We start from the raw sequence: 72,089 nt of genomic DNA, 5'->3' as shown, positions 1-72,089 counted from the left end.
AGGTAAGAAACCCCTCACCTGCGGTATAATAGCTCCGGTTGGTTTCCTATGCATTAGTTTTAGCTATATGCAGGTTTTTCCGGCATATAGGGTATGTTTAAACCCTCCTCGATGATTTAGGGATTTAGTTGAACACCTCTAGACGGGCCGGACACGTCGTTCTCCTTTAGTTGGAGATTCTAGGCGTTGTCGGGTGCCTAGAGGTGATCTCCCTATTAGAGGAGAGAGTTGGAGCACACCAAGTGTTCGGTAAAATGTTAGTGTAGCTAAATACCACCTCAGTTATGTTTAATAGCTCAGTTAAATGCATTAGAGGCATTTAAACCAGCACATTAGTTTAGTTCAGTTTTATGGGACTACGGTCCAATGGGTGGGCTCCCACAGTCGCCTCTAGGTTCAGATAACCTAGCTCTAGGTTCAGATAACCTAGAAACAACATGTTATATCGGTTAGCTATGGATATCGGTATTTTATTTTCAGTGGCACTGGATTAGATATCCATTGGGTTGGACTCCACAGTCGTCCCTAGGTTCAGATAGCCTAGACAACCCTGCTAAATTCGGGACTTGCAACCCCGGGTCTAGTAGGGATGCGCGCACAGCAAGTACGGCCCAACAGCATGTTTAGTATTTTCACTTATTACGTATTAAATTTCAAAACTCAAAATCAGTTATGCTAGTTGAGTTTGTTTCCAGTTACAGATTCAGTTTCAGTTAGTTTAGCCTATATTCAGTTCAGTGTTCTTTGGGTTGCTTTGCCATGATTCAGTGCTTATGCCATGCTTATATGTTATGCCTTATGATTTCAATATACCATGTCTTAGTAAGTTCAGTGCATATTTTCAAATAGCATGATTTAAAAGCATACTGCATCGAATGCATGATTTTGTGAGGTAGATGGTTTCTTACTAAGCTTTAAGCTTACAGATTCTATTTTTCCTTATACTGCAGATAAAGGTAAAGGAAAGATGGACTAGCGGAGGCTGGAGGTCAGTGCATTGACAAGGATGTGTGTGGATGGAACCTGGAAGAAGATCTTAGGGAACCTTAGCAAGCTTTATTTCAAACATTAGAACTTTTCAGTGTTTCTTTTTATCATCTTGCACTTTAGTATGTTATTCATTACGAATTAGTTCACCATGCACTTTATTATGCTTAGAACACCTCTTTTATGTTATTAGAATGTTAGTTGTTGTCATTAGAGTGTTTCTTAGTCATTTTGGTACTTGTAATGTGGTTGAGGCACGAAACAGTGCTGAAATCAGACATTTAGGAACCCTAAGCTTGAATTTAAGTGAGATTGAGTTGTTCAATCGATCGGTGATCGATTGAACTAGAGCCCAATTGATCGATGGATCGATCAGGTCGATTGTTTGACGCGAAGAGCTCAATCGATCAGCTGATCGATTGAGAGGAAATCTGTAAGCACAGAAGGCTTCCCGATCGATCAGTCGATCGATCGGGACACTCCAATCAATCAACCGATCAATTGGATCGGTTTTCGCTCACCGACTATTCCAATCGATCCGTGGATCGATTGGGAAGTCTGTATCAGCATGGAAGTGTCTAAGTCCAGTTCCTTGGCCATGGGGAAGGTAAGACATGTTATGAGTAGTTAGTTACCTTCCTTAGCATGTATAGAACCAAGAAATGTCGGGGTTTTAGTGAAATTTTAATTAGTACAGCTTCCGCATCTAGACTTACTAAATGATCAGGGAATAGTTTAGCACAGCATAATGTGACGATCAGCCTTACGGCCTAGTGGTAGAAGGCGGGTCGTTACAATACAGAGCGGTGTTCCATACTTCCTTCACACACATCAGCATTGTACCTACAGCTTACAAGTAAGAACACCTCTACTTTATTTATGCTTCTTGTTTATTATTACAGCCCATGTTTATATACCTACTGCTTGTTAGCATGTGATAGTTTAACCATGATATCGGTAGTTAGATAACCGTGATAGTGTTAGTTATACATGTTCTCTATGTCTTTAGAAATGGCACGAGGGCGCCCTTGACTAGAAGGGCACTAGCTCTGAGGCAAAGGCGGCGTTCGGTGCCTCCTCCGGACCTTGACCTTTGGTGGCTCGATTCTGACTAGGTGAGCGACAGAAATAGCCACCTTAAAGGCTAATCGGCAGAGTACCCCCACAGCGAACCTGACGACTCCGAAGTCTTAGAGGTTCCACCGGCTCGACCTACAACACCGGCACAGTGGCCCGGTGAGCCGAAAGGAAGCCTATCGATCCGGTGGCGTGAGTCAAGCAGAGAACTTCTCGGCGCTAGTGAACCATGGGATGCCTAAGCCTGGTTCAAAACACTGAGAGCACGATGGAGCTTCCGGGCCCGAACACGAGAAGGTGAAGTGTGCCTCCTTACGCCTGGAGACGCGCGCATGTGGTGGGAAAGAATCGTAACGAAGCGCCCAGTGAACCAGATGACATGGGCGACTTGAGAAGGAGTTCTTGAGGAATTCTTTCATATGCGGGTTACAAACCGCGCACTATGACGAGTTCACTGAGTTTCGTCGGGGCAACCTATCATTGAGGAAGCGTGAAGAAATTCAACAGGTTGGCTCGTCTGTGCCCAGAGCTAGTCAGCACGGAAAAGGAGCGGATCAGGTTGATGCTCAAGATGCCGAGGCCGGAGATAGCGATGAACGTGGTGGTGGCATACATAGGCCACAAACCACGGAGGAGTTAGTGGCGGTGCCTTGACCACGAGCATTACGAATAGCATGGCGGTGAGCAAGCCTCCTCGAGTCAAGGGCCAAGGGAACTCTCACACTCCAAAAGCAGCAAGGCCACGGCTAATTCTAGGACATCAATGAGCGTAAATCAGGGAGTGACTCAAAAGGAGGACCATCTAGCAAGCGTCCCAGTTATCCAAAGTGTGCCACTTGTGGGAAATTCCACCCTGGGGTTTGTCGCAAGGGCACACGAGGATGCTTTGAATGTGGACAAGAAGGGCACATGGCCAAGCAGTGCCCGAACAAGACCGGTATTCCTCAGCCACAGCAGATCCAATATGCAGGCCAGTCAGCTCAGTTACATCATATGCAGGCCGCTCTAGAAGGTCCACTTATCAGCCAGGGCCGATTAGAAGCCCCTCCAGCTATGGCGAACGCGAGGATCTACTCACTCACCAGGGAGGACGTAGCAAATGCCTCGACAGTCGTCACAGGTCAGATTAGCATTTTTCAGCATAGTGCTACTGTTCTATTTGATACTGGGGCAACCCATTCATATATAGCCAGGGTGTTCTCCGAGAAATTAGAAATACCCCCAGAGGTACTCAGTGGTCAGTTTCTGACGGCACTACCTTCAGGAGAGGTCATGGCATCCACGCACTGGCTCAGAGCAGTGCCAGTCATTATAGCAGACAGGGAACTCTTCTGTGATCTGATCCTGCTCGAAATGACTGACTACGACGTCATCCTTGGGATGGACTTTCTGATCAAATACGGTGCTTCCATAGAGTGCCGTAAACAGAAAGTCGTATTCCAACCCGAAGCAGAAGCACAGTTCGAGTACATCGGAGAACCAAAGAGAAAAGCCAGAAAATTTCTCTCAGCTATGAAGGCACAGAGGTTGATGGATTCGGGATGTGCGGGGTACCTAGCACATGTAGTCAATACCAGCCATGACGAGGACCAACAGCTAGCAGAGGTCCGAGTTATGCATGTTCTACCTGGTCTTCCACGAAGAGTTACGGGCCTAGCACCGATCGGGGAGATTGAATTTGAGATAGAGCTCTTTCCCACCAATCCTATATCCAAAGTGCCCTACCGCATGGCTCCAGTAGCGAAGGAACTTCATGAGCAACTAGAGGAGCTACTTGACAAGGGCTTCATCGCCTAGTCACTCACCATGGGGGCGCCTTGTGCTATTCGTGAAGAAGAAGGATGGAAGCATGCGACTATGTATAGACTACGAGCAGAATCGGTCACGATCAAGCGGTATCCCTTCCCGAATAGATGACACATTCGACCAATTAAAGGAAGCGGTGTTCTCAAAATTGACCTCAGATCAGGATACCACCAAGTCAGAGTCAAGGAGGGTGATATATCGAAGACAGCATTCAGGACCAGATACGGACATTACGAGTTCGTAGTCATGCCTTTTGGCGTGACAAATGCTCCAGCTACATTCATGGATCTCATGAACAGGGTATTCAGGGAGTATTTAGATAAGTTTGTTATTGTGTTTATCGATGACATTCTTATCTACTCAGGAACTCAGGAAGAACACTCAGAGCACCTGAAACTAGTATTGCAGACCCTTCAGCAGAACCAGCTATACGCCAAGTTCACGAAATGTGAGTTTTGGCTAAATCAGGTGTCCTTCCTGGGTCACGTAATCTCAAAGGATGGTATTATGGTAGATCCCAGCAAGATAGAAGCAGTAAGTAACTGGAGGAGACCTAGGAACGCCAGCGAGATCAGGAGCTTTCTGGGATTAGCAGGATATTACAGAAAGTTTGTAGAGGACTTCTCCAGGATAGCCTCCCCACTGACAGCTCTCACCAGGAAGAACAAGAAATTTCAGTGGACAGAGGACTGTGAGAACAGCTTCAGCGAACTCAAGAGGAGATTGACTAGTACACCTATTCTGACACTGCAAGAAAATACAGACAGATTCGATATATATAGTGACGCCTCTAAATTGGGATTAGGAGCAGTGCTGATGCAAGATGGCAGGGTAATCGCCTATGCCTCCAGACAACTCAAGGATTATGAGAAGAACTACCCTACTCATGATCTTGAGCTTGCAGCAGTAGTGTTCGCTCTCAAAATTTGGAGACATTATTTGTATGGAGCTCAGTGCAGAGTGTATACAGATCATCAGAGTCTGAAGTACTTCTTCACTCAGAAGGATCTGAATATGCGACAGCGCAGGTGGCTAGAGCTAGTCAAAGATTATGACATAGACATCCTCTACCACCCAGGGAAAGCCAATAGGGTAGCAGATGCACTTAGCAGGAAATCCAGCGCTACCTTATTATCTCTAGCAGCCATGTCACCACCCCTGCAGAAGGAGATCGCGGATTTTGGTCTCGAACTCATCGTCGGACAGCTCTCTACTATGACCTTAGAGTCTACCTTGCTTGGTGATATTCAGTCAGCTCAGGACCAGGACCCTGAAATTCAGAAAATCAAGCAAGGGCTATGAGAATCAGAAAGTAGAGATTCAGAGTATCCAATGGCGGGGTGTTGTATTTTGGTGATAGACTAGTGTTCCGGATCGGGAGGAGCTACGGAGCAGATTTTAGATGAGGCTCACGGGACTCCCTATGCGATGCATCCGGGCTCCACCAAAATGTATCAAGACACGAAGAAACGTTTTGGTGGCCCGGGATGAAGCGAGACATCGCCAGATATGTTAGCATCTGCTCTCACCAGAGGGTCAAGGCGGAACATCGGCGACCAGGAGGAGTTCTGCAGCCTATACTGATTCTAGAATGGAAGTGGGAGGATATCTCGATGGACTTCATAGTGGGGCTACCCAGAACCACAAATGGTTTTGATGTCATCCGGGTAATAGTCGACAGGTTGACTAAATCAGCCCACTTTTAGCTATCAAGATATCCTACTCCATGGAGAAGCTAGCTCGATTGTATCTTAGGAGATCGTCGGACTACATGGAGTCCCACGAACCATCATTTCGAGAGATAGCGATTCACATCACACTTACGGAAGTGTATGATCGACATTGGGCACAAATTGAAATTCAGCCTGACCTTCCATCCTCGGATAGATGGTCGGACGGGCGAGTAAATCGGTACTCGAAGATATGCTCGGCGTGTGCTAGACTTCTGAGGAAGTTGGTGCAAATATCTGAGCTTAGCAGAATTTGCATACAACAACAGTTATCAGGCCACTATCGGCATGGCACCGTATGAGGCACTCTATGGGCGGAGGTGCAGATCACCAATCTGTTGGTATGAGAGTGGTGAACAGAAGGAGCTAGAGCTTCAGACAGATCTAGTGGCAGATACCACAGCAGCCATACAGCAGATTCGCCAGAGGATAGAGACAGCACAGAGCCGCCAGAAAAGCTATGCTGATACACGACGCAGACCCCTAGAGTTTTCAGTTGGGGATACAGTTTTCCTCATAGTAGCTCCCATGAAGGGAGTCATGCGTTTTGGGAAGAAGGGCAAGCTAGCTCCCAGATATGTGGGACCATACCCTATCACGAAGAGAGTGGGCAAGGTAGCATATGAGCTAGAGCTACCTCAGGAGATGTCAGCTGTCCACAACGTATTTCATGTCTCCATGCTGAAGAAGCATATCCCAGACGCCACCGAGGTGATTGAGCCCCAGTTAGTACAGGTCCGTGATGATCTCAGCTATGACAGTCGGCCTATTCAGATAATAGACCGAGCAGTAAAGTTGACAAAATCACACAACAGCAGAGGCGACTTGGGAGACAGAGGCCAGCATGAGACAGAAATACCTAGAATTGTTTTAAGTTCGGGGATGAACTTTTATAAGGTATGGGGATTGTAAAGCCGAAAATTCTCAAAAATTTTAGAAATACTATGATTTTTCTAGAATTTTTGGATATTTTTCCGGAATTTTCCGAGTAGCGGAAGTAGCAAAAATAATTAGAACCGTAAAATAGCTTAGGCGGGAATCGAACGGATAAGTTTAGTAACCGGTGAACCCAGCATGGCCGTGCTGAAAGAAAGGAGAACCAAATATATTTATATTAGAGTTGGGTTCATTAAACCACTTAATATAAATAATAAACTTAAGTTGAAGTTGGGTTATTTTATTTTGGTTCGGCACCTTCCCCTCTCAAACCCTCACGCCGGCGCCCCTCTTCTTCTCCTCTTCCTCACGCACGGCACACCAAGCCCAAGGTCCATCGGTTCACCTTCCGGCGACGACTCCAACACGAAAGAGGTTCTTCTCCGCGAGAGGAACGCGAAGACGTGATCGGATCGTCGAGAGGATCACCTCCACCGGAACTCTAGCGGATAGAATCGTAAGAAATTACGATCAAGAGGTAAGAAACCCCTCACCTGCAGTATAATAGCTCCGGTTGGTTTCCTATGCATTAGTTTTAGCTATATGCAGGTTTTTCCGGCACATAGGGTATGTTAAACCCTCCTCGATGATTTAGGGATTTAGTTGAACACCTCTGGACGGGCCGGACACGTCGTTCTCCTTTAGTTGGAGATTCTAGACGTTGTCGGGTGCCTAGAGGTGATCTCCCTATTAGAGGAGGGAGTTGAAGCACACCAAGTGTTCGGTAAAATGTTAGTGTAGCTAAATACCACCTCAGTTATGTTTAATAGCTCAATTAAAGGCATTAGAGGCATTTAAACCAGCACATTAGTTTAGTTCAGTTTTATGGGACTACGGTCCAATGGGTGGGCTCCCACAGTCGCCTCTAGGTTCAGATAACCTCGCTCTAGGTTCAGATAACCTAGAAACAGCATGTTATATCAGTTAGCTATGGATATCAGTATTTTATTTTCAGTGGCACTGTACTGGATTAGATATCCATTGGGTTGGACTCCCACAGTCGTCCCTAGGTTCAGATAGCCTAGACAACCCTGCTAAATTCGGGACTTGCAACCCGGGTCTAGTAGGGATGCACGCACAGCAAGTACAGTTGCCGGGCCCAACAGCATGTTTAGTATTTTCACTTATTACGTATTAAATTTCAAAACTTAAAATCAACTATAGTTTGTTTCAGTTCAGTTTTCAGCATAGTTTATTCTAGTGTTGCTTTGACATGATTTATGCATTGTTTATGATGCATGCCATGCTTATATGTTATGCCTTATGATTTCAGTATACCATGTCTTAGTAAGTTCAATGCATATTTTCAAATAGCATGATTTAAAAGCATCTTGCATCGAATGCATGATTTTGTGAGGTAGATGGTTTCTTACTAAGCTTTAAGCTTCAGATTCTATTTTTCCTTATCTGCAGATAAAGGTAAAGGAAAGATGGACTAGCGGAGGGAGCTGGAGGTCAGTGCAAAGGATGTGTGTGGATGGAACTGGAAGAAGATCTTAGGGAACCTTAGCAAGCTTTATTTCAAACATTAGAACTTTTCAGTGTTTCTTTTTATCATCTTGCACTTTAGTATGTTATTCATTACGAATTAGTTCACCATGCACTTTATTATGCTTAGAACACCTCTTTTATGTTATTAGAATGTTAGTTGTTGTCATTAGAGTGTTTCTTAGTCATTTTGGTACTTGTAATGTGGTTGAGGCACGAAACAGTGCTGAAATCAGACATTTGGCACGAAATCAGTAACTCGAATCGATCAGCTGATCGATTCGAGGGTTTCCAATCGATCAGCTGATCGATTGGGCAATCTGCTCCGCGAACAGTAGGCCTTTGGATCGATCAGCCGATCGATCCAGCCATTTCAGTCGCGAACAGAGAGCCCTGGGATCGATCACTGGATTGATTGATCAACCTGGATCAATCAGCCGATCGATCCAAATTATCGTCCCGGCCACAGTAGCATGCTGGATCGATCATTGGATCGATCCAACTTATGTCCCGCATACAGTTGCCGGCTGGATCGATCACTGGATCGATCCGACTATTCCAATTGATCCGTGGATTGATTGGGAGGTCTGGTATCAGCATGGAAGTGTCTAAGTCCAGTTCCTTGGCCATGGGGAAGGTAAGACATGTTATGAGTAGTTAGTTACCTTCCTTAGCATGTATAGAACCAAGAAATGTCAGGGTTTTAGTGAAATTTTAATTAGTACAGCTTCCGCATCTAGACTTACTAAATGGTCAGGGAATAGTTTAGCACAGCATAATGTGACGATCAGCCTTACAGCCTAGTGGTAGAAGGCGGGTCGTTACACAATGTTTTTGACTAGACATTGACTCGAATGAAACTCAATTGTGTAACCCGTATCATACAATTGACTGACACTTAGGAGATTAAAAGTCATCCCCTTGACTAGAAGGACATTCTTGATTTGGAAATATTCGGATATATGAATGTCTCCAACCCCTATAACCTTAAGGCTACCATTATTACCAAAGGACACATTACCTCTATTTTTGTTTTGAATGGTAGAAAATAGTGACTTGTCCCCGGTCATGTGCTTGGAGCATCCACTATCAACAAACCAAGTTGATAGACGCTCCCCCTTTACCAATGCCTACAAGACACGAAAGATAGATGTTTTAGGTACCCAAATCTTGGGACCTAATGCATCTACAATGAAAGACTTAGGCACCCATGCCTTTGTTACCTTCTTCCTAGTCTCATGAACCCTAGAAACATGCGATCTATGAAATTGGGTTCTTGACACTAAAGAAATAAAGCTAGACTCCTTAGGTTGGTATCCTAATCCAGCCTTGTTGTAGACCGCCCTTTGGGCATTTAGAATCATGTCTAGGGTCTTAGAGCTAGTTGAGAATTTTTCAAGCATTTTCTTGAGTTTCTCAACCTCACCCTTCAAGGCCTTGTTCTCATCCTCAAGGACCTCTAGATGTAGGTCATCAACCTCATCTTCCCTAAGGGCCCTCAAGTTTTCTACTTCTTCTTTTAATGATTTATTTTCTATTTTTGATTTTTTAAGCAAGGTAGACAAATGTGTAATAGTCTTATAACATTTTTCTAAGTGAGAAGAGGTTACCTCTTCATCATCCGAAGATGATGAAGCCACGGCTGAAGTGCTTGAGTCATCACTCTCGGACTCGGACTCCTCCCTTGCCATGAGTGTCAATTGCCGAGTACTCTTCTCCTTCTTCTCTTCCTCCTCCGATGAGCTTGAGGAAGATTCATCCCAAGTGGCCTTGAGAGCTTTCTTCTTCTTGGCTCTTTCCTCCTTCTTTTTGGCCCGTTCCTCTTTCTTGAGTTTTGGACACTCACTCCGGTAGTGGCCTTTCTTGCTACACTCATAACATGTAACATTAGTCTTATCGATATTTTGATCATTAGGTTTACCTTTTCCTTTGTATCTTCGGCTTCTTCTCATAATTCTCCTCACAAAATTTGCCATCTCGCTTGATGATGATCCACCTTCATCATCGGACTCGGAGGAGGATGTAGATGAAGAAATCTCTTTCTCCTTCTTCTTTTCCCTCTTTCTTCTTCCATCCTTGTTCTTTGGTCCTGCAACTAAGGCAATACCTTTCTCTCTTTGACCTTTGTTAGCGAGTTCATGAAGTTCCATTTCACAAAAGAATTCGTCTAATTTAACAATGGAAAGATCCTTGGAAACCTTGTAGGCATCTACCATAGATGACCACAAGGCATTCCTTGGAAAGGCTTTAAGAGCGTACCTTACTAGATCACGATTCTCCACGCGTTCATCTACGGAATGTAGACCATTGATAATTTCCTTGAACCTCCCATGTAGTTCACTTACCGTTTCGTTTTCCTTCATGGTGAGATTTTGTAGTTGATTCAAGAATAGGTCCCTCTTGGCTATCCGAGAATCACGAGTTCCTTCTTGGAGCTCGATAAGCTTGTTCCATAAATCTTTTGCACTCGAGAATGGACCTACCTTGACGAGTTGGTCCTTGGCAATCCCACATTGTAAGGTGACTACCGCCTTGGCATCGACTTGCCCTTTACGAGTTTTTTCGGTAGACCACCTTGATGAATCGAGTTCCTTACCTTCTTCATCCTTCGGTGGTGTGAATCATTCCTTGACCGAGAACCACATGGAGATATCAGTCTTGAGGTAATACTCCATGCGGCTCTTCCAATACTGAAAATCTGCTCCGTCGAAATAGGGAGGACGATTGGTGCTGAATCCTTCCTTCATGGCCATCTTCTTGCTCCTTAGGATGTTAGTCCAAATGAAGAGCACCAGACTCTGATACCACTTGTTAGGATCTTAGATGGCTAGAGGGGGGGTGAATAGCCTCTTAAAAACTTAAACACAAATTTCTACAAAGAAACTTATTAGCACAGCGGAATTAGGAAACTAAAACAAGGAGGAAACAAGCACACTAACACAAGGATTTACGAGGTTCGGGGATAACTTGCCCCTACTCCTCGGCGTGTCCGTAAGGTGGACGACCCCTCGATCTTCGGTAGATCGCACCCCGAAAAAATTCCGGCTAAAGATCCTCCTTCTCGGTGGAGTAACCTCTCCACAAAGTCTCAAGAAATATATATGTTAAAGCACAAGACTTACAGAACTCGGTGGCAAAGAAGAATGAACTATCGCTTACAACCACGCGAGGATCAGTGGAAACAGAGAACTCACAGACAGCAGTTTCTCACCCAAGAGCTCAAGAACTTAGCACACCTCAACGATCAACAGAACTTTCTTTTTTTTCTTGTTGTTCTTTCCTCTCGCTTTTTACTGCTTATTAAGCCCCTGTCCTCTGCTGTCACGGATCGTGGTCAATCTGCACAGAATCATCGCTGCAGCCAATCCCTCTTCCTCCTTACCTGGTTCTCTGAACTCACACCAATGAAATCACAGTCTTCACTGGTGTCTTCTGAGCTCGAACCAATCACCAGGAGTCAACCGGATCGGAGCCAGATCACACCAATAGCCGTTGATGCTTCAAATGCACCATGCGCCGCGAATCACAGCAGAAAGGCCATTTGTCGTATTCCTCTTATGGACTTAATTTGAAATTAGGCTTGGAATGATACCTGTGATCCTACAAACTCAAAAGCTAACAGCACAGAGGGTTATATCACATGAATCAGGCAGATCAAATGCAGAGGAGGAATCGCAGAAACAGCGAACTGATTGTGTGTGGATCGGTCGCCAGACCGATCCATGGACCGATCAGGACATATCTTGATCGGTCAGTGATCGTCCGATCGGTCGTGGAGACCGATCGGGCTGCAGTGGATCGGTCGACCGATCCCTGCCTTCTTTCTTCGCAATATCATCTCCGATCGGTCTCCAGACCGACGAACTGTGTGCTCAGAAGCTCACTGATCGGTCTGCCGATCGATCAGTGTGCTATTGGTGATCCATGGAAACTTAGTTTCCTTTGGATCGATCGCGGCAAATCCATGTCTTATGTGTCCTTTGGATCGGGACCGATCCAATGTACCATGGAATGTCCACTTAGGTCCCTTCGACCTAATCAGGAGAACAAACTACGAGCCCTCTCGACTTCGTCGGTCCGGAGAGCGAGCTAAGGCCCTCTCGGCCTAGTCCGGAGGCGAGCTACGAGACCTCTCCGGCTTCGTCGGGTCCGAGAACGAGCTCAGGGCCCTCTCGGCCTGGTCAGGAGAGCAAGCTACAGAGCCCTCTCCGACCTGTCGTCCAGAGAGCGAGCTACCGAGCCCTCTCGGACCTAGTCAGGAGAACGAGCTACCGAGCCCTCTCCGACCGTCCAGAGAACGAGCTACCGAGCCCTCTCTAACCTAGTCCGGAGAACGAGCTCTCTCCGACTTCGCGTGCCAAGTTTCCAACTTGGACTTTTCCCTTCCACTTGATCAACCTTGATCATTAATCAAACCGAGTTTAATTAACATCTGATACAAACTTAAATCCGTGTCAACATCAAAACAACAGCCAGGTCAGACTGTATCAACAGTCCAGACAGGTCGACGGGCTGACCGGATGTCTGGCACAAAGCCCAGCTAGGTCGACGGGCTGACCGGATAGTTGGCGAGAAGACCAAGCGGGTCGACGGGCTGACCGGACGCTTGGCGAGAAGTCCAGCTAGATCGACGGGCTGACCGGATAGCTGGCACGAAGTCCAGACGGGTCGACGGGCTGACCGGACGTCTGGCAGGTAAGTGAGGTAAGTCACTGGAGGGGAGTGACTGCGAGGACGCGTTCCCGGGAAGGGAACATTAGGCGTCGATCCGACTTAGATCCATTTCAGATATCTAAGTCAAGATCGTGACTAGATTCCGGTCTCGGAAAGACGGAATCTAAGTCATACTCTTTTTCTATTACTTTGTTGAACTTTAACTGTAACGACCCAATTTTCTCTATTTCGAGTTCCAAATGTCCATAAAAATATTTGGAAATGTTTTTAAAATATTCTAGAGATTTTTAGGAATTTTTAGAGTATTTTTACGTAATTTTTGGAAGTCGTTTAGTATGTTTACAAAAAGAAAGAAATCTTGACAAAAAACCGTTGAAGGCGAGGCTCGAACCTGTGACCTCGGGTCGAACCCGACCTAACCGGACACAGCCGACCAGCTGAGCTACGCGGGTTTTGTTAACCCAATATGGAACGAAATGTATTTAAGCTATGATTGATACAGAAATACCTTAGTTTTAAAAAAGGTTGCAGAGAAATTGCCGAGCCGAAGCTCGACCCGGCGACCTGGGGTTTCGGCGGAAACGCAGATAACCAGCTGTGCCAGCGAGTTTTTGTTAATTAAGGAAAGAACGGGTTATATTTAAGGTATAGTTAGTAATAAAAACCCTAGTTATAAAGGGATTAGGTTTTCCCTTTCTCGCCGAAAAATTCTCGTTCTTTTCTCCTCTTCCTCCCGACGCGAGCTGCGTTTCTGTGCTTGGGCGAAATCGAAGCCGAGTTAGGTTCTCTCCTCCGGAGGCCGGCGAAGGCTTCTTCCGGCGAACCTTGCGGATCCGAGCTTCTTTCGTCGAAGAGAGCCCGCGGACACAGAAGAAGCGCTAAGATTTGAGCCCTCCGAAAACCCTAAGAGCCTTCTCCTTCCTCCTTCTCGGTTGTAAGTGCAAGAACAAGGGGTAAGTACTACTCACCTGCGGTAGGAGTTGTTTCGGGTTTCGTTTTCTTGTTTTCGGATTGTATTTCTTCTTGTTGTTGAATCTGCCATGAGTTTTTCCCTATTTGAATGATTGCTGCGGTGAGTTTAGGATAAGTGGTTTTTCTTGTTTCCAAATCATGCTTTGAAAGTGGTTGAATTTGGGGGGTTTAGGATGACTACCGTGGATTACATGGGGGAACGGAAGAGATTGATTGTTTAGGTTTTCTTTTTGTGTACTGAAACATGCAGTTTAAATTGTGGTTGCTAGGGATATGATTTATTTCCTTTGAGTATTTGAATTATACCATGCAGAATAGAGGTTGCTGAAGGCTTAAGTGTAGTTCCGAGATTGTTTCTTTCTTTTCCTTGCTGAGCGTGAACAGATTCTCACTGATTCGTTTAAGCATTTCAGTTGGGTTTTCTTTGCTAAGCACAGCATGTTTAAGAAGTATTTGTTTTAGGTTATGACCTTGATAATCATGCTCTGTTTCGGGTGGACTGCAAAGGTTTCTTGTGTATTATTCAGAGTCTTTTTCATGACCAATACATTGCTATTATGTTGAGCTCGGATTGATATGAGTTGACTGCAGAATTTTCGAACAGATAAGAAGGAATAGGTTTAGGTGTAGTAGCAGAAGTTTTCATTGTTTCGTCTTTTGAAAGTGCATGTTTGCAATTATAGAGGTGCTTTAGTTAGTTTTCGTAGCTTTGCATTGCTTCGAATTAATGTAGACAGAATGGTTCAGATTGATCTTGCTGTGACATTATGTTTCGGTTAAAACAAAAGTGCATGTTTTCAACCATGTTAATGTTCAAAGTAAAAGATAGATTTTGCATATTACGAACATGATAAAAGGAGGCTTATATTCTATTTTTAAAGAAGTTAGGTTTGTTTTCCTTTGTTTCTAAATTTGTTGTAGCATGCTTAGAGGAGTTAGATTTGTTTTTAACCATGCTTAAAGAAGTTTGAATGGTAGCTTAGCATCTTCCTTGCTACTCAAAAGGGCAAGAACAACCTTTATTTAAAGCATGTAGAGTTAGTTTCTTGGTTTTCCTGATCATGAACAGTTATTAAGTTTATCTTGCGGTTGATTGGCTTATGTTATTTTTATATAGCATGCTGGGTTAGTTGTAATCCTATACTTGTTAAATATATCTATAGGATTCTAATAGGCTCCAATAAAGGATTATAAGAAGCATGAGTAAAGAAAAAGACTAAAGTCTAGTTAAAAAGAGATAACAAATAAATTAAAGTAAGAGGCTAGTACCCGACTTCCGAGGTTGTCGTTAAACAAATCCAGGTGACCGATTCCAAGGTCTTGGCCCTGGTAAGACCAAGGTCTTTACCTCATAGGACTAGAGGCTCGCTACCTCAGTCACTATTAGAGAGCTCGCAAAACAAAGATGGTACTAAGCCTGGGCCCAAAGAAGAACAAGAAGAAGAAAGTGAAAAGGAAATTAAAAGATTAATTTCTAGTATAAGAAAAGAAAGAAGAAAAGAAGAAGAAAGTAAAAGAGAAATTAAAAGATTAATTTCTAGTATAAGAAAAGTAAGAAGAAAAAGAAGAAGAAAGTGAAAGAGAAATTAAAAGATTAATTTCTGGTATAAAGATATAAGAAAATGAAACAAGTTTATGCTTAGAATCAATAAAAGTTTAGTTCTTTAATTCTAAGCCTACAGTAGTAGTTTCATTACTTTCCTGTCAGTTAGTGAGCATGTTTAGTATTCAGTTTTATTTCTGTATACCATGAGTACATGCAGCTTTGCTTTTAGCATTCCAGTTTTAGTATTGTTGCATTCTTTTTATGCACTTCGAGTTTTTGTGAGATAGATTAGTACTTACTAAGCGTTTCGCTTATAGATCTATTTTCTTTCCTCCTACTGCAGATAAAGGAAAAGCTAAGATATGAAGGGAGACGACAGGATGGTGGTGGTGATGAAGGTGTGTGATGACTGCGACTATGGAGAGATCCAGAGAGTGTTATCAAACCTGCAAGACCTATTTGATTAGAGTTTATGCTTTAATTCTTTTCTTTAACACTATTATGAAGTTTGGGAGATTGTAGTTGAGTTTATTTCCGCATATGAATTTAGTCACTTTAATTAATTGTGGAGTGATATAGTTGGTTGTTTTTACTGTTGTTTTTATAACTGCGTGGTTGTGAAAAAAATGAGTTCCAGCCGTCTGTGGCTGCGTATATATCTTATGTACTATGGATTTGGTCACCGGTACAGGGGAGACTCTGTCGAAATTTTTCGGTAGGAATTCCTCTGGACCGTGATAAATCTAAGTATTGCTAGTAATAGCGTCAGTGACACTAGTAAGTAGAGTAGTAGTTAGGTAACGGTCGCCCTTAGAGAGTAGTAGTAAGAAGGGTGGGTTGTTACAGTTGGAAGAGCATCTCCAGACAGGCTGTAACGTTAATTAATCATGCTATAAAATAGAGCAAAAGAAAGTTAATTTAGACTTTCTACACATGCTGTAAAATAGAGTAAAAGAAAGCTAACTTGGACTTACTAAACATGCTGTGATAAGAGCAAAAGAAAGCTAATCTAATCTTACTAATCATGCTACAAAATAAAGCAAAAGAGAACTAATTTGAACTATCTAAACATGCTGTAAAATAGAGCAAACGAAAGCTAACTTGGACTTTCTAAACATGCTGTAAAATAGAGCAAAAGAAAGCTAACTTGGACCTTCTAAACATGTTGTGATAAGAGCAAAAGAAGCAAATCTAATGATACCGACTGTAACGACCACCCTCCTTTACACTAATGAGGGTGACCGCTACTTGACTACTAACTCTACTTTCCTTTTATATTTTTTTTTAAAAAAAAAACCCATGCAATTAAGAAACAGCCCTCACTCTAAAGGAAATATAAGCAACACGCATGTCTACAAACACATGCCACTGTTTCCCACATGCATTACCTCCATCAGACTAAACTCATATAATAATCCTAACATGCAAAGCAATTATCAAGAAAATTCCAAAATGAGCAAAAACCTTTATTATGCTGCATTCATCATCACAGGTATCTCACGCATGTTACGATTTTCATAATGGCATTTAGAACTTGTAATTCTATATATAAATCTTTGCATAATTCGGTCATGGCTACTCCTACTGGTGGCGCATGCAAAGTAATTCATTACTAGCAAAACCTTTAAACATTAATAAGGAAAACATTAACTAAACAGCAGTGAAACCTTAAACTGAACTCATGTAGGATTTATCCTCTACCACTAAGAAAGTGCGGAGAAACGAAATAACAGCAGTAAACTGCACTCTCACATTTTTTTTCCCCTTCCATAAGCACTAAACTACCCTTTGCTGGTCCTTTCCCAGCATCAAATTAACACCACGACAGCAGTAACCAAAGTAACCAATTCGTAATTAATCCAGCAAATAACCAAAATAAACCAATCCTAGCAATAGGGAAGAACAAAACTGAAACAGAATCAAATCCGTATTTGCTTAAGGAAACCATAAGAAACTAATAGAAAAGGGCAGAACTAAATCGAAATTCTTTTAACAAATAAGATTCTTAATAAAAATAATTAACAACTTCTTGGATTACTCCACAGTCCAGACATCACACCCCCCTCTTGCATCTCCTTGACATCTAGTTATACCAATAAAAAAAAGATTTGATATTTTCTCTACCCCTTTCTATACATACATGTTTGTATATGAAGAAAGAAAAATAGCAAAAACTCTTATCTACTTAAGCACTTATAAGCAATCACTCTATACTGCAAATAATAATAAAGGAAAGCAATAAAGAAAGAACTTAAATACTTTCTTACTTGAAGACGGCGAGGATGATGCTGATGTGTGTGTGATGCTGGAGAATGGAACACTGCTCTGATACCAACTGTATCAACCCACCCTTCTTACTACTACTACTCTCTAAGGATGACCGTTACTTAACTACTAACTCTACTTAACCGGTATGATTAAATATCACATGAAAACCCTACCAAAAAATTTCGGCAGAGTCTCCACTGTACCGGTGACCAAATCTATAATACAAACATAGTATACGCAGCCACAGACGGCTGGAACATATTTTTCCACAACCAAGCAGTAATAAAAATCACAATAAAAACAAAGGAACCACTCTAGCAATAGCAATGACTACCGCACTCCACAAATAATGAAAGAGACTAGCTAGACATGCGGAAATAAACTCAACTACAATCCCAAATTTAATATAACATTAACAGAGAACTAAAAGAAAGTCTTGACAATTTTGACAGCTACTTCTGGATCTCTCCACAGTCCAGTCACCACACACTTTCATCACCACCACCATCCTGTCGTCTCCCTTCATATCTTAGCTTTTCCTTTATCTGCAGTAGAAGGAAAGAAAATAGATCTATAAGCGAAACGCTTAGTAAGTACTAATCTATCTCACAAAAACATCGAAGTGCATAAAAGTAATGCAATAATACTGAAACTGTAATGCTAAAGCAAAGCTGCATGTACTCATGGTATACAGAAATAAAACTGAATACTAAACATGCTCACTATCTGACAGGAAAGTAATGAAACTACCACTGTAGTCTTAGAATTAAAGAACTAAACTTTTATTGATTCTAAGCATAAACTTGTTTCATTTTCTTATATCTTTATACCAGAAATTAATCTTTTAATTTCTCTTTCACTTTCTTCTTTTTTTTTTCTTTTCTTTATTCATATCTATGTATGATTAGAAGGGTTAAAGAGAGGATACCAAGTCTTTTTCTTTGCATAATTAGATGTTAAGAAAAAGGATGTCCCCGTACCGTTCGTACTGAGAACCAAGATCAGGAGGACGAAGAGCTTAGATCAACTGAGCTCAATCTCTCTGAAGTTGTTGCCTAACTCCAGAGACAAGTAGCAGAACAGCAGCAAGTGATTGCCAATCTGATGGCAAACCAGCCAGCAGTTTCTTCCCCTCCTCCAGCTATCACTGCAGAGGCTCCAGTGGCAATTGAGACTCCACCAGCTACCCAGGGAGCCGTCACAGCACCCCAGAGACCAGAAGCTTGTCTTATACAGTGACTGAAGCTGAAACCAGAGAGTTTCTCAGGCACGACTGAGCCCTGGGATGCCCAGGCTTGGTTTAAAACACTAGAGAGCACTATGGAGCTTCTTGACTGGCCAGAAGTCGAGAAGGTCAAGTGCGCCTCTTTCTGCCTGCCTGTCACAAAGGATTATGAGAAAACTGAGTAAAAATAAAAAAAGACCAAGGTCTAGTTAAAAAGAGATAACAAGTAAATTAAAGTAAGAGGCTAGTACCCGACTTCCAAGGTTGTCGTTAAACAAATCCAGGTGACCAATTCCGAGGTCTTGGCCCTGGTAAGACCGAGGTATTTATCCTCATAGGGCTGGAGGCTCGCTACCCCAGTCACTATTAGAGAGCGCGCAAAACAAAGATGGCACTAAGCCTGGGTCCAAAGAAGAAGAAGAAAAGAAAAGTTAAGAAAAAAAAAAAGTAAAAGATAGAAATTAAAAGATTAATTTATATTACAAGTATATATAAGAAAATATAATAAGTTTTATGCTTAGAATAAATAAAAAGTTAGTTTCTTTAATTCTAAGCTTACAGTGTTCATTTCTTATTATCCTGTTAGATAGTGAGCATGTTTAGTATTCAGTTTCATTTTCTGTATACCATGAGCACATGCAGATTTGCTTTAGCATTTCAGTTTCAGTATTATTGCATTACTTTTATGCACTTCGAGTTTTTGTGAGATAGATTAGTACTTACTAAGCGTTTCGCTTATAAATCTATTTTCTTTCCTCCTACTACAGATAAAGGAAAAGCTAAGATATGAAGGGAGATGACAGGATGGTGGTGGTGATGAAGGTGTGTGGTGACTGGACTGTGGAGAGATTCAGAAGTAGTTGGCAAAATTGTCAAGACTTTCTTTTAGTTCTCTGTTAATGTTATATTAAATTTGGGATTGTAGTTGAGTTTATTTCCGCATGTCTAGCTAGTCTCTTTCATTATTTGTGGAGTGCGGTAGTCATTGCTATTGCTAGAGTAGTTTCTTTATTTTTATTGTGATTTTTATTACTGCGTGGTTGTGGAAAAATATGTTCCAGCCGTCTGTGGCTGCGTATACTATGTTTGTATTAATAGGGTTTCCATGTGATATTTAATCATACCGGTTAAGTAGAGTTAGTAGTTAAGTAACGGTCATCCTTAGAGAGTAGTAGTAGTAAGAAGGGTGGGTTGTTACAGTTGGTATCAGAGCAGTGTTCCATTCTCCAGCATCACACACACATCAGTATCATCCTCGCCATCTCCAAGTAAGAAAGTATTTAAATCCTTTCTTTATTCTGCTTTCCTTATTATTAACTGCAGTATAGGGTATTTGTTTTTGAATGCTTAAGTAACATAGAAGTTTTGTTTCTCTTTTATTCATATACATATGTATGTTTAGAAAGGATAGAGAAATGTTTAGAAGTACCTACTCATAGGTGTTGAAAGTCAAGTATCATGTATAAGTAAGATATATCTAGAAAGTATAGTGATAATTTTAAGTTTTCTTTTCCTCTGCCTGACTTGATGTCAAGAAGAGGACGTCCTCGTACCGCTGGTACTGAGGACCGAGCTCAGGAAAACGAAGAGCCCAGAACAACTGGGCCTAATCTCTCTGAAGTTGTTGCTCAACTTCAGAGACAAGTAGCTAAGCAGCAACAAGTGATTGCCAATCTGATGGTAAATCAGCAAGCAGTTCCTCCCCCTCCTCTAGCTATCACTGCAGAGGCTCCAGTGGTAATTGAGACTCCACCAGCTACCCAGGGAGCCGTCACAGCACCCCAGAGACTAGAAGCTTGTCTTATACAGTGGCTGAAGCTGAAACCAGAGAGCTTCTCAGGCACGACTGAGCCCTGGGATGCCCAGGCTTGGTTTAAAACACTAGAGAGTACTATGGAGCTTCTTGACTGGCCAGAAGTCGAGAAGGTCAAGTGCGCCTCTTTCTGCCTGTCTGGAGATGCTCGTATGTGGTGGGAGAGGATAAAGACCAAGAGAGCAGCCGATCAGATGAGCTGAGCAGATTTTCAGTTAGAGTTCTATGAAGAGTTCTATCACCAACAAGCACTATGAGGAGTTTATAGAGTTCAAGCCAGCCAAGGTAGAAGACAAGACAGTAGGGAGCTCGGAGCCCCAGTCAAGTAGGGAGCTCGGGTACCATCAGCTGAAGGTGAAAGAAAGAGACATACCCAGAACAGCTTTCAGAACCAGATACGGACACTACAAGTTTGTAGTCATGTATTTTGGTGTGACTAATGCACCAACGGTCTTCATGGACTTAATGAACAGACTGTTCAGAGAATATCTTGACAAATTTGTCATCGTATTCATCGACGACATTCTGGTCTATTCAAGGACCCCAGAGGAGCACGACACGCACTTGAGGATGGTACTGCAGACTCTGCAGCAAAAGCATCTTTATGCTAAATTCTCAAAGTGCGAGTTCTGGTTAAATCAGGTGGCATTTTTAGGTCACATTATTTCTGAAAAAGGTATTCAAGTGGATCCAGCCAAGGTGAAAGCGGTCAACAACTGGAGTAGACCCAAGAACGTCAGAGAGATCAGAAACTTCCTTGGTTTAGCTGGGTACTACAGGAAGTTCGTGGGGGACTTTTCCAGGATAGCCTCTCCACTAACAACCCTCACCAGAAAGAACAAGAGATTCGAATGGTCAGATAAATGTGAGCAGAGTTTCGAAGAGCTAAAGAAGAGATTGATCAGTGCTCCCATTCTGACTGTTCCACAGAGCGACAAGAGTTTTGACATCTACAGTGATGCTTCCAAGATGGGCTTAGGAGCTGTACTCATGCAAGAAGGAAAAGTCATAGCTTATGCTTCCAGACAACTCAAAGATTATGAGAAGAACTACCCTACTCATGATCTTGAGCTGGCAGCTGTGGTTTTTGCACTGAAACTCTGGCGACATTATTTGTATGGAGTTCAGTGTAGAATCTTCACAGATCATCAGAGTCTTAAGTACTTCTTCACTCAAAAGGACTTAAACATGAGCCAGCGTAGGTGGCTGGAGTTGGTCAGAGATTACTGTTGGATCGAGAAGTGCTAGAGGGGGGGTGAATAGCGCTCGTGGCTATTTCGTATGATTCGTAAAACACTCGAGTAATTAAAACGCAGCGGAATAAAAAGGCAAACACACAAACACAGAGGAATTTACTTCGTTCGGAGCCTAAGGCGACTCCTACTCGAAGGCCCGCGATCCTTGATCGCTTCCGGTGGGCAACAACTATAAGCTCGTTAAAAGATTACACTTATGAGTACAAATAAAAGCTATAAATATTATACCGACAACAAGAAATGTTAAATCTGAAGCTTCGGGTCGTCGGACACTTGTAGCAGCACTTCGGAACGTCTTTTGGAGTAGCACGTTGATGAAAGATCACTTGGAATTCGTTGTCCTGAAGTGCTGGTCGAAACCCCCTTATAAAGGATGTTCAAGGCGCCTTGAAGGCTGTTCAAGGCACCTCCATGCTGCCTGGTCTTCCGCGTGGATCAAAACTGACCTGGTCGAATTTCCTCCATTCAAGGCGCCTTATGGCCCTCTCAAGGCGCCTTCCAAGGCGCCTTCTGCCTGCTTCAAGGCGCCTCCAATGGTGTTTCGCAGCCAGCTCAGCCTTTGCACCCGAGGCGCCACCAAGCTCCATGGAGGCGCCTCGGACACTGTTCATCCGAGGCTTTAGGTTGCTCCTTTGCTCCTGCAAGATACGTTAGTCCCAAACACTATCCTGCAACACAAAGTTAGCACAATAAACATTATTAAAGAGGTATAGACAGTCTCCGGATTGTCCGAGTCTGACTTCGGGTTTCCAACCGGAAACCCTAGGTCGACCCGACGCCTACTGTTCCCTCTACGGGAAACGCGTCCTCACCTACTCCTCTCAGGAGATTTATCTGTTGCCAGTCGATCTTCCAGATCGACTGGACTTTTGCTCGACACTCGATGCTTCCGGACTTTCTGCTTGACATCCGCTTCCCGGCTAGTCCAGACTTTCACCTGGTTCGCGACACCAGGACTTTCCACCTAGGGTTACCACCCCCTAGGACTTTTGCCTGAAGCCATCGACCTGTCAAGACTTTCCGCATAGGGTTACCACCCCCTATGACCTAGGGTTCCCGCCCCCTAGGGTTTTCCCTTTGCCTAACCGCAGCTAGGACTTTTCTCCACCTAGGGTTACCACCCCCTAGGACCTAGGGTTACCACCCCCTAGGGTTTTCACCTGTCTAACCGCAGTTAGGACTTTCCTGAAATACTCATTCAACATGTTAGATAACAGAGAATCTTAACTTTGAATCTCTTTGCCATTATCAAAACTTAGGTTCGATCGTCGGATGCTTCCTGCACCAACAATTACGACTGTGAGAATCTCTACCACCCAGGCAAAGCTAATAAAGTGGCAGATGCACTAAGCAGAAAGTCCAGTGTATCCCTGATATCTCTGTCATCATTAGCCCTGCCACTGCAGAAGGAGTTGTCAAATTTTGGACTTGAAATTATTTACGGACAGCTCTCCGCATTGACCTTAGAGTCTACCTTGCTTGAGGACATACAGAGAGAGCAAAGTGAAGATCAGACAGAGGATTGAGACTGCCCAGAGTAGACAGAGGAGTTATGCTGACAACCGCCGTATGCCATTAGAATTCCAAGTAGGAGATTCAGTTTCCTTCAAGGTCGCTCCTATGAAGGGAGTGATGAGATTTGGCAAGAAGGGCAAATTAAGTCCTCGCTATGTAGGACCTTACCTGATTATAGAGAGGATTGGGAGAGTAGCTTATAGGCTGGACTTACCACAAGACATGTCAGCAATACACAATGTATTTCATGTCTCCATGCTAAAGAAGTGTCCCAATGACCCGAGCCAAGTGATTCAGCCTCAGTCAGTGCATATCCAAGAGGATCTTAGTTAAGAAAAAAAAAAGAAAGAAAGAAGAAGAAAGTAAAAGATAGAAATTAAAAGATTAATTTCTATTACAAGTATATATAAGAAAATATAATAAGTTTTATGCTTAGAATAAATAAAAAGTTAGTTTCTTTAATTCTAAGCTTACAGTGTTCATTTCTTATTATCCTGTTAGATAGTGAGCATGTTTAGTATTCAGTTTCATTTTCTGTATACCATGAGCACATGCAGATTTGCTTTAGCATTTCAGTTTCAGTATTATTGCATTACTTTTATGCACTTCGAGTTTTTGTGAGATAGATTAGTACTTACTAAGCGTTTCGCTTATAGATCTATTTTCTTTCCTCCTACTGCAGATAAAGGAAAAGCTAAGATATGAAGGGAGACAACAGGATGGTGGTGGTGATGAAGGTGTGTGGTGACTGGACTGTGGAGAGATCCAGAAGTAGCTGGCAAAATTGTCAAGACTTTCTTTTAGTTCTCTGTTAATGTTATATTAAATTTGGGATTGTAGTTGAGTTTATTTCCGCATGTCTAGCTAGTCTCTTTCATTATTTGTGGAGTGCGGTAGTCATTGCTATTGCTAGAGTAGTTTCTTTGTTTTTATTGTGATTTTTATTACTGCGTGGTTGTGGAAAAATATGTTCCAGCCGTCTGTGGCTGCGTATACTATGTTTGTATTATAGATTTGGTCACCGGTACAGGGGAGACTCTGCCGAAATTTTTTTGTAGGGTTTCCATGTGATATTTAATCATACCGGTTAAGTAGAGTTAGTAGTTAAGTAACGGTCATCCTTAGAGAGTAGTAGTAGTAAGAAGGATGGGTTGTTACATTAACTGTGTTAACAATCTGTTTTACAGGATATATATTTGCCTCAGACTAACTCTATTTTGCAGGAGAAGGAGTTCCTGGAAATAGGAGGTCCGGGCGCCCGGAAGGGATCCGGGCGCCCGGAGGTAAGTTTTATCCAAACTCGCGCGTCGCCACGTGGAGCTTGCTGGCTGGACCTGCCACGTCCCACCAGGGCGCCCGGAAGGGATCCGGGGCGTCCCGAGCCTCATATAAAAGAAGGGTCAAAGGGGAGCTTCAGAACAACAACGAAAAGAAAGTCTTCTACTGCTTGCTCTACTGCTCTGCGCTCCAGCGACGCTAACAAAGATCCGACAATACGCTCCTTTCCTTTTCTTTAATTCTTGTCGGTATTTTCTTTATTTTGCTAGCATTCCTGTACTTTAAATTGTAATCATTTTCGAACTGCTAGTGATTGCCCAACGAAAGTACTCACGGAGTACGGGCCTTTGAGTAGGAGTCATCACAGGCTCCAAACGAAGTAAAAAAACACCGTGTTCAGTTTGTCTAAGTTTTTTTTATTATTTCGCTGCGCTTAACTCTTATTAACACTATATTTCGAATCGATATTCACCCCCCCTCTATCGACGTTTCACGATCCAACAGTCTGGACTTCGTGCCAGCTATCCAGTCTGCCCATTAACCTAGCTGACTTCGTGCCAGATATCTGGTCAGCCCGTCGACCTATCTAGACTTTGTACGAGCTATCCGATCAGCCCAACCTAGCTGGATTTCTTGTCAGATATCGATCAGTCTGTTGACCTATCTAGACTTCTACACACTTAGTTACATCGTTAGATCATAACAAACCTAACTTAACTTATTTTGTCATTCATCATGAGTTAGACTGTTAGTGCAACCTGCACCAACAATCTCCCCCTTTTTGATGTAATGACAACCTGGATTAAGTTAAGAAAAACATACAAAAATAAATGACATGACTTATGTTAGTCATATTTTGGTTTATGCTTGATATTTTGCTAACTTAATCCACCTAACCCTCTCCCCCTTTGACCCTTTGACATTCATCAAAAAATAAAAATAGACTATTCATATAAAAATTTGCTAAGTAACAAAAAAAAAACTTGACAATAGAAAATATTCAGGATTATTTGGGGAGTTAGCTTAGAAAATAAGTTAATTAACTTAAATAAAACTTTATGTCAAGATTTTTAAAAATAATATGATTTTGAAATTGTTTTTAAAATCTACTTAGTTTTTGAAATATAAGATTTCAAAAAGAGACAAAAGATTTGATAATTCTAAATTTTTGCAAAAGTAACTTAAAAGATTTGAAATTATTTTCAAAAACTACTAATTTTCATAAGGTTTTCAAAAGAAAAGTTTTTGCAAAAATAACTTTAAAGTTAGAAAAATCAAAATTATTTTAAAAAAATATTTTGAAAATAGCTAGATTTTTAAGATAACTTTTGAAAACCTTTTTCAAGAAATGGAATTTTGAAAAAGATATAAGGGATAAACAACAATGGTAAAACTAAAGTAAGATTTTGAAACTCTTTGAAATTGTGTTAAGTTGTTTTCAAAAATATCTTTGAATTCAAAAATTCAAAACTTAAACAGTTGTCAAGTTGTTTTCAAGAATATTTCAAAACTTAAATAGTTGTCAAACTGATTTTTAAAAGTTATCTTATAAAACACTTTTGAAATTTGTAAGGCTAAAAGTTTACAACTTTGAAAACTCTTTAAAAAATATTTAAAGTTATTAATCCTCCCCCTGAACTTGAAATTATTTCAAAATAAACAACTAAATGTGTCCCTAGCTGTCTAATTATTTGTTACTTATTAACTATCAGAAGATAGTATTTTTCACTTGGTTAGTTAGGTTGAGTTAATTTATCCAGTTAGTGTTGACTAAGCTAAAGAACTTAATCTGATTACTATTAGTTTAGTTTTTAATACCCAGATTTATATTGATGCACTGATATCAGCATCTTAAGTCCAGGTAATCTGTCTATGCATCTCACCCCTTTCTAAGTTTAGCAATACATAAACAAAGTAGTCCAAGTGTGTTGGTGAGATGCTCAAGTCCTAGATCTATAGGAACATGCTTTCTAAGGATTTGATCTAGACTAAGGCTAAAATAACTTTAAAAATTCTAAAAATAATAAAAGTTTTGAGAAAAATAAATAAAGAATTTTACCCTAGATTTTTTTTAAAAAAAAATTGAAATTAAGAGTCCTAGTCTATTAAGCACAATATGACAAATCAAGTTCTGAAGTGAAATAAGTCAATATACAAGTACAATAGTCAAAGCAAAATACACGGAGATAATAGCAACCTAATCTACTGTGATGAGGAGGAGGGTGGCCTAGAATCCAAAGAGCGTAACATCTCTATAATCTCAGTGTGACGAGTCTGGTCATCCTCTCGAGAGTTGGATATGTTCCATCGAATATCGGAGACATCCTGTCACATGTCTCATCCAACATTGAAAATCTCCTACTGCATGTCCCGTCGAAAATCAGAGGTCTCCTGCTGAAGACTAACCACGGCTGTCTCAAGGATGGTAACTCAGTCGACTAGAGCGCAAGGGGCAGGACGTGGTGCTCGAGCTGGAGGGCGGTGCTGGAGCAGGGGGATCGCCAAAAAGTGCATCCATGAACTCATCCATCCCTGACTCCTCCCCCTTGGAATCTGGTTGTGGCTCGACGTCCGGGTCAAGCTGATGATGGGCCCTCCTCCGGCAGGACAAGATACCCTCATCATCTGTATGAATACCACCTAAAGAAAAGTTCCTAAATCCTACCATGTCAAACTCGATCAGGGTTCTAACATCAGCTCTAGTGACATCAATATCTGAAGAGGCAATGTATACAATCAAGATGTGGCAGTAGGACATGTGAACCTGTCTGTTGGTGATGAGTCCAGCTGAGTAAATAATGGCATGAAAATTATGTAAACTAATATCTATATCTAATATATGACAGAGGGCATACAGTAAGAATGAGTGAAAAAAATGCATTATCGCGACGACGCGAGTGGTCAAAGGCAAAATGCAAGAGACTAAGACCCTATAAAGGGCATAGTCCTGAACTCTAAGGGAGATTGACCTAAATAGGATAATTGTGGGTACTCGCTCTTCCCTAAAAAAATACGAGTAAATCATATCAAGTGTAATGTGTGAGTAAGGATCACCAAATGATGGATCCCTAGGGGGGTAGCACTGAAAAGTGCATGCAGATGGGCGTAAACATAGAAAGATATGAATGACAGTTAGGGATAGAGTGATATCAATACTAGCTACCCTAGTGGTGTATATAAGGTCATCTACTCTAACTAAGTTGTTGTACAGTTCAACACATAAACCTATGTTAACTGAACTTGTACAGTAAACCAGACGATGCAAGTTGTAGTAGTCAATGATATCTACAGTAGGAATGCATAAACACATAAAAAACTGTCTATCTAAATACCTAATCCATATAGGCATATAGATAGTAATAACAAACCTAATCCTAAGTTCCTCGGTAGGAAACCTAGGGTCAGTACAAGCAGTATAAGGCCCAGCACCAAGTCTATAATGTTTCCTAATTTATCAAAGAAAACTAAACTAAGCATAAAATAATAAAATAATAAAAAATTTAGAAAAGGAAAGAAGATTAACCGAGGCATTGTTAATAAAAATAATAGAATTGACGATCTCGGTTGTTCTGCAGCGGCGTAATAATCGGAGGAGGAAGAAAAAATTTAAAGTTTTATTCCTTTTATGTTAAAGCATGGTGAAGACCTTTGCAAAAGAGAGAGGTGGAGGTGCAACTCTTGGGGGTGCCCCTGCCGCCCCGTTTATAGGGCGATCCGGGCTACGGATGTAAATGAACCAAACGATTCGCGAGATATTCGGAGCTCGATTCGGTAAAAAACTCGTTTGAGTTCGTTCGTTTATTTTATCGAGCCAAGCTCGAACTCAATTTCGAGCTCAACAGTTTTATCGAGTCGAGCTCGAGCTTAAGGATATTCGGCTCATGAGATCGTGAACATGTTCATTTATAGGCTCGCGAGCCAAAAAAACGAGCCTTAAACCGAGCTAAAAAACGAGCCAAAAAAATGAGCTCTAAAACGAGCCTTAAAATGAGCTTTAAAATGAGCCAAAAAAATGAGCTTTAAACGAGCCTGAGCTCGCTTAACGAGTTAGGCTCGTTAACTTTGATAATCGAGCTAATAACGAGCCGAGCTCGAACTGTTCGCAAGCTTGATAATTCTAAAATGAGCCGAGCTCGAGCCTTGTGATAAAAGCTCGATTCGAGCTCGAGCCGAGCTCGAGCTCGAATATAACTTAAACGAGCTGAGCTCAAGCCTAATACTATTCAGCTCGGTTCGGCTCGTTTACATCCCTAATCCGGGTGCACGGACAAGGTCCAGGCGCTTGGAGCAGGGTGGTGGGGCGAGGTACCCGAAGCACGTTTTGGGCGCCGGGAATTGAATACCAGGGGTGCCCGCCCTTGGTTTCTGATATATTTATTTTATTTTATTTTATTTTTTATTTATTTATTTATTTATTTTTAATTTAAGTTTAATTTAATGTTTTAGGTTTAAGTTTAGGTTAACTTTAATTTAATTTTTAGGTTTAAGTTTAATTTTTAAGTTTAAGTTTAATTTAATTTTTAAGTTTAAGTTTAATTTTTAAGTTTAAGTTTAATTTAATTTTTAAGTTTAAGTTTTTATTTTTAAGTTTAACTTTAATTAAATTTTCTAAGTTTATAATTTAATTTTTAAGTTTAAGTTCAATTAAATTTTTTAAGTTTATAATTTAATTTTTAAGTTTAAGTTTAATTAAATTTTTAAAGTTTATAATTTAATTTTTAAGTGAAGTTTAATTAATTTTTTTTAAGTTTATAATTTAATTTTTAAGTTTAAGTTTAATTAATTTTTTTTAAGTTTATAATTTAATTTTTAAGTTTAAGTTTAATTAATTTTTTTTAGTTTATAATTTAATTTTAAAGTTTAAGTTTAACTATTTTTTTTTAGTTTATAATTAAATTTATAAGTTTAAGTTTAATTTAATTTTCAGGTTTTAGTTTAATTTTTAAGTTTAACTAATTTTTTTTAAGTTTATAATTTAATTTTTAAGTTTAAGTTTAATTAAATTTTTTAGTTTTAAGTTTAATTTTTAAGTTTAAGTTTAATTAATTTTTTTTTAGTTTATAATTTATTTTTTAAGTTTAAGTTTAATTTAATTTTTTAGGTTTAAGTTTAATTTTTAAGTTTTAATTTAAAAGTTTAAGTTAAGTTTAATTTAATTTCAGGTTTAAGTTTTAATTTAAAAGTTTAAGTTAAGTTTAATTTAATTTTTTGGTTTAAGTTTAGTTTAAGTTTAATTTAATTTTTAGGTTTAAGTTTAGTTTAATTTTAATTTAATTTACTTCAATTTTAATTTAGTTTTAATTTAATTTAGTTCAATTTTAATTTAATTTAGTTTAATTTTAATTTTAATTTAATTTAATTTAATTTAATTTTAATTTAATTTAGTCAAATTTTAATTTAATTTAAGTTCTTAGTCATTTTACCCGATAGATATTTTCAATCAGGGAATCCTATAATTTTTGTGTAATGAGTTAAGTTCAATTTCAGGGTTTGGTTTAATTTTGTGTTAGATTCAGGTTTAGCTTTGAGCTCAACAAACAGGTATTCTTTGGATAAATTTCTGGGCTATGATGAGTCACTCAAATATCATTAGAGTAACCTGCCTTCAAGGTTTTCCAAATAGTCTCATCCACTGAACTTAGTATAAAACCTTGGTCTAACTAATTAGAATCCGTAAGGGGTAGCTTCAATTAATTCCACTAAGTCAAATGCACCATGTCGAAGTCATATTTTCCTAGACATGCATAAACAAAGCTTCCCTAACCTACTATCATCCAAAACTTCATCAGTACCATAGGTCAAGTTAAACTTTTTGTCCCTTTTTACTCTAATCCTAATTACCCTGTCGGGTAGATTATTTTTGGAGGTGTCAACTAGTTTGGAGTCTCTCCCTAAATTATTGATCTGGATTTCTTAAGTTTTGGTTTTGGGTTTATGTCGGTTACTTTTGTAATTATAATAGACTTGATGATAGTTTGGGTTTGAGTTGGTTCTGTAGTTCTTTCTATGGTTTGACTTTGATTTAGTTGATTTAGTTTTAGGTTTTAGATTTGGGTTATTTGATTTTACATAATATTTTTTTTGGGGGGTATATAGTATTGGTTAATTCTTACTTGCGTGGTTAGACACACTTTTGGAACTCAAGCTTTAGTTTGCGTTTTATTTTGAGTTACTAGTGATATAAATGATTTATTTGTTGAACTAGGCTTGTATCCAAGTCCAGATTTGTTGTATACATCCTTTTGATTTTTAAGAATTAGATCCAAGTTTTTAGATCTTGTTATAAAATTTTCTAATAGCCCTTTAAGTTTGTTGATTTCAATTTTTAATATTGAGTTTTCCTCCTCAAGTTTTACAACTTGATTTGGATTGGAGTTTTCAATTTGTTCCTTGAGGTGTTGATTTTTTTTTCAAGAAGTATTTTATTTTGATATTCACTTTTGGTTAATTTTTGTTTAAGCATGCAATGATTTTGAAAAATTCTTTGCTAAAATTAAGGTATATCTCACCAGAACCTTCGGAAACGAGTACAGACTCGTGGCTCGATTCGAGTTCGAACTTATCTTCCAATTCATCCTCCGATTCTGATTCGCGGACCATCAGTGCGAGGTAGCTTCGGTGCTTCTAATCTTTGGTATATGATTCATCTGAAGATGATTCGTCCCACGTTGCCTTGAGTGCTTTCTTCTTGGTTGTCTTGGATTTGTCGTTCTTCAACTTTGGGCACTCGTTCTTATAGTGACCCTTTTTGTTACATCTGAAGCAAGTCACATTTTTGTTGTTAGGGTCGGTGGTGGAGTTGATCTTCTGTAGGTTATTTCTACTGAAGTTTTTCTTTCTTCTGGTGGACATTTTTCTTACCAGGTTCACCAGGTATTCTTCGTCTTCTGAGTCTTGGTCAGACTCATCTTCAAGTTGAGATTTAGTTCTTGTTTTTTCCTTTAAGGAACCTGCAAAAAGGGTTATACCTTTCTCGACATGTTTTCAGTTAGTCTGCTCATGGAGTTTGAGTTCACAAAATAATTTGTCAAGTTTTAATTTAGAAAGATTCTTTGAAATCTTGTAAGCATCCATGATAGATGCCCACAGTGAATATCGAGGAAATGCATTTAGGGCGTGCCTTATCAAGTAGTGGTTCTCCATTTGGTGGTCGATGGTGTGGAGCCCATTAAGGATGTCCTTTATCCTGACGTGGAGTTTACTCTCAGATTCTCCTTCCTGTATTTTTATATTAAATAATTTATTCAAGTAGAGGTCTCTTTTGGTTACCTTCGCGTCGCTGGTTCCCTCGTGCAATTCGATGAGCTTGTCCCACAGTTCTTTCGTATTTTTGCGTGGGCCCACGCAGTTCAGCTTTTCCTTCGTTAGCTCGCATTGTAGTGTGTTGAGAGCTTTGAAATTGGTCTGAGCTTTCTTCTTCATTTTCGGATTCCAATGTTCCAGGTCCATTGAATTTCCGGAGTTATCGATGGGAGCCTTGTAGCCTCTGGTGACGCTGAACCACTGGTCGAAATCAGTCTTCAGATAAACCTCCATTCGCTTCTTCTAGTATGGGAAGTCGTCGCCGTTAAAGAGGGGAGGATGGACAGTGTTATATCCCTCGTTTTGGGCCATTGCTCTTGCACACAATAAAGACAAACAGAGATGGTCCTAAAACTTTTGGTCTTGGATTAGTAGTGTTGGATAAAAATAAAAATATTAAAACTAGATTGGTGTTGCATCAATTCAGATTGGTTTGCTATGAAAAAATGTTTCCAAAGAAGTAATTGTACCAATTTAGATTATGTCGAAAACTTAAAAATAGAAAATAAAAAATATTCACCCCCTTTACCTAATTGGTGGTTGCACCAAATCGGAGCGGTATCTGCTCTGATACCACTTATTATACAACGGATCTATAATTTAAGTGTAAAAATAAGCAAGTATACCAACAACTTCTCAGAGATCTGGAAGACTGTGCTTTCAGTTGTTGGAGTTGCGTCACTCTGTCGCCGGAGTTGTGTTGCTCTATCGTCGGAGTAGCATCACTCGGTCGCCGGAGTCGTGTCGTGGAGTCGCAGGAACTTCTTTGGAGCAGCGCGCAAGAAAGCAATTGCAGAAGAAACTTGTGTCCTGTACTCCTGGTGGAAGGCTGCTTATATAAGCAGTTATGGGCGCCTGGATCCCTTCCGGGCGCCTGGACCGTGACGTCGGTCAACCAATCAGCGCGCTCCAAGCTGACGAACAGATAAGCCTTGCGCATTCCGGGCGCTCTGATCCTTTCCAGCATCCAGAGTGGTCCAGGCGCCCAAACCAACTTTTCCAGCAAGCCATTTTCCTAGAAGAAAAAGTTAGTTTGAGACAAATAAAAATTATACTTCCCTGCAAAACAATGTTAGCACAATATATAACAAGTAGAGTAGTAATTAGATTCTGTTTCCTCGAGACCAGAATCTAGTCAAGATCTCAACTTAGATTTCTAAAATGGATTTAAGTTAGATCGACGCGTACTATTCCCTCAAATGGGGAACGCGTGCTCACCAAGCCACTCCCCTCCAGTGACTTACCTTAACTTACCACTTTACCAGACATCCGGTCAGCCCGTCGACCTATCTGGACTTCGTGCCAGCTATCCGGTCGACCCGTTGACCTAGTTGAACTTCGTGCCAAATATCTGGTCAGTCCGTCGACCTATCTGGACTTCTTACCAGCTATCCGTTCAGTCCGTCGTCCTAGCTGGATTTCTTGTCAGATATTCGGTCAGCCCATCGACCTATCTGGACTTCTCCTGCACACTTAGTTACATCGTTAGATCATAACAAACCTAACTTAACTTATTTTGTCATTCATCAAAACCTGAGTTAGACCGTTAGTGCAACCTTCACCAACAACATCTATTTCAGTTTCTGTGGATTTCTAATGTTGTAAGGAGTTCAAATATACTATCCATTATTTATTTTGACTTTCAGAAAGTGTTAAAATATAATAAGAAAGAATCAGTAAAAAAACCTCTACGTTAGGCCTGACATGAATCATATCAGACCCAACGTAAGCCTAATATGATTCATATCAAGCCCATGTCATTGGGCCTGATAGGATTCATATGAGGTCCATGCATGAGGATTTTTGTCTATTCATCATTATTATAATTTACACCTCCATAGAAGTCAAAATAAATAATGTATTAGTTTCTGTCGATTTATGGGGTTACAAATAGTTCAAATATGTTATTTATTAATTATTTTGACTTCTCTAAATATATTAAAATGTTATAAAAAAATCAACTAAACTCTAAACGTCATATACTTGATACGATTTGTATATCATGTTGGTGCAACCCTAGGTCAAGGTTGACCTGGTTGACCCGACTCGAGTTGACGTGACTCGAGTTATATTTTGATGTTTGACTTGGGAAGATTGTCGGTGCAACCTTAGGTCAAGGTTGACCTAGTTGTGTTGCATGTTGATGTTTGACACTCGTGAGAGAGTTCTATTCTTGATATGGGACAAGAATAGATGTTTGGGAGATTATTGGTGCAACCGTAGGTCAAGGTTGACCCGGTTGACCTGATTCGGGAAAAGTCCAAGTATGAAGACTTGGCACGGAAAAGTCCAAGCAGGGAGCTTGGCATCAACAAGCAGGAGCTTGGCTGGAAAAGTCCAAGTATGGAGACTTGGCACTTGAAAAGTCCAAGCAGGGAGCTTGGCACGTGAAAAGTCCAAGTATGGAGACTTGGACGGGAAAGTCCAAACAGGAGTTTGGCACGGGAAAAGTCACAGTGAGTGAAGCCGGGCAAATCCTGGTGAGTGAATCCAGGTGAAAATCCTAGTGAGTGAAGCTAGGTGAAGGTGAAAGTCCTGGTGAGTGAAGCCAGGCATTCGGAAAAATCTTGGTGAGTGAAGCCAGGTGAAAATCCTAGTGAGTGAAGCTAGGTGAATGGGAAAGTCCTAACTGGGATGTTAGGCAGTGTGAAAAGTCCTGGTGAGTGAAGCCAGGCAGTGGGAAAGTCCTGGTGAGTGAAGCCAGGCAGTGAGAAAGTCCTAACTGGGATGTTAGGCAGTGTGGAAATCCTGGTGAGTGAAGCCAGGTGAAAGTCCTGGTGAGTGAAGCCAGGCAAGGGAAAATCCAGATGGATCAGGGATGATCGGACATCTGGTGTTGAGGAAAGTCCAAGTAGGTCAAAGGGATTGACCGGACACTTGGCAGGGAGTTCTAGCAGGTCAAGGGAGTGACCAGATGCTAGGGATGAAGTACCAATAGGTCAAGGTTGACCGGATATTGGTTTGAAGTCTTGGGACTTGGTTTGGGCAAAAATGCTCGGATCGGTCACCGACCGATCGGTGATACTGTTTTCTCGATCGGTCCGATGACCGATCGATCGGTCAAGCTCTTCGTTCTTGTCGATCGGTGACCGATCGCCAGTAACAGAGGCGAAAGAAAGGCGGTGATCGGTCCACGCATCTGATCGATGCGAGGGACCGATCAGAGACGATGTCGCGGAAGCACGGCGGAGTTAGGATCGGTTCGTGGACCGATCCGGTATCGATCGGTCCACGATCGATCGAGTACGATGGACGATCGATCGGTTCGGGACCGATCAGTCTGATCGGTCCGTAGACCGATCGGGTTCTGCTTCTCTGCTAGTTTCCACTGTTTCTCCTTCGCAGTATAAAGGGTGAGGGCTTCTGGCGAGGACTTTCCTTTCTTCTTGAGCTCGCTCTTGACCGGTGTGCTCTTGAGCTTTCTTGAGCTCTCATCTTGCCAAGCTCTGCGTGAGTTTCGCTGGTGTTCTAGCCTGGATCCGAGAAGCCGCTTCATCAAGGTTCCAGTCGACAACAAGAGGCAAGCAAGTGTTTTACAATTTCTATTGTTCTTGTTTGTTGTCTCTATTGTTGTACTCCTTTGTTTGCTGTTGCAAAAGATTGTGGTGAGGTTTCTCCACCCACAAGGAGTATATTATTAGCCGGTTCTCCGGGGACTCATCCACCGACGGATTGAGAGGCTTCGTCCACCTTACAGACACGCCGAGGAGTAGGAGTATCATCTCCGAACCTCGTTACATCGACGCGTTGAGGTTTGATCTTCTTGTTTTCGTTTCCTTGTTTATTTTTCCACTGCGCTAACGAATTGTAGGAAGAAACGCGATCGATTTGGGGCGGCTATTCACACCCCCCTCTCTAGCCGAGTACGAAGGATCCTAACAAGTGGTATCAGAGCGAGGCCGCTCTTCGTCGGATCAACACCCGTGGGAGCAAAGCTAGAGAATGGATCTCTATGGAGAAGACGTCACAATTCCACCCTTCTACGAATGCGGTGACTTCGCGTATTGGAAGGTAAGGATGAAGTACTTTCTTATGACTAACATAATGAATTGGTTTTGTGTACAAGAAGGTTTTACTCCTCCGGTGGATAAGGAAGGAAAACCACTTGAGAAGAAGGAGTGGACAAGAGAACAAATTCACAAATCCGAAATCAACCAAGAGGTAACGAGAATAATTGAATTTTCATTGCCTACTAACATCTTGTGTAAGATAGGTTACAACAATGCCAAGGAATTATGGAATAACTTGGCCAAGTACCATGAGGAGAGCTCCACTTCAAATCATGAAGAGGAGACAAGTGAGTCATCAAGTAGCTCACATCATGGAGGAGAGGCATTAGAAGTTGAGGGTTACTCAACATCTAAGGACGAAGAGGAGGAGAATTCTTCTTCAAATTCGGAGCAAGAAGAAGAAGCTTCTACCTCCGAAAGGGATGAAGAAGAGAGCTCGCATCCACCCTCAACCCTAGGTAACTCAAGCAATTTAAGTTCAATTAAATTACACATTATGTGCTTTGAGTGTAGGGAACATGGACATTACAAGAGTAAGTGTCCAAAGAGGGTAAGAAAGACTCCACCGGCGCCAAAGGTCAAGGAAGCCGGAGTCCCGAAACGCAAGGGCAAGGAGCACATCGTGTGCTTCCAATGCAAGCAAAGGGGACACTATAGGAGTCAATGTCCAAGGGGGAGGCAACCTCACAAGGGCAAGAGACCGGACACATCGATAGGGGGAGCTAAGGCAAACCCTAAGGTAACCTCTAAGGTTCATTTTTGCAATTCTAATAAAATGCATGCTAGGAATTTTATTGCACTTGTCGATAATAACAAGCATGATAACCTTAGGAATCAATACATGTGCTTAGGAGCTAAACATGTGAGTCTAGATAAGGATAATTCTAGAAAGGCTAACCCTAGGATCAACCCATCTAAGGCTAAGGATAACCTAGGTAGGAATCCTAAATCAACTAGACATATGCCTAGGAATACCTCAAGGAAGAGTGATAAATCAAAAATTGAGGTATTAGAAAAGGAGAATCAAGTCTTGAGGTCAAGGCTTGATACCCTAGAAAAGGCCCTTAAAAATTTAGAGAAGTCAACTCTAGGGCCTAAGGGTCAAAAGTCCCAGGACAAGAAAGGTTTGGGTCACAAACCTAAGTCCCAAATGGTCAAGCCCACTTATCATAATGTTCCATTCGATTATGGAACAAAACCTAGGGCTAGGAAGACCACCACCAAGGTCACAAGGGGAGTCACCCCTAGAGTTGATCTTGATGAATCCCAAATGACCAAGGCTTCAAAGCCTAAGAGGGTCATTAGGAGGGTTGCTAGGGAAGTTATCCCTAGTGAATATTTAGTGAACCCAATGAGCTCTAATAGGTATTGGGTTCCTAGGAGCATCTTTTCTATCCCATAGATGGGTTAGAGAGTGTCAACTCCAATTAGAAGGGTAGTTAACCCAACTTTGAGGAAATTGACACTCAAGGAGCATTTTCAAGGTTTTGATAACCTTTGAAAATGAAAAAGAATTATTATTTACTCCTTGAAGAGTAAATTGTGCCATATTTGAAAAAAATATCAATTTTAATCTCATTTGGCACAATTTAAGAAAACCTAGAGAAATACCATAATTGGGATTTTGGTTTTCTCTTAGGGATATATGGGCAATCTAGGGTTAGATTTTAAGTTAGCTAAGGCTAAGGATACTTAGATAGGGATTTAGGTATTTTATTTGTGCTAACTTGCCATGATTGGTTGCCATATGCCATGCCATGACATCATATTTATTTTATTATCATTTGAAATGTCATGATAATGCTTAGGTTATCTATATGTCATGTGTTAGTTTCGTTTCAAACTTTATGCCATGACATCATGACATTGGCACATGTTTTCATTGATGATACCATTTTATGCCATGTCATCATCTCTTGCATTAGTAATCAATTGAATTGATTTAAGGATGAAAAACACACTTTGATATTGAGATCAAATTTGTGTTTAGAAAATGCATGAGACCTTAGTCTAAGATACCTAAACTCATATCTCACATCAAAATTGACTTGGATGTGTGTTGATACACTTTAAATGTGTGTGAGATATTAGGATCATGAGTTAGGATCAAGGTGCATAGTTCTTGTACCTAGATGAGCCTAATTCAAGAAAATTGGGATCATAGGGAAAGCTTGTGTACAAGTCATGTGCATATAGCCCTAAGATTGTGGTCCCAAATTAAAGGGTTTGAAATCATTTCAAAATTGTTTTGAAAAACCTTGATGAAGCTTTCCTAGTGATAGCATTCATCATTGAATATTGTGATACAAAGTTGACTTAACTTTGAACTATTTCAAAGTTTTTGAATTTTGTATCAAGATTTGAAAATGGAAGTTATTTTCATCTAAAACTATTTTTCCATGATAGTATATGTTATGAGGAATGTATTCTCAAAATTTCACAATTTTTCGAATTTTCTGTGATTTTCTAGAGGTTTCTGAATTTCGGAAGAAGAAATTGAAATCAGAATCAAGGTTGTGAACCGATCAGGAGGTTCCCTGAAGTTGTGGATCGGTCACTGGACCGATCCAGAGGAGTCCTGATCGGTCCGGTGACCGATCAGGGCGTGCCAACTTGCCTGATTTCAGTCTGTTGTCTGAAAGTTCAGCTAGAAGTTGGGTTTTATGAATTTCTAAAGGTTTGGAACTCACACAGACATTGTTGGTGCAATGGTCAAGGGGGAGTTGACCTTTAGGGGGAGTTTTACCTAATTGTCAAGAGGAGTTGACTTTTGGGGGGAGTTTGTACTCCTTAAGACTTTTGAGGATTAGTGATATGGGATTATCACTAAATTGATTGTTGAGTTTAGTATCAAGGGGGAAATTAAGAGTTTCAATGAAAGGTATGGGACTTTCATTAGGAAGAAATTCTTGACCTTGATACTCTCCTTTTTCTTTTTGATGTGTGTCAAAAAGGGGAGAGTGTTCATTGGAATTCTTTTTGATGTATGTCAAAAAGGGGGAGAATTATTGGAGAACCCAAGTTAGGTTATCGGGTTAACCTAAGGGGAGAATGTCCAGAGAATGTTCAAGGAAAGAACATTGGACATTGAAAGATGATTGAAAACCTAAGTTAGGTTATCGGGTTAACCTAACTTGATTATGGTTTTGTCAAACATCAAAAAGGGGGAGATTGTTGGTGCAACCCTAGGTCAAGGTTGACCTGGTTGACCCGACTCGAGTTGACGTGACTCGAGTTATATTTTGATGTTTGACTTGGGAAGATTGTCGGTGCAACCTTAGGTCAAGGTTGACCTAGTTGTGTTGCATGTTGATGTTTGACACTCGTGAGAGAGTTCTATTCTTGATATGGGACAAGAATAGATGTTTGGGAGATTATTGGTGCAACCGTAGGTCAAGGTTGACCCGGTTGACCTGATTCGGGAAAAGTCCAAGTATGAAGACTTGGCACGGCAGGGAGCTTGGCACGCGAAAAGTCCAAGCGGGGAGCTTGGAAAAGTCCAAGTATGGAGACTTGGCACTTGAAAAGTCCAAGCAGGGCTTGGCACGTGAAAAGTCCAAGTATGGAGACTTGGCACGGGAAAGTCCAAGGAGTTTGGCACGGGAAAAGTCCCGTGAGTGAAGCCAGGCAATGGAAATCCTGGTGAGTGAATCCAGGTGAAAATCCTAGTGAGTGAAGCTAGGTGAAGGTGAAAGTCACAGTGAGTGAAGCCGGGCATTGGGAAAATCCTGGTGAGTGAGGCGGTGAAAATCCTAGTGAGTGAAGCTAGGTGAATGGGAAAGTCCTAACTGGGATGTTAGGCGGTGTGAAAGTCCGGTGAGTGAAGCCAGGCGGTGGGAAAGTCCCGTGAGTGAAGCCAGGCGGTGAGAAAGTCCTAACTGGGATGTTAGGCGGTGTGGAAATCCTGGTGAGTGAAGCCGGTGAAAGTCCGGTGAGTGAAGCTGGCAAGGAAAATCCAGATGGATCGGGGATGATCGGACTCGGTGTTGGAAAGTCCAAGTAGGTCAAAGGATTGACGGATACTTGGCGAGGAAGTCTAAGGGAGTGACCGGATGCTAGGGATGAAGTACCAATAGGTCAAGGTTGACCGGATATTGGTTGAAGTCTTGGGACTTGGTTTGGGCAAAAAACCTGGATCGGTCACCGACCGATCCGGTGATCTATATTTTCTCGATCGGTCGATGACCGATCGATATCGGTCAAGCTCTGTTTTCTTGATCGATCGGTGGCCGATCAGCAACAGAAAAGCGGTGATCGGTCCACGGCCGATCGGGCCGTATCTGATCGATGCGGGGACCGATCGAGACGATGTCGCGAAGCACGGAGTTAGGATCGGCGTGGACCGATCCAGGTATCTGATCGGTCCGCATCGATCGTAGCCTGATGGCTCGTTTCGATGCGGGACCGATCGGACCGCAAGACAGTCCTAATCGGTCCGTAGACCGATCAGTTCGGGTTACGCAACGGCTAGTTTCTTCATTGTTTCTCCTTCGCAGGTATAAAGGGGTGAGGGCTTCTGCAGGGCGAGGACTTTCCTTTCTTCTTGAGCTTCTGCTCTGAGCTGCTGGTGTGCTCTTGAGCTTTTTGAGCTCTCATTTTCCGTGAGTTTCCTGCTGGTGTTCTAGCTGCTGGATCTGAGAAGCTGCTGCTTCATCAAGGTTCCAATCGACAACAAGAGGCAAGCAAGTGTTTTACAATTTCTATTGTTCTTGTTTGTTGTCTCTATTGTTGTACTCCTTTGTTTGCTGTTGCAAAAGATTGTGGTGAGGTTTCTCCACCCACAAGGAGTATATTATTAGCCGGTTCTCCGGGGACTCATCCACCGACGGATTGAGAGGCTTCGTCCACCTTACAGACACGCCGAGGAGTAGGAGTATCATCTCCGAACCTCGTTACATCGACGCGTTGAGGTTTGATCTTCTTGTTTTCGTTTCCTTGTTTATTTTTCCACTGCGCTAACGAATTGTAGGAAGAAACGCGATCGATTTGGGGCGGCTATTCACACCCCCCTCTCTAGCCGAGTACGAAGGATCCTAACATATCAGACCTATGTCATCCATGCACACATAAAAAAAAAAAATAAAAAAAAAAAAAGAGGGGAAAAAAATAAGATTGGCTACATGTATAAGAGAGAGGAATAGAAGATTGAGTAATAAATAACATAGAAAAAGAAAAAATCAAATTTATCATAAAGATAAAATAGAAATGTATTTAAAAATATATATTTTTTTTGATAAATAACAAAATAACATGTGTCTTTTAATAAATTTAGAAATCTAGATCTGTAAATAAATCCTTATTTAACGAAGAAGAGCTCATTTGTATTGATTTGATATTAAAAAAAATACAAAAACAAATAAATGTGTATACAATGCAAGTGAGCTGGGAGCATTAATCTTTATAGATAAAATTATTTACAATCGATTATTCCTCAGAATTTTGTGCATTATATATTATTTAATTAGATAGCAATCTTGTACTGCAGGTGTTTGAAATATTCATTAACGTTTTTATTAAAAAAAATCAGAATATTCCTAGATGGTAAATGTGTTAATTTTGAAAAATAATTAAAAATGAAAATGCCTTTAATTAGATAGCAATCTTGTACTGCAGGTGTTTGAAATATTCATTAACGTTTTTATTAAAAAAATCAGAATATTCCTAGATGGTAAATGTGTTAATTTTGAAAAATAATTAAAAATGAAAATGCCCTCACGCAGGATCGAACTACGGACCTTCAGTTTACAAGACTGACGCTCTACCACTGAGCTATAAGGGCGCTTGACATATGTGTATAATCTAAAAAATATAATATTGCAAATCATATCAGAGAACCACCATCAGGATCGTTCTACATATTCATAGTTATTCTGGATCAGCCATTTAGATACGCATTTTCTTATCGACCAAGTCAACCTTAACTTTGGTAAAATGTGAGGGGATGAACTGCATAAACATGAACCCATAGGATATTCAGACGTAGACATAAAAACAAACAAAGCAGACATCAGAAAAATCAACTCCGGCCGAAAAAAGTAATACCAAGAACTCTCTGAAATCACCAATCATGATCTTGAGGAAAGAAGGCCGAACCGGAAGAAGATGACTGGGAAAATGACGAGTGAAAGAGCAAGAAGCCGGTTTTTTTCGATCGGTGAACTCGCTGTCACCTTCCTCGCACACAGGTTTCTTATTGGTCATCTTCTCGTGTGAAAACTGCTGATCATCTTCCCAGAATCAGGCCGACGGCCGATCGTGCGTTGTCTCCGGATCGGAAGCGGGGGAGGGAGGGTTGCGAGAGCCGATGGAAACCACGCTTTGGCCGCCTTGTAGTCGGTCAGGCTGCGTTCCAGAAGCCGTTTTCTCAATGCAGGCGCCGGTGGGAGCAGAGCGGGAGAGATACGAGAGGGGTGGGGCGATGTTTTCCTTTCAGCCCTTCGAATTTACTAAATTACACGTCCGTCACTGCGAAGTTGTGTAGAAAATTTTCAATTTAACCATCAAATGTGCATTTTTTAATCTAAATAACTAAAATGCGTTCAAAGTTTTCTAACTTTGAGTTTTTTTCTTTTTAATATAGTTAAATTGGTATATCTATTGAGTTAAATTGGTATATCTATCACAATATATTTATTGTGGACTTATGATATGACATAGTTATGTGGAATTAAAAGTTTGAAATATCCACAATGTAACTGATATTGGAATCTTATCCATTCATTTGTGGCAACAAGAAAAAGGGTGAAGTTGCATATTCTTCTTCGTTTGCTTCTGGAGTCGTTTTCAGTTTTGAATTAAGAAACGCTGTTGCTTCCTTTCGTTTATCAACTCGTCTTGATACAAATCGCAACGGTTTTAAAAAGAAAAACTAAAAGGGTTTTTTTGAGAAAATTGATTAGGTGTGGATGAGGATGGAATCTGGTCTGCTTACTCTCGTGGCCACCCATTGGCCGTGATGGAGCCCGCACGCTTTCTCACCGGACCGCAAAACATGAAAGAAGTTCCAGACGGCTACCGTACGCCACGGCCACCACAATCTCCTCCCTCTCACGGCAGCCGCCGCCAGCACCACCACCACTCGTTCCTCCTCTACTCCACAATAACCGTCTCGCTCATTCCTTCTCTTGCTTCACTTCGTGATGGTTCTCCCCTCCCCTTATTTCTCCCTCGCAAGGAGGCACGTCGGCGGCGCATCGGCCTTAGCTTCCTCCTCCTCCTTCCAACTCCGGCGGATAGCCCTCCGGCTGCCGCTCCGCTTCTACCCTCTTCCAGATCCATCGGAGGCAGGTCGTCTGACGCTGCTCAAGAAGCATTCTTACCGCCTCCCCCGCGCTACTCTATCTTCCTTCTCGAGCGCAGGCGATGGGGAGGAGCCCGTGGCGGAACGGAAGACACCAGAGGAGGAGGAGGAGCTCCCAGAGATGGCGAAGGCTTTCAACATCTCGTCGCGGACGGCCACCTCGGTCTGCTTCCTGATCGCCTTCGCGGCGCTGACGCTGCCGCTGGCGATGCGGTCGCTGGCGCAGGCGGCGGGCGCCAAGGCGCGGGCGCTCACCTACCTCACCCTGCTCGCCGGCTTCTACATGGCTTGGAACATCGGCGCCAACGACGTGGCTAACGCCATGGGGACGTCGGTGGGTTCCGGGGCCCTCACGCTCCGCCAGGCCGTGCTCACCGCCGCCGTCCTCGAGTTCTCCGGCGCCTTCCTGATGGGAACCCACGTCACCAGCACGATGCAGAAGGGGATCCTCGTGGCCCCTGTTTTCCAGGGGAAAGACACTCTGCTCTTCGCTGGCCTTCTCTCTTCCCTCGCAGCCGCCGGCACATGGCTACAGGTCGCATCGTTCTACGGATGGCCGGTCTCCACCACTCACTGTATCGTCGGAGCCATGGTTGGTTTCGGGCTGGCCTATGGCGGAGTAGACGCGGTGTTCTGGTCTTCCCTGGCGAGAGTGACTTCGTCGTGGGTCATCTCGCCGGTCATGGGAGCCGCGGCCTCGTTCTTAGTCTACAAGTGCATCCGCAGGGTATGCTTCTCATCGCCGGAGCACTAGTTTATGGATTCGGAGTACTTACTCGTGATTCGTCTTTCAGTTCGTATACAGCGCCCAAAATCCAGGGCAAGCGGCTGCGGCGGCAGCGCCCATTGCAGTCTTCGTCGGTGTCACGGGCATTTCCTTCTGTGCCTTCCCCCTAAGCAAAACCTTCGCCGTTTCGCTTGCTCAGGCCTTGGCCTGCGGCACAGCCGGCGCGCTCATCGTCAGCAAAGTAATCCACAAGCAACTCGGCCACCTCCTCATCTCGGAGGCGGAGAAGGGGAAGATCACCGGAGAGAAACCGCACCGGCAGAACGTGAGCTTTCTCTCCGACATTGCTGGCCCAACTGGCGCGCAGTTGGAGATCGTCTACGGCGTGTTCGGTTACATGCAGGTCCTCTCCGCCTGCTTCATGTCCTTCGCCCACGGCGGCAACGACGTCTCCAACGCCATCGGCCCGCTGGCCGCCGCCCTCTCCATCCTCAACCATGGCGCCTCGGTCGCCTCTGAGATCGTCGTCATCCCCACCGACGTCCTCGCTTGGGGCGGTTTCGGCATCGTGGCGGGGCTCATGATCTGGGGCTACCGCGTCATCGCCACCATTGGGAAGAAGATCACCGAACTGACCCCAACGCGGGGTTTCGCGGCCGAGTTCGCGGCGGCGTCGGTGGTGCTGGTGGCGTCCAAGCTCGCACTCCCCATCTCGGCGACCCACACGCTCGTCGGCGCTGTCATGGGCGTGGGCTTCGCTCGGGGGTTCAACAGCGTGCGCGCAGAGACCGTCCGCGAGATCGTGACTTCCTGGGTTGTGACTATCCCGGTCGGCGCAGTTTTGTCGGTCGTCTACACAGCCATCTTGACCAAGCTGCTCTCCTTCTTGATTTAAGCTCTCACTTTTTCTTTCTTTCTTTTTTTTTTGAAAACAAGGAGTTAAACCTCGATTGCCATTCTACGAACAGTTCAGATGTCCAGAAGCAGAGATGGAGGATGGCATAGCAAGGTTGGTAGTGTACAATTAAATCCAATTTCTATTTCACGTGATTGGTTTCTGTGTTTACTCATTATCTTTCATTTACTTGGTTAAGTGAGAGGAGAATAAAGGAGTGGAAGTTAATCTTCATCGATCGTCTCATAAGACGACCCATCGACACAGGCACAGCCTAAATTTCTGCACTTGCAATAAGCTAAGTGGTATAAACTATAGAGAAAAAAACATCATCATCAAAATTCACATGCATTATGTTTTTTTTTAAATGCAATTAAACAGCAATTGCTTCATATGGCATCCACATTGGAGATTGTTAAGAAACATTGTAGTACTTCCCTCAAGTTGAAGGTTCCAAGCGGATTGCAATTGGAACAAATCACTTCCCTCAAGTTGAAGGTTCCAAGCGGATTGCAATTGGAACAAATCAACTGCTTGCAATAAATCTATACGTCTACAAAAATGTAGCGACCAGTTTAAGATGATGGTATATTTACGCTTATCCTATTTAAATCTTTATATCAAGAAATTTGCAGTGGTATTCAGGAAACCAAATAAGTAATTAAACGCTAGCTGATAGCGTTTCGGTTTCTTGAAAGAATATTGATGCTTGGGAACTTCCACAAGGATCGAGAAGAACTTGGCGGTGCACTACTGTTGCATTGTTCAGTAGTAGTTCCATTTGAAACTTTAGATGTGTTTCCTGGAGAAATAGTTACCTTAGAATTTCCCTGTTTAGTAGTGTTTGAAAAGCCCTGCAAATCCTGAGAAATCACAATTTCAAATGATAAGTTAAAAAAGGTGAAAGTGGTTTGAAATCAAAATCAGATATGCTTTTGCAGCAAGTGGTCTTGCCTCAGCAACAATATCCAACAATTTTGATGGTTCATTAACAATTTATTGGCAGCTAATCATGATATTATATTTAGTTTTTGTCTATTTTAAGAACATAGGAATAGAACAGGCTGTCAAATTAAGAACCCATACGAGCAATCAAACCTTTAGTCCTGAAGTGGATACAACTGCTGATGAATGCAGAACCTGAGAAGCATCAAATTATCGACATATGATGGTTGTTGGAGCAGCAACAGGAAGTTAACAATAATATAGAGAAATGTTTACCCTGGGATTCCCATGAGGAGTAGATGGAATAGACAGTAATGGTGATTCTGATAATGACACTGATTCTGTGGACAATGGTGTTAAAGAGAGTGCCTGCTTTGGGGATAAGAAACATTAACAGAAAATTGACAATGGAGTATAGTAAAAGAAAATCAAGAAAACAGAAAATACCGTGACAGCAGTTATTTGTGGAAATTCAATTGTTCGCTGCGGTGAGTCCTGAAAGACAAAAGGTGTGTTCCAAGTAACCACTAAGAATTGATGTTTCAACTGGAAATTGATTAGGCAGCATGCAGGCAATACAAACATCTTATCAAGTGCTCATCTAAGAATTTTACTCACCTCCACCTTGAGACAATACCCAAAGTCAATCATAAACTGAATAGCCTATTCACTACCTGAACCCAACACAAAAGGAGCATAAACCTAAAAGGAATTCAGCTATTAATCTCTAGACCAAACCTGCTTAGTGTCACTAGAACCCAGATTAAGTAGTTTGCATCATTGTTTGAATGTTCACAAATTAAGCAAACAGACACCATCCTGGAACTGAACCCCCTCTGTTTCTCCACGTTGCTTCTCCCCTCTACTGCTACTCTGCCACCCTCCATTGCTGTTCCACAACTTGCAACTGAGATAGGTTCTCCCACTGAATCTAGTTTTCTGGTATTTCCCTTTTCCTTCTTTTTCCCACTCTCCCATTTGCCTCACAATTTGAATCAGGTGAAGAATATGACTGATCCATCATACTCTCTCTATTCAAGATGGATTTCTCATATGTTTGATTAGCACCCTAATCACTTGTACTCAACCAGGTTTATAGTTCTACTTGTATAATATGAAAACAGCAATCATTTGATCAGAAGAAAATTAGAAAATTTGTTAGATTAATTATTTGTCAATAAGCTGATGAAAACAATCAGCTAGCCAAACTATAGAGTAACACAATGCAGTCACACACAAATGAAATTAGACGAATTTAGCTTGCCTGAATATGTTCTTTATTCCTTCCTTGCTCTAATTTCCCAACAAACTGGCAAAGATCATAGACTCCTCTCAATGTCGAGTCCTAAATAAACAGTGTTATCAAATAACATCAGAATTCAGACAAATTAAACTGCAAACTGTTATGAATACCTGAGTTCCTTCAATCCGATCAAGCTTTGACCTCTGATGCAGAAAGAAGTCAGATATCAGCATGTGATCTTACTGGAAGTATTTCCTTAAAATAACTTAGTTTTTTTACAGTGAATAAATGCAAAGTAAACAGAAAGCACCAGAGTCTCAACAGCACACTGGACAGATTCTATATCAGAACAAACCAAACTTAAGTCCCCATTTAGCTCCGACACCTACAGATTATTACAAGATATTCAACCTTATCTGTCAAAGCTTTTGAAAGACATCAAAGTACAGAAATATAGTCACACCTCCAACTTGGTTGCCGTGGCAAGCTCCTTGCACTCCTCCAAGTTACTATCTACATGGTCAATCTTCGAAGATAAATGTCGCCTAGCAGCCTGTCAATCAGCAGTTTATTAAGTTAAAAAAAACACTTAGAAAAGTTGCCAAACATACTTAAGTTATGCAAGAAATTTCCTGTTGTTAGAAATATTGCTATTCAGCCAAACTTACCAAAATATTTGTCTGTGGGTGAGGATGGGAAGGATATATATCATTATCTACAAAATATTCTAAACTAAATCCAATCAGGTTTAGAGTAGCCTTAATCGGGCAAGGCAGAGTGGGTGTTGAGTGTTACGGCGCAAATTGTCATATCTACTTCCAGCTTGTATAATTATGGGACTTTTAACATGTTAAGGGATAGAAATTTTTTCTCTGGAAAAAGTATCGGGAACATTATTATTATACCTTGCCGTGAAGTATAATTTAGGTCCAAGCATACATTACAATGAAAATGGCAGGTACATCCTTTTTGTAGTATTTATAATTCACATCATGCAAAAATGAGATGACAGGGCATAGTAATTCCATAATATTTTTTTATAAATAAAGATTCAAGTAAATTTAAAAGGAAAAAGCATACCGAAACAGATGATGAAACAAGATCTAACTGTCTGCCAATGCGATTGCAAGTATCCGAGAAGCCACGCCGAGTAACAAACATCAAATCTGAAAGTTTCCATCCCTAGGAGCAGTAAAAATTAGTATTTAGTTTGCAAGGTTAAGAAAGAATATCCTTGGGATACTTCAAATGGTAGTACAAAGGATTATAATAAAAGGGGAAGATATAGAAACAGCATAGCCAAAATATCCTATCCAATATTCATCATAGGAACATTACCTTATTTTCCAGATCTAAAGCCAAATAAACTTGGATGGAGTTTTAAATCGCTTTCCTACAATCTAACAGTCATACAGTGACAAAAACCTTATTTTTTTCCTTATACTCATCAACTATTTCTCTTAATACTATAGATACTATAGTGCCATGGAAACTTATACTGCCTCTGTACATACTTCCTTAATCTTGAGAGGTTGTCCTTTCTTAAAAAGTTTACCAATAAAAATTTAGTATCAAGGGTGAATAACCATTGTAGCACACCCTGCAAAGAGTAAGTCACTATTCACATATAAGAGTTGCATAATGATTCATATGACTAGTTGTGATGCCAAATAATTGTAATGTAATTGACTCAAATAAACATTAATGTAAAATAAGAAAGAAAAGTCAGAAATCTAAATACTATAAGCCATGGAGATAAAGTGCACTAACCAGAATCTTATAATTAAGCTACTGACTAGAAAAAAATAACATTTTACTTTGTTTATTGGGCATAAAGAAAATAGTATTGAAGCTTCAAGTGCAAACCATTATCAAAAACTAGTTAAGGAAAATGTTTGTCTTGGCTTTGTCTATGCCCCATGAGGCCCATGACAACCCTAAATACTCATGAAATGTTAGGGGCATAATATAAACTGCTAGCAATCATGAAATGCATCTGACTAAGGATAGATAAACTAGTCTGCCCGGTGCCAAAACAAAGCAAATGAGTTCAACAATCATGACACCTTACCATAACTGACTCTAGTAAGAAGACAGCGTGGGGTTGTGTGTTCCACTCTTTCACCAAGAAATTACAAAGAAATAGGAATGCATGAAGATAAAACTTCCATAAAGGCTAAAAGAATGAAGTTTGTTATCGCTGATCCTTAGTTAATTGATCTAATCCTTAGGGAGAAACAAGAAAAATTACCTTCCACCATATGAAGACAAATCCAAGAGCTCCAACAACAATGACAGTTGTAACACCAAATCTTGCAGAACCTGCAATTTACAACAAATACATATAGAGAGATAGATATAGATATCAAAAGAATGTTTGAAAAACAAAAATAAATAAAACAGCAAATACAGTCAATAATAACACGCAACCTAATAGTGGACTCTGATTGTTACAGCAAATAGAATCCGGTAACATCCTATTTGGAAACAACTTAAGTGAAGGAATTGAATTGAATTGAATTCCATTAGGAATTGAATTTCAGCAGGAATTCAATTCAATTCCTATGTTTGGAATGGATTAGTGAATAACATAATTGAATTGAATTCCTTAATTTGGAATATATTTGAATTGAATTCCATTCTTATATATTTACCATTTTATCCTCATAACTAACCATTTAATAACAAATAGAGTGTTAGCATACCACTCTTGATCAATCCAGCGCACGGGAAGAAGTTGGCACACGGCGCACGGGAGCAAGCAGTCGGCAGATGAAAAAAAAGGGAGTTTTAAAAGAGGCATTTAAGTAATTCTAGTTCTTCAGGGTAAATTCCCTATCCAAATCAGATGGGTTTTGGTCTGATTTACTTTTGCACTATTTCATGGAATTAGAATTCAATTCTTGAGCGATTCCATATCAAAATTTTATACCAAACAATGGAATTGAATTCCAATTCCACTAAGAATTCAATTCTTAGTCTTTCCAAACAGGCTGTAAGAGAATTGAAATTATCAATTCCAATAGCAGAAAGGAAAAAAATTAACATCGTGTATTTGATGACTCGACCAGAGGATTAAATTATGAATTAGCTGGTTCCTACATATCAATTTGAATACTGAGTTGTTTAGAACTCTATACCAATCTGATGAAACTAAAAAAAAAAAGATTAGCAAATTTCCTATATCAATGTAATTAGAGAGTAAGGGAATACTATTGGCTTTGATATATCAGATAGATCTCGTCAATAGTGCTAATACTGATTTGCATAGAGAGGAAAATAGAAGGATTCTTCATAATTAAAGTTACTCATTCCATAACAAACTAGACACTTTTATAGACTACCAAATCACTGTTAATGACAAACTAGGAAACAAGTCAACCAACTAGGAAAATAATCACTGTGAATTAACTACCAAATCAAACTAGAATTACCAACTACAACTTAAGACAACTTCATAACGATTAAATTTCCTAGTTTGTATCACACTAAATAGGCACTTATCGGTCTAAGTAAGCACTAAATTGTATAGCAGGCTATGGATGGTATGAATGGAAAACGGATATTTCCACAAGAACTAAAAGGAATATGCATACAGCAATGGTAGGGAAAAGACCACCAGCAATGGAGACCAAAAAAGTCTCACTGGTATTATCTTGACCATATTTTGAATTAAAAGCCACAACCCAATTAGAATTTAATTTAAAAAGGGGCCCTTGAATTCTTGGAAGGGGAGCTTTGGCGCAATGGTAAAATTGTTGCTTTGTGGCCAAAAGGTCACGGGTTCAAATCCTGGAAATAGCCTCTTGCAAAAAGCAGGGTAAGGCTGCGTACAATGGATCCTTCCCCGGGACCCCGCATAGCGGGAGCTTCGTGCACCGGGCTGCCCTTTTATCCTTGAATTCTTGGCAAGAGCCAGCCTAACTCAATTTTGATTAAACATATTAAAATTTGGAGAACTGTAGATATAAAACATATTAAAGAAACACTGTCACGAAGAAATTGAGAGCTCACAAATACAGATTTTTTTTCTCCGTAACCTAAAATAAGTTCTCATGTTGAGATAATAGAAAAATCTTGAACTAAAAAACCAGGTTGATTTGAACCAAAAACAACCATATATGACCAGCAAGCATCACCGCATATTGACTGGTATGAAGCTAAGAAAAGACTTGCAAATGGAGATTTCTTGGAAAATGAATCACTACATGACGGGCAGCATATCTGAACTACTCATTTTGAATCCACATCAACCTATTAGGCATCAGTGCATCTAAAGGCGCAGAGAGAATGAAAATTTTAACAGCCGAAGTAGGAAGATAAGAAAATAGATATTAGAGATAAAAAATTGAATTGCTATGCCTCCACACATCTACAATTCATAAGTATTTTTGTTTAAGCAGTGATAACCAAATATTTTCCTCTTTCCTTGATGGGTACAGGTGACCTAGTTAACCTAATATCAAATGGCCATTGATCAAATATGAAACAGATCCAGATCTAAAATTCTAGTATTCATCAAGAGCATGTAGCAATATGAATATACATACATGCACGCGCGTGCACACACACATATCTTACTGAGTTGCAATACTTTTTTTGAAAAAAAAAAAAAAAATCCTATTTTCACCACACTTTCTATTCTTTTATTATTGTATGTCTAGGAATATGTTACATCTTGAAATGCAACTCGGGACAAGACATCTCCCAATGGTGCTAACCCAACAGATACAATGAAAAACTACAGATAAGTGACAAGGAGATTTTTAACTTCTTAATCGATCAGAAGGTCAATGAATAATAAATCGAGCTTTGTAACTACAGGACTAGATCATTTTTCAATCAGATTCCAGATCTAAATTCTATATATGTGTGTGTGTGTGCACAAGTGCATGCATGTGTATGTGTGTATCAGAATTCATACAATCTAAGCCATGCCCTAGCAACTCTGCACATAAGCAAGACGGTGTGAGAAACAAACAAATAGCAAAAAAGCAGAATGTTGTCTGTTGCATATTACAGAAGTCAAAAGAAATTTTACAAAGGTTAAGAAATGTGAAGAACCTGGTCCTCCACCAGTAATGATCGTAACTGATCTTGAGGAAGCCAAGATTTGCAACTCCTCTCTAAGAGTATTGACCTGAAAACAGTGATACAATCATATCATCAGCTGATCATAAATCTCCTACTAAACGGACAGGAAATCATGCATCATACTATCATCCAACATCTGTTGAGATATCCATTAATGAGTTAAGCCTGAAAACAAACTGATCTGAACCAAATCCTTTTGGCTAAAAAGGTTTGGATCATTTTAGTCCAGTATTTATAGAAGTTTGGTCTTTCAATTGGTAAAAACAATTTGAATTGATTTGTTTTAGTTTGGTTTGATTAAATGGACAATATTTTGTATTTGAATTTCTCATGTGTTTACTTGGAAGGATGAGAGAAAGGAAAGATGAGATAAGGGAGGAGAAATAAGTGAGCAAAAGAAGAATTTACCTTTTCAAGTTTACTAGGGAGAATGGCAAAAAGAAATTGATAAAATAAAGTAATTGGACGACCACTACTAGCAAATCATGTAACCAGTCAATAGTTGTTAACCAATTTTTCTTATCAATGGCTAGTCAATCAGCAAATGAGGCCAATGGTTCTTTTTCTACATTTTTTTTCAATTTCATTAGCCAATCAAGGAGAAAAAAAAATCAAAGAATGAGTATCCTTCACTTTTCTTTCACTGCCTCTTTACCATCAAGTGACAGGAAAATCAACCAATTCTATTTCATTTTTTTCTTTCCTCTCTTTCCTTAAACTTTACTCTCAAAGTAAATAAATTTTTAAGAGGGTCAAAAAATCCAATTTAGTACTTGATGATAAACATAGGGTAAGATATATCCCATAGTTGTTAAAAGAGGGTCCTTCGCTCGCTTAAGTGCAAAGCGCAGTGAAGAGCAAGTCTTGCGCTTTAGAGACCTAGAAGTGCACGAGATCTCTAAAGTGCATGCTTCGCGCAAAAGCACAAGCATTCGCTTTTACGCAAAACTTTTCTTTTCTTTTTTAGTTAAAAGTCCTAAACCCTCTTTAAATCGATCATTAAGTCGATTGGTCTACCTTTCACCGCCAGAAGGGTCTACCTCTCGATCATTGATAAGAATCTTCTTTTCTATTAATTTTTTTTTACTCTTTGCCATTTCTCCGACATCTCGGAGGCATCGCGATGCCCGCGGTTGCTATGGGAATGTGGACAATAGAAAACTTAGGTCTGCAGATTTGATTAATTCAATCAACTTCTAACTTAAATTGGATAGTTCGAATAGGCTTTCATAAATCCTAATTAAAGTATCCAAAAATATATATATATATATAAAACATATTTAAAATTTAAAAAAAAATATCTAATAAATTTTATTAATTCATATGAATCAGATTTATATTCTGATAATAGTCCTTTTGTTTATTACGCTTTTTTCAATAAAGTGTGCGCTTCGCTTTGTGCTTTAAGCCCCAAGACACTTGAGTGCCTTTTTGCACCTTGCGCTTTTGACAACTATGATTCATCCCATGTCGTCAGTCATGGTTATTTAAATCAAAACAGTAAACCTGCCCTGTTATGATCATCAACTGTGAAGTGTGGACCCTGGTAGTATAAGAATTTGACCATGTAAAGGAAAGACTTTGAATTTCACTACCTCATTGAAGGGAAAAGTAACACAAAGGTTGGATCTGTGATGACTAGCCAAAGACAAACTCCTTTAGCTGAAACAGCAATGTAAACAAAGATTCCAAGAACTGTTTCTCTTGAGGGACCCCTAGAAGTATTTGTTCATTAAAAGTAACAATGAACGGCAGATATGATAGTGAAATAGAGACCTTGCTTTTTCTTTTGCAGAATCAAAAATCATCGCTTGGTCATATATATCCAAATGATAGTAGAATTGAGCAGGTGAATATTCAAATCAACAGAACATAAAAAAAAATTCCACCATGTGCAACAAGCTCCGCAGTGAGGTATCAGTTATGGTTACCTTATTTACCCTTCGTGATTAATTTAGCTATAGCCAATGATTCATTCAATAGTAATTGTTACATCATCAACTATCTGATTAAGATAGAAGAAATACACTGCCTAGCCTCTTTTCCCTTTTTTGTAGCTTTAAGTTAATTAAAGGTACAATGTCATAAACTTTATTACCTTACATGCACTTCATAGTAGTTAAAGTTCTTTTCGCAGATATGGCTTTATGTATGACAGATCAACATGTGAAATTTGTCTTTCTTCCAACTTCTAGCCCTATCGTGTTCAGCATGATTTTTTTTCCCCTTGTTATGGCATTCCCACTTTGTAGTCTGTTACCTATTGCTTCAGCTCAAAATCTTATGACAGTTAGGAGCATGAAACAACCACATGTCTCTGGTCAGCAACACAATTTCATTTCATTTCATGATCCAAGATAATATTAAAAAAACTTAAATGATACAGCTAAAAGTTATAACTTATACAAACAACTAAACTAAGTGTTGAGGGACATGAGAATGTATCTTGCATTTTGATTGGTGATGTATGCTGATTCAGTACAAGATCTTAAAACTTGCCCCAGCCATTTTGCATTGCAAATAATTGTCAAAAGAGAATACCTATAAATCTGAAGAACTCTATCTATCTTGGTGAAAAAATGACAAAAAAATACAGTGCGTAGTGCCACGTAAGTCAGTAAGGAAGGTAGTTTCCAAATCCTTAATCAGAAAGTGGCACCACCAATATCCGAAGTTAAGATGCACTTCCCAAGGTGAAATTGCATGGCATGCTAGAATATATGATGTTAGACTATGACAGGAATTCTTTTTTTAACTTTGAGACACAGATGTTTGCTTTCAAAACACCAAAACCAAAAACAGCAAAATGTGACATCCTGATAGTAACAAAATTCTCCACTACACAAAGAGATTCAGTATAGTTATCAGCATACAAAAATAACTACCATGAAATTACTTTCAAACACTGATAACTACAAAAATTCTAGCAAGACCCCTAGGTATGGCATACTAACCTGAGCTAATAGAGAATCAGTTTGTGGTTTACTTGTCGACTGAGAGTTGTCTTGTTTCAAGTGTCTTGTCACAATCTATAGGAAAAGAAACTACACATAAGATAATGGAAAATTTGGTTTCAAGAGTGGCATTAGTTAATATACCTTGAAAGCACCAGAAAAGAATTTTGTAACATCAGATAATTGCCCATCCTTTGAGAGAACAGTCCCAATTATACCTACAAGGAGTTCATTTTACACTATAAATGAGCAAGCATGCTAATGAGTAAAAGAATAACTCATGGAACACACTTGGTGGATATATGTATCACATAAGCATAAAAAAGGTACGGCTGAATAAGCAAAACACAATAGAGCATTTATAAAATAAAGGCAGCATAGTAAGTATCATTTTAGCTTACTTATAAGCTCTAAAATCCACTGGGATACAGGTAAGAGAGAAAAGGAAGCAAACACAAATATAGAGAATCAACAGAAAGCCAAGTGAACCAGCAAATTGTGCATAAGAAATAGGAAAGGAAATTGAAGAAAATCAGCAAGTGCAAACAAACCATACTGACCACTGATACCAAACAAAGTTAAACAATCTATGCAGCATATCCTGCAAAAAGACAGTGGATCACCAAGCCTAAGATAAATCATCGTTATGACCTATCTAAAGATTTGTCCATGATCAATCAAGAATTTTAAACGAGAAAAGAAAATTCCCTAAAATTTTGATATTCAAGATCCCTCCTCTTGCTGTGGCTCTCCAACAATGCAGTCAAATCCATAAAGTATGGACCAGAAGTACGCCCTATATCTCAATGTCTATTATAGTAGTGATAATTTCATTGATCTATACAAACAATAAGATACAGATAATTTATGGTCATTATCAAATGCACATCCAAACAGATGTAGTGGTATCACAAAATTCACAACTCAATGTAATTGGGCTGTGTATGGAATTTGGGTACATAGAGGAACCATGTCTGTGATATGAATGCCACACCTTATTACATGGGCTGCTTTTTTCGAACAATGGTTGATGATCACACTTTACAGGCACAGAACCACCAAAATAGAGAAAGGCAAAATAAGTATGATGGTGTATAAAGCTAATCTAGTGGAGAACTTCAAAATTTGTTTGACGGTCAAAGTGGTTTTAAGTTGAATATATACTCACATCAGGCTGACAATTAGATTGAATTGTTGGTCAATTACAATGCGATTATCAAAATATAAAACTCTGAAAGGCGCTCTAACATGTCCAAAAACAACTCCAGCAATCCTTTTTAGTAGCCCGTCCTTATAATAAAACCAGTTTATCAAAATAACCCTCTATTTACTCCAAAAGATAACATATTTTGTGTGTGTGTGTCTAAACAGAAACCTCCCGGTGAAAATCTTCTTTAGGCAAAACATTCTCGCCCCTGCTATGGATAAGTGCACTTTTATCTTACCTATTTCAAAGGAGCAGCTAATATATCAAATCCAATGGCAAATGGACCGCGGATCATGATATGCGGATCGAAGAAACTGATTTCTTCCATGAAAGCTCATGATACGATTAAGATCATAGCCGGTCCTCTAACTTCATTGAAACGAAAGCATTGGGAGTGACGAAAAAAAAAAACCTGTACTTCCGTAAGAGAAGTAGATGGACGCGTACCTGCGCCAATGACTATAGTGAGCTTCCCGAGAGCCATGGCGATCAAAACCCTCGTAAAACCGCAAGGGCCTCCCCCACCATCGCTAGGGTTCTTAGCTAGTTGCTCGCGTCGCGCTCACCTCCTCCGGAAGCGAACCCGATACCTGGATTCAAGACCCCTCCACTCATGACAATTGAGCAGTTGGGATGCCGTAAATGAACCAGCACAGAATCCGACGACCTTTGAGTTAGTCTGAACCGTTTATTCGCACACGCAGATTGTTGAGACCTTCCGCACATCGCAGGAGATCGACGATACCAAACGGCGCGTTTTTTAATTGACTTTATAATAATTAAAAGGTTAATATATTCAAGTTCACTTTAAATTCTATCCTTCCGGTAAATTTATTTTGTTTTTTTTCTATTATTTTTTTCTCTTTTTCTCTCTCCTATACATGTAACTTACCACTTATTATTTCTCTTTTTTTTTTTTTTTCCTTCTTTCATACATACATAACATATGGATAACATCTTATAAAATTTAATTGATTTTTTATAATATTTTAATATATTTAAAAATTTTGAAATAAATAATAGACAGCATATTTGAACACCTTACAATTTTAGAAAACTACCTGAACTAAAGTAGATACAATCGGAGTTCTCTAAGTCAATTAATGGATTTCTGTTAAAACTCACTAATGGACTTAGAAATCTCATATTTCATCCATTTCAGTTCATATAGTTTTTGGGGTTGTAAAGAGTTTAAATATGCTATACATTATTTATTTTGACTTCTAAAAAGTGTTAAAATGTAATAAGAAAAAGTGATCGAAATTTTCTACGTTAGACTTGATATGTATCATATCATGCTCAACGTGGGTCTGATATAAAATAATATCAGGCTCAACATAAAGATTTTTGGTGATTCTTTCTTATTATATTTTAACACCTCTGAGAAACAGAAATAAATAATAGATGATATATTTGAACTCCTTACAACATCAGAAATCCACAGGAACTAAAATAGATATAATCTAAGATCTCTAGGTCCATCAATGGGTTTTGATCGAAATCCACTGATGGACCTAGAGACTTCCGATTGCACTTATTTCAGTTTCTAAGGATTTTTGGGATTATAAAGAGTTCAAATATACTATCCATTATTTATTTCGATTTTTCTAAATATATTAAAATGTTATAAAAAAATAAATAAAACTTTATAAAATATTATCCATACGTTATGCATACATAGAAGAAGAAAGGGAAAAAAAAGAAAAAGAGGAAAAATAAACAGAAAATTACATACATAGGAGAGAGGAACGAGAAAAATGAAGGATAGAATAGGAAGTGAACTTAAATATGTGCACCCCATGGTTGTCTCAACTATTAGTAAAACCTTAAATAAAATTTTTAGAAGGCTTTAATATTTATTTAAGAAAATAAATAATATTTTAAAAATATTTGTTTATAAATTATTATTAAAGATATTTAATTTTATTAGTAAAATTTAAAAGGATAATTTATATATTATAAAATAATTATTTTCATAATTGAAAATAGTCACTTACCAATATCTTTATCTTATGTAAAAACAAAGCTCCCTTTTTTATTAATAAAATAAAAAAAATTAAAATTCTTTTATGCTAAACTTTAAAGCATAATTTATTAAAAAATAATATATTTATTTAATCAATATTTAGAAATTAAATAAATAAAAGTTAATTTATCATGTTAAGGATACTAATTAATTTGGTGACTAATAAATTATAATAATACTAATAATATACATTTTAATTATTATTTAAAAAATTGTATCAAATAATTTTAATTTCAACGAAGGAAAGTCTTGAAGCAACAATAAAATTATTATTGTATACTATATATAATAGATATTTCTTTAGAATTTTACATTATCGAGAGTTTCATGCATTAACTTCGATAAATTATAAATCAAATTTATTTATCTAAAAAATTTAGCTGGTAAATATATATAAATATAAAAATGATAATGAAGGAAAGAAAGGGAGGAATAAAATGAAATTTAGAGAGTAATAATAGTGGAATATTAAATATGGTTTTAACTCTTAAAAGTATTTTTATAAAAGATATAAGTATAATCAATAGATATTTTAAATTTATTAATCAACTTAATTTTTGTCAGCAAATTAATTTTTTATTAATGAAAAAATAAAATTTTAATTAAAATAAAAAAATTAACAACCAAATCTAATATTAAAGTAAAAAAAAATAAATTATCAATTAAATCTAAATTTAATGAGTAAAAAATTAAAAATACCAAATTTTAACTTTAATTTATAAAAGCAATAATACAATAAAAAATAAAAAATTATTCAATAAATCTAATTTAATTAGTAAAAAATTAAAATTACCGCTGAAAATAAAACTCAATTAAAATTAATTTTAATATTTACTAGTGATCGTGTGCATTGAAATCACATTGACCCTTTATAATTAAATTATATTAATTAAAACATTTTAGAATTAAAATACTAAAGTAGAATCATTAAGATAAAGTACCTGACTTTTGAAAATCTAAATTATTTGAGTCTTTGAAAATCTGAATTGTTTGGATTTTCGAATGTCACCCTTATGACTTTCTTTGCAAAAAAATAAATTTAATTTAATATTATACTTATCTTAGTAAAAAAAACTAAGAAAAGTATATTTTTTTAATATTATTGACCTAAAATATTTATAGAAATTTTTTTTATTTGTCAATTTTAAGATGTGGAATTAAAAAGAATTATATTTTTTTATATATTTTTTAATAAAATAGTAAGATATAGAGAGAGGTGAGCTTTAGGGGCTTTAGAAATTCGAAACCCATACTCTTACCTTCTGTCTGATGGGTGGCAAGGTAAATTAGTCTGAGTCCGCTGCCACTTCTCTCCAGGCCACGCCTCATGGTGGGAAATTGGGTCTGCTGTAGAAGAAAAGCGCAACGACACGAATCCAACATTAAATTATTAATGAATAAATTCATTGTTAAGGTCAATAGAAGTATTTACCTTCCTAAAAGATATATAAAATAAATAATTTTGGTTCGTTATTATTTATCAATAAAGTTATAAATAATTTATGAATATACTTATTCATTAATTTACTTAAATTATAAATTATAAATTTATCTTCTATTTTTTATTTTGATCTTGAATGGTTAGATAAGAAACAATAACAAGTACTTTTTTAATTTAAAAATATCCTTAATTTAATTATTATGAAAAATAAAAACTCTTCTATTTTGAAAAGTAAATTATTTTATTCAATATATTTTTAAAATTAATATATTTTTTTAAAATTTGTTGATGTCTATACCATCTCAAAGGTACAAAATGAGTATTACTATATTTCTAGTAAGTATGTCTATATTTATTTTTTTTCTATATTTTAAACAATATATGTATGTCGACCCTCATAGCTACGACGCGCCACAACAATCCCTCGTCGGGACAGGGATCCTCTGGTCTAGGATCCCTGGACCATCCCTGATTCAGTAGGGATCCTCGCGGACCAGAGGATGGTCCACTGTATGAGAATCATTGATTTGGATGGAGCCTACCTTTAAGTTGGTAGGGTCCATCCAAATCAAAAGTCTACAATAATGGATCATCCCCTGGTTCACAAATTGCGGACCAGAGGATCCCCTGATCCCCTGTTCATTCATTGGTGAGACGAACTGGATCCCACCTGTTTAACAGGTGAGGTCTAGTTCATCCAGCCAATGAATGGATAGGGTCTCTTCTGGTCCAAAATTTTCTCGACCAGAGGATCTGGCCTTCCCTCGTCGTGCCCTATCCTCTCTCGTCGTACCCTCTGTAAGTCTAGGTTTTCCGTGCCCTACCCTCTCTCCCCGCGACTTCAACCATCGCCGCGCCGAGCCTCCCTCCCTCGTCGGAAAGAAACTAGGTTTTCCCTACATATACCAACTGTTCTATAAGTTTCTCCATATACTTATATACAATTTATCCACTGCTTATATACAATTTGTCGCACCTTTGCTGTTGCTGCCAAGGTGCTGCCAAGGTTCTTCCATATTTTTAGTTATTGTATAGGATTTGCCACATCCCATCCCATTTTTTGTTTTCCTTAGGTACCATTTTGGTCTTTCGTGTGCAGGTTTGGTACGCGTGGTGTGTGACTTCACCCTCCATTTCACCGATTCATAACAGCGACGGTTGTTCATACTGGGTCGGGCTATGAGTTCTGCACTCGCCACTATTATCATGTTCAACGGTGGGCTGGTTGAATGTAAAGGAGCATCCCAACCCCCGATATCCTCAATCTCACATCCGTACTTGTGACAGAAACCAATATTTGAAGATCACAACCAGCAAAACATTACTGAAATCTGTTAACATGATGCCTAAAAATCAGAAGTCAATCAAAGTTTTGCAAAGCATTTATTTTTTTGCCATTGCTTCATTATGCTATTAATGACATGAGTTTGGATAGTGAGCAATTTACTGAACCTGTTCTTCAAAAATAGTGGTAATTGCTTCGCCATTTGTCGCCGAGCTGTTTAGTGTTTGTTTAGTTTGGTTGATTTCTAGTTGAATTTTCAATTGAAATGCTATGAGTTTGGCATTTTAGTTGCATTGCAAAAACTAAGAATTTTAGTTGTTCACATTGTTTATTTATTCATACTTTGAATGCACCTGTATGATAAAAAAACATTCTCCTTGGATCAATAAATTAAACCTTTTAGAATCATGTTCCCTGAGCATAAACAGTAGAATTAGTCAACAAATGAAGAAACAGGTGGTGGAAAAGGTCAGAGATTGTGGCATAAACTTACATGATCATGCAGTCAAAGATCAATCACGTGTTTAAAAACAGTGGTAAAAAATTGCAAGAGAGTACAGAAAAACACAGGAGAATCCAATGATTTGAACAGCTAAGTCGGTTCATTTACGTGACTCAAGAGAGGAGGAAAATCAACTTGATGGAGAAGCTCAGGTGTTTGTTGTTTGCATTGCTCTTGCTGGTGATAAGCCTTCTTTGCATCAATGATTTCAGTAACTTCAATCAAGCAAGGAAGCTACTGTCCGCCTTCTTTGCATCAATGATTTCAGTAACTTCTTTGCATCCCAGTAACTCACTCACCTAGGTTGGATCACATCATCACTATCGACTCTATTATAGCACTGAAGCGACCAAGATGATAATTGTTAAACCTCCTTACCAATATATCAACTTTTTCTGGGGCATTCCAACAACGCATGTCACTAGAAATTATGATGACTACATCTTCCCAACCTTCCAGCTTTACCAAACTCTGTTAGATAATAAGAGAGTTCCATACAATTCATTACTATCACCTTATTTACCAAGGTTAGTACTACAAATTACAAAACACATCCAATGCTAGTAGAAATCGCATCCAATTTAACGTCTACATCCCAGGTGCATGACTAGGTGGCAGATAATTAATCAACTTAAATTGTTTATACTTTACATATTGTTAAATGAACTACAGCGGGCCCATATTAATATTCTTTAAGATAAGAGAATGAATATAAACACCCGTGCTTCTATGCAATTTCCACGGCCAAAGAGACCCAAAGTGCATCAATAATGCATTTCATTGATGCATTAAAACTGATCATATATTCTGTCTGATCAAGCAACTAACGAGAATAACAGTGAAAATCATGTAGAAAAGGAGAGCCACATCCGGTTTTAAGCAACAGCCGCGTGCAAGTTTTTGTATTTCGATAACAAAATGTCAAAAAGTGAAACATCGGCTATTTATAAAATTGGATTAAGTTAGAATATATTTGTATTATTGAACTAATCGTGCATGGGGCGGCGACGAGGAGGGGTTCAACGGAGTAAAAATGGATTTGGGTTAAAAAACTTGACTCAAATTTTGTTTAGTACAAAAGAATGACGCAGATTTTACCATATGAACAGTCCATACAGTGACGGCCAGATAAAAAAGAAAAAGGATGTTAAAAAAAGGGAACTGAAGCTTGTCTTTCTTCTCATTGTCCCTCGGACTGCAGCATATTAGTGAATTTTTTCGAGAGCAAGGGGGTGTTCAAGCACACCCCCGCTCCTCCCTAGATCCGTCACCGAGTCCATAATATTCCATAGGAAAAGAACCTTAACTAACAATTATATATATATATATATATATATATATATATATATATAATTTATTATGGTGCTCACCTCAAGATACTAAATATTTTATTTTTCTTTATTTTTAAAAACTTCGGATTTAAAATTTAGGATTGTATTTTTAAAATTTGGATTACAATATTAAATCTAACTAAATTTAAAAAAAAAAATACTCAGGTACTTCTCTAATAACACGAATATGTAAGTCTATTTCCAATGATACTTTAAGATAACGCAAAAAAGCTTGATAATCAAATCAAGTCCATCTTACAGACAAATGTCAAAGCTATAAGAGTAAATATTGCAAAGAGCTTTGAAAAATAAGTGCCAAGCCGAATCAAATCTGATTCAAGGAGTCTTAATGGGCTTTCTATAGCTATGCAAGTCAACTTGTGATATGAAAAAATATATTAAGAGAAAAAGTTATATTTATGACGTCGGACGGGATAAAGATTATCCAAGATGAAAAAAAAAATTAAAAAGAAAATAAGAAAAGAAACTAACAAAAATATTTTTCTTCATATAACCAATAGGTATTATATAGATACTTAACTCTAAGACTTAAAAAAAAAAGAAATTCTAAATTTTAGATCTTAATTACAATCTTATAAAAAAAAGTTTCATCTTATAAAAAAAAAAAGAAACCTTGCCAGAAAAAGGATATTCATAATAGACATAAATTAATAAAACAGACGTTGTCATAGAAAATTTTTAACCTTTAAATACCATAAATATCAAAACTTACCCTAAACACCATAAAAATAAAAATAGAAATTACTAAAAAATAGTAAAAATTTCTCTAAAAAAGGTCAAAATAGTGAAGTTTGGGCTTGAAAATTAGTGTTTACAAGTTCTAACATAAAAAATTTAGATTTTTAAATTTGTACACGTGACCGTTGACATAAATTGATTCCAAGTCTCAAGTAAAAAGTTATGTCCTCCAGAAGATTTGGTTATCCAATGTTGATCCTGCATCAATTTCTTCCTTAGCTATATTCCTTCTCTAAATTGTTATACTCCTCTTCTATCCCCAAATATCATATCTTCTCTCTTTCAATTAGTATTAGAGCGAGGTGAGGCTCAAGAAAAATGACTATATAAGCCAAGTCGTGACATGAAAAAAATATATTGAGAGGAAAAGTTACATTTTTTCGTTAGCTATATTTCTTCTCTAAATTGTTATACTCCTCTTCTATTCCCAAATATTATATCTTCTCACCTTCAGCTATATCAGAGTGAGGTGAGTCTCAAGAAAAATGGCATCTAGAAATGTTACTACTCCATTTCCATATACTTTCAACAGAGAAGATTATAATTATTGGAGCAACAGATTTGAAGTTTGGCTTAAAAACATTCAACTTATATATATAGTCAATAAAGGGCTTATTGAGCCTGAAGACGAAGAAGTCAATTGAGTGATGCTGAAAAAGAAGTTTTGGTGAATAATTAGAAGAAGGGCACTCATGCTCTAAATCAAATTAATCTCATAATAGGCAAAGGGGTGTGCGAGAAAATTCACAAAGCAACAACACCAAAGTAAGCTTGGGAAATTCTACAAAAAGCTTATAAAGATGATAAACAAGTTGAAAAATTAGAGATAAAATAAAATGATAGTGTCATCGAGTATTTTACAAAAGTTGATTTTATAGTGAATCAAATAGCTTCGAATGGTGAAGCTTTAGATGATCTCATAATTGAACAAAAAGTAATTTATTCTCTTCCTGAAAAATATTTGTCTTGTTACTATTGTTGAGCAGACAAGAGATTTGAAGAGTATAACTTTGGAGAATCTATAAGGAATTCTGAAAGCCCATGAAGTGAAGATTAATTTATTATTTTTCCATCACAACAATTTGTTGGATCGAGACACACATGGAGAGGGAGGGTGAATTACATGGTTTTCAAAATTATGACTTTTTTGGTTTTGGAAAATAAAGTGCACGACAGAAAACTAAGGTGGTGTTTGGTTAAATGATGGGAATGACTATGAGTATGAGTTTAATAATAAGGTGGAATATGAATATAAATGGAAAAGGAAATGAAACTCACCTAGTTATATGAGTTTGGTTGACTCTCATAAATCTAGAAATCATTCCCAAACCTACAATTCAAACACTATATTTTACTATCATTTTATTCTCTCATTTCCAAATCCATCAACCAAACATCCCCTAAGTAAAAAAGTGAAGTAGAAAAATAAGTAAAAGAATACGCATTCGATTTTACTTAGTTCGGAGCTTTCGGCAACTTCTACTCCAAGATCTAGGTCTCGCAGACCTATCGATAGGTAATCCACTAAACGTCTCTTCCGGAACCACCAGAAGAGGTGATAGAATACAAGAGATAGAGATAGTGTAACAATCCAATGTTACCAAGTCAGCCGCGCGGATAAGCCCAGAAGAAGTCTTCGCTGATCCTCTTGAAGGTGCCTCTATAAGCCTTGAAGGCGCCTCCAATGTTGTCCGAGGCGCCTCAAGCCACCATGAGGGCACCTCCAGCTCCGCTACATGCAAACTCTGCTCCTTTGCACCCGAGGCGCCTCAAGCTTCATGAGGGTGCCTCGGGTACTGTTCATCCGAGGCTAATATCGCTTCTTTATCCCTGCAAAATATGTTAGTCCACAAACCAACCGCATATCCTGCAAAACAAAGTTAGCACACACAATAAACATAATAATATGAAAGTTTGATAGTCACCGGTTCTGACTTCGGACTTCTGACCAGAAACCCTAAGTCAAACCGACGCCTACTATTCCCTCTTCCGGGGAATGCGTCATCACCTACTCCTCTCAAAAGAAGTTACCTGATGTCAATCCGGTCCTCCAGATCAACTAGACTTTTTGCCTAGGGTAACCACCCCCTAGGACCTAGGGTTAACGCCCCCTAGGGTTTTCCGCCACCTAGGGTTACCACCTCCTATGACCTAAGGTTGCCACCCCTTAGGGTTTTCCTCCACCTAGGGTTACCACCCCCTAGGACCTAAGGTTACCACCCCTTAGGATTTCCCACCACCTAAGGTTACCACCCCCTAGGACCTAAGGTTGCTGCCCTTTAGGGTTTTCCTCCACCTAGGGTTACTACCCCCTAGGATCTAAGGTTGCCGCCCCTTAGGGTTTTTCTTCCACCTAGGGTTACCATCCCTTAGGATTTTCCACCTGTCTAACCGCAGTTATGACTTTCCTACAAACTCATTCACTCATATCAGATAACAATTAACCTTAACTTTGAATCCTTTTGCTATTATCAAAACTTGAGTTTGATCGTCGGATGCTTCCTGCACCAACACCTCCAACCGATAAAGTTTGATCCCGAACTCATTACTCCTTATCTGTGATAAAGTCTAAAAGTTTATCCCGCGGAAGGCGCCTTTCATGACACTGAAGGTGCCTTGAATAAATAAGTGCGAAGGTGCCTTTCATAACATAGAAGGCGTCTTGGACACTATTCACCTAGATTTTTTTGTGCTTATTTTGCTCTACAAAAAGTGTTCGTCCAATAACCTGCAAGATAATGTTAGTACAGTAATAATAAGGAGTAGCAATTAGACCCCGTATCTTCAAGACCAGGATCTAATCAGAGTCTCAATTTAAGTTTCCGAAATGAACCTAAATTAGACCGATGCCTACTGTCCCTTCGAACGGGGTTGCATCCTCACTTAGTCACTCTCCTTCATTGACTTACCTCTACTTACCAGGTATAGAGTTACCTCCGGAATCACACATCCGGACTTCGAGAATCAAACATCTTGACCTACCAAAATCGCACCTCTGGTCTTCTCTAATCAGGAATCGCACATCCCGACCTACTGGAATCACACATCTGGTCTTCTCCAATCGAGAATTGCACATCCCAACCCTTGCTAGAATCTTACATCTGACTTCAATTCATCAGGAATTGAACATCCTGACTTACCGGAATCACACATCCGATCTTTAACCAATCAAAAATTGAACATCCTAACTGGAGTTAGTCAACCCTACACACTCGGTAACAATATTAGATCGCAACACGTCTAAGTTTAACCTATTTGTCATTCATCAAAATTCAGGTTTGACTATTAGTGCAAATTACACCAACAATCTCTCCCTTTTTGATGCAATGACAACCTGAGTTAGAGTTATAAAAAATAATACAGAAAGAATAGCAAAAAATTAAGCAAGTCCTGTTCTATTCTCTTGAGCATTTTATGGTTAGGGTTTTCAAAATTTTACTTTTTCTTACTTAATCATTACCCTCTCCCTTTGACATTCATAAAAAAAATGCAAGTATACCAAAGTATTGAAACACACAAGTGAGTATAAACTTTTCAAAATAAGTATAAAAACTTATGGGTTTATTGTAGGAAAGAGTTTAGAGTTTAAAAAATGTCCACTAAATTTTGAAAAAGTTTTAAAATTTATAACAGGTTTTGAAGCTAACTTTTACAAAATAATTTGAAAGTTTAAAGTTTTAAAGTAGCTTTCAAGATATTTTCAAAGTAGTTTTCAAATATACTAATATTTTAATATTGGTTTGCAAAATACTTTTCATAATAACTTTTTTCAACAATTTTAAAAGAGCTTTTAATTTTTTTTTAAGAATTCAAAAGATTTTCAAAAAAATCTTTTAATCAAGAATTTGGAAAGATTTTCAAATTATGTTAAACAAGAACTTAGAATTATTTTCAAAATACTTTAAACAAGAGTTTTTAACTTAGAAATATTTTAAAAATACTTTAAACAAGAGTTTTAACTTGAAAATATTTTCAAAACACTTTAAACAATAGTTTTAACTTGGAAATATTTTTAAAATAATTTAAACAAGAGTTTTTAACTTAGAAATATTTTCAAAATACTCTAAATAAGAGTTTTAACTTGGAAATATTTTTAAAATACTTTAAACAAGAAATTTTAACTTAGAAATACTTTTAAAATACTCTAAACAAGAGTTTTAACTTAGAAATATTTTTAAAATACTTTAAACAAGAGTTTTAGCTTGGAAATATTTTCAAAACAATTTTCAAATTCAAAAATAGAATTTTAGGAAGTTTCGAAATACATTTTTGAAATCATTCTTCAAATATCCTCCCTTGAACCTGATATTATTTAAGAAAAATATCCATCTAGAAATTATTCTTAAATGTTTAACTGTTATTTACTAAATAACTATCAGAAGATGCAATATTCACTTGGTTAATCAAGTTAAGTAAATGTATCTAATTAGTGTTTGACTAAAATAGATTACTTAACCTAATCACTATCATTCTGGTGTTTTTCGCCCAGACTTGTATTGATACACTGATATAAGCATTTGAAGTACAGGCAATAGGTCTATGCATCTCACGCCATTCTAAATTTGTGCATACACAATCAAGATAAACCTATTATGCTTGTGAGATGCTCGATTCCTAAATCTATAAGAACATGCTTTCTATGGATTTGATCTACACTAAGGCTAAAATCAATTTTAGAATTCTAAGGAAATGAGAATTTTTAGAAAATAAAAGATTTCCCTAGAATTTGTAAAAAAAAAAATTAAAAATAGCAATCCTAGTCTAAAAGGATTATCTAAATAAAGTGGCAAAAGATAGCTAACTGTATAGATCAAGACAACCAAATATATAATGTATAACAATATACTAAAATAATTAGATTTGGTCATCGTCAGCTTGAGGAGGTGGGGGTTACTTAGGTGCTCGCAAAGCCCAAAGAATCTGTTGAAATCCGGTGGTCATCTCTCCCCGAAGAGTGCTGAATCAGTCCGAGATCGACTATTGGATCTGTGCAAAAGACTCCTTAAGTTGAACATGTCGATCCTCGATGGATAGTGAAGTCGAGGGATGAGTCAAGGTCGAGGGATGGGTTGGAGTCAGAGGGTATCCAAAGAGCTCCTTAGTCGTAAATGCTAGCATCTCCTCTCCCTCGCTTGGAATGATAGGTGGAAAATCGTCCTCAACCTGGCCTGGTACGTCTGGCTGCGGTCCCACTCTCAACAGTAGTCTCCCTTGAGCGGTGACATCTATATGTACTAATGCAAGCTGACGCTGACCAATCTCATCATATGTGCTAAGAGGAGTGGATGTACCCTGAGTCATATCTACTCCTATGGTCGAGAATATATAAGTCAAAACATGATAGTAGGGCATATGAACCTGTTATCTAGTGATGAGACTGTTGCAGGGATGACATTCTAAGATACATGTAATGTAATGTCGTTTAGACGCTGGCATAGTGCATATGGGAAGAAGAGTGAGACGGTCGCATCATCGCGAGATATGATAGGCAAAATGCAGGTGGTCAGGACTCGATACAGGATGTAGTCCTGAACCCTAAGAGAGAGCGACCTAAAGTTAGTCAAGTAAGAAGTCTCTCCTTCCAAAAAAAAGTACATGTGGACAGTATCCCATGTAATGTGGGAGTAGAGTTCGCCAAATGATAAATCCCTACTAGAATAATACAAAAATGGGTAGGCATACTTCCTAAGTCCTAGGCTATTATATATACAATAGAATGGGGAAGAAGCTAAAGTCCTTCCCACCAACTTTAGTGAAGTATGTCAAGTCATCAATTTTAACTAGATTATTATAAAATTGTACACACAAGTCTAGGTTTACTAAATGACTACAATAAACTAACCTATCTAACCGGTAATAGTCACTAACCTTTATGATAGGGGCATAGTAGCTAGTGAAGAATGACCTACTCAAAAACCTAGATTTAAGTGGAATATATAAATAATTAATGAAATATAGTCTAAGTTGTAGTGGGAAATCTAGCATCGACAGAGAGGATGCTACTAGAACTAGGTTGTGACGGAATAACATTACGTCGTTTCCTAAAATAATTTATACATGCAAATATTCATATAACAATATATAAATAGCCAAAACTAACTATATAGTCGAGGTAAAATGTACTGAGGAGGTATTATTGGGAATCTTGGATGAAAGAAGGAAGAAAAGGTGAAGAAATCCAACTGGAATGCTCTTTGAAAGGGGAGAGTTTGCGAACAGAGAAAATCTCTGTACGCTAAAAAAAATATGGTTGAAGGTGCCTTCAACTTGATAGAAGGCGTCTTCCATGAGCTATGGAAGGTGACTTTAGTTGATTAGGGCGGGATTTTTCCTACCCTTCCAAGGGCACCTCCGATTATATTAGAGGCACCTTCGATGGCGGTAATAGTATTTTTAAAAAAAAATTGTTAAGAGATTCAATTTAATTTTGAATTTGAATTTATTTGAATTTGAATTTAATAATTTAATTTAACTTAATTTTAATTTTAATATAATTTTGATTTGAATTTGAACTTAATTTTAATTTAATTTAATTTTAATTTTAATTTTAATTTTAGTTGAAATTGAATTGAATTTGATTAATTTTAATTTTAATTTTAATTTTAATTTGGATTTAATTTAATTTGATTATAATTTGTGATCCGGCGGTAAGAATGGGGGACCCATTTCCTGAAGGGTCTCAGCTTGAGGACCGATGAAGGGCTGACTAAGCGGTTAATGGCCACGCCGAGCAGCTGAGTAAGTCCGAGCGGAGCTAGACATAACCCATCCAGGGGTTTGGATTTCCGACGCCAAGGCAGGAGGATCGAAGGGCCGAGCGGTATTCCGCTCGGCTGGAACCGAAGGGCCGAGCGGGTCGTCCGTTCGGCCAAGATAAGGGCGAGGGTACAAAGGGGGCCGAGCGGCCTATGCGCTCGGCTCGGGATATGGGATATCAGCTAAAGCATGTCTGATGATTAGGCCGTACACAAGATCGCACGATGGAGGACCTTGCCGTCACATCATGGAAAGGTTGATACAGTAGCAGTATGGCCTCATGGACATCTTCCTGACATATCCATATTTGGGCATGGCCCTTCTGACTGACCCATACCTGGGCATGGTCAAAGGCAGGTGGTTACTTTGATTGGTGCGCCCAGGCTTCTTCGGGAGGTCTATATAAGGCCTCCATTTCTTCACCGGAGGTATGAAAAATCTTGATCTGGAGACCACCTTCTTGTTATCCCTCGCCTGACTTGAGCATCGGAGGGCCGTCGCTGGGACACCCCTCCCGGCTCGGTTTTGCTGCAGGGTTCACCGGAGCCCTCGAGGACCCAGCAAGGAGCGCCACATCCCCAGCGTTCTTTGACCCTTGGTTCGAACAGGATCAAATTAGTGATCCGGCGGTAAGAATGGGGGACCCATTTCCTGAAGGGTCTCAGCTTGAGGACCGATGAAGGGCTGACTAAGCGGTTAATGGCCACGCCGAGCAGCTGAGTAAGTCCGAGCGGAGCTAGACATAACCCATCCAGGGGTTTGGGTTTCCGACGCCAAGACAGGAGGATCGAAGGGCCGAGCGGTATTCCGCTCGGCTGGAACCGAAGGGCCGAGCGGGTCGTCCGTTCGGCCAAGATAAGGGCGAGGGTACAAAGGGGGCCGAGCGGCCTATGCGCTCGGCTCGGGATATGGGATATCAGCTAAAGCATGTATGATGATTAGGCCGTACACAAGATCGCACGATGGAGGACCTTGCCGTCACATCATGGAAAGGTTGATACAGTAGCAGTATGGCCTCATGGACATCTTCCTGACATATCCATATCTGGGCATGGCCCTTCTGACAGACCCATACCTGGGCATGGTCAAAGGCAGGTGGTTACTTTGATTGGTGCACCCAGGCTTCTTCGGGAGGTCTATATAAGGCCTCCATTTCTTCACCGGAGTTATGAAAAATCTTGATCTGGAGACCACCTTCTTGTTATCCCTCGCCTGACTTGAGCGTCGGAGGGCCGTCGCCGGGACACCCCTCCCGGCTCGGTTTTGCTGCAGGTTCACCGGAGCCCTCGAGGACCCAACAAGGAGCGCCACATCCCCAGCGTTCTTTGACCCTTGGTTCGAACAGGATCAAATTAGTGATCCGGCGGTAAGAATGGGGGACCCATTTCCTGAAGGGTCTCAGCTTGAGGACCGATGAAGGGCTGACTAAGCGGTTAATGGCCACGCCGAGCAGCTGAGTAAGTCCGAGCGGAGCTAGACATAACCCATCCAGGGGTTTGGGTTTCCGACGCCAAGGCAGGAGGATCGAAGGGCCGAGCGGTATTCCGCTCGGCTGGAACCGAAGGGCCGAGCGGGTCGTCCGTTCGGCCAAGATAAGGGCGAGGGTACAAAGGGGGCCGAGCGGCCTATGCGCTCGGCTCGGGATATGGGATATCAGCTAAAGCATGTATGATGATTAGGCCGTACACAAGATCGCACGATGGAGGACCTTGCCGTCACATCATGGAAAGGTTGATATAGT

The 72,089-nt window shown here is 39.4% G+C and overlaps 2 protein-coding genes and 1 non-coding gene across 3 annotated transcripts; 1 reads left to right on the top strand and 2 right to left on the bottom strand.

Annotated features, from left to right (window-relative positions):
- Positions 1-41,590: 41,590 nt before the first annotated feature.
- Positions 41,591-41,662, bottom strand: TRNAT-UGU. Its single transcript has one exon. It is a non-coding gene; the product is annotated as a tRNA-Thr (tRNA).
- Positions 41,663-43,022: 1,360 nt separating this feature from the next.
- LOC121979978 (inorganic phosphate transporter 2-1, chloroplastic-like) lies at positions 43,023-44,976 on the top strand. The gene is made up of 2 exons (XM_042531947.1): positions 43,023-43,910; positions 43,978-44,976. Exons 1-2 carry the CDS (start codon positions 43,023-43,025, stop codon positions 44,803-44,805), a joined length of 1,716 nt encoding a protein of 571 aa, XP_042387881.1. The 3' UTR covers positions 44,806-44,976.
- Positions 44,977-45,152: 176 nt separating this feature from the next.
- On the bottom strand, positions 45,153-56,901 carry LOC121981620. The gene is made up of 14 exons (XM_042534225.1): positions 56,696-56,901; positions 55,186-55,259; positions 55,042-55,116; positions 52,058-52,133; positions 49,245-49,315; positions 48,074-48,175; positions 47,457-47,546; positions 47,304-47,378; positions 47,164-47,196; positions 47,015-47,095; positions 46,198-46,245; positions 46,027-46,119; positions 45,904-45,945; positions 45,153-45,668 (listed from the first exon to the last, which is right to left on the bottom strand). Exons 1-14 carry the CDS (start codon positions 56,730-56,732, stop codon positions 45,474-45,476), a joined length of 1,092 nt encoding a protein of 363 aa, XP_042390159.1. The 5' UTR covers positions 56,733-56,901; the 3' UTR covers positions 45,153-45,473.
- Between the last annotated feature and the right edge of the window lie 15,188 nt (positions 56,902-72,089).

This window comes from Zingiber officinale, chromosome 5A, assembly GCF_018446385.1.
Source record: "Zingiber officinale cultivar Zhangliang chromosome 5A, Zo_v1.1, whole genome shotgun sequence".
Taxonomy (NCBI): Eukaryota; Viridiplantae; Streptophyta; class Magnoliopsida; order Zingiberales; family Zingiberaceae; genus Zingiber; species Zingiber officinale.
This window is presented reverse-complemented; position numbering and strand designations above follow the sequence as displayed.

Excerpts from the sequence above, each read along its gene's own strand:
- LOC121979978 (XM_042531947.1), top strand. The coding sequence starts at position 43,023 with ATGGTTCTCCCCTCCCCTTATTTCTCCCTCGCAAGGAGGCACGTCGGC. Across the intron at positions 43,911-43,977 it reads TCTACAAGTGCATCCGCAGG|TTCGTATACAGCGCCCAAAA; the intron begins GTATGCTTCTCA and ends TTCGTCTTTCAG.
- LOC121981620 (XM_042534225.1), bottom strand. The coding sequence starts at position 56,732 with ATGGCTCTCGGGAAGCTCACTATAGTCATTGGCGCAG. Across the intron at positions 55,117-55,185 it reads TCTTTTCTGGTGCTTTCAAG|ATTGTGACAAGACACTTGAA; the intron begins GTATATTAACTA and ends CTTTTCCTATAG. Across the intron at positions 47,547-48,073 it reads TTGTTTCATCATCTGTTTCG|GCTGCTAGGCGACATTTATC; the intron begins GTATGCTTTTTC and ends GCTGATTGACAG.